The sequence below is a fragment of the Panicum virgatum genome, chromosome 4K (assembly GCF_016808335.1).
Source record: "Panicum virgatum strain AP13 chromosome 4K, P.virgatum_v5, whole genome shotgun sequence".
Lineage (NCBI taxonomy): Eukaryota > Viridiplantae > Streptophyta > Magnoliopsida > Poales > Poaceae > Panicum > Panicum virgatum.
In genome coordinates, this window is record NC_053139.1 from 46,934,809 (window position 1) to 47,003,992 (window position 69,184).

General features: G+C 47.3%; 6 protein-coding genes, 2 long non-coding RNA genes and 1 pseudogene across 20 annotated transcripts in view; 3 read left to right on the top strand and 6 right to left on the bottom strand.

Annotated features, from left to right (window-relative positions):
• Positions 1-1,387, top strand: part of LOC120704498 (thaumatin-like protein 1b) — a 2,331-nt gene extending 944 nt beyond the window's left edge. Inside the window, exons 2-3 of the mRNA XM_039988903.1 lie at positions 1-313; positions 964-1,387. The exon at positions 1-313 is cut by the window's left edge and continues 402 nt beyond it. Of these exons, the coding sequence (XP_039844837.1) occupies positions 1-313; positions 964-1,129 (479 nt within the window). The 3' untranslated portion in view covers positions 1,130-1,387. The remainder of the gene's footprint in view (positions 314-963) is intronic.
• A 15,241-nt stretch (positions 1,388-16,628) lies between these two features.
• On the bottom strand, positions 16,629-17,370 carry LOC120705261 (endoplasmin homolog). The gene is made up of 2 exons (XM_039989712.1): positions 16,970-17,370; positions 16,629-16,883 (listed from the first exon to the last, which is right to left on the bottom strand). Exons 1-2 carry the CDS (start codon positions 17,336-17,338, stop codon positions 16,644-16,646), a joined length of 609 nt encoding a protein of 202 aa, XP_039845646.1. The 5' UTR covers positions 17,339-17,370; the 3' UTR covers positions 16,629-16,643.
• Positions 17,231-17,672, top strand: LOC120705262. The gene is made up of 3 exons (XR_005687859.1): positions 17,231-17,376; positions 17,463-17,465; positions 17,543-17,672. It is a non-coding gene; the product is annotated as an uncharacterized LOC120705262 (long non-coding RNA).
• Positions 17,673-20,301: 2,629 nt separating this feature from the next.
• On the bottom strand, positions 20,302-24,981 carry LOC120704502 (basic leucine zipper 23-like). 3 transcript variants are annotated; one of them, XM_039988907.1, is made up of 4 exons: positions 24,638-24,951; positions 24,243-24,518; positions 23,353-24,167; positions 20,302-20,751 (listed from the first exon to the last, which is right to left on the bottom strand). In XM_039988907.1, the coding sequence occupies exons 2-3, from the start codon at positions 24,270-24,272 to the stop codon at positions 23,355-23,357; spliced, it is 843 nt and encodes a 280-aa protein (XP_039844841.1). In that variant the 5' UTR covers positions 24,273-24,518; positions 24,638-24,951; the 3' UTR covers positions 20,302-20,751; positions 23,353-23,354. The 3 variants fall into 3 exon arrangements, with proteins under 3 accessions (XP_039844841.1, XP_039844843.1, XP_039844842.1); XM_039988909.1 differs by lacking the exon at positions 24,243-24,518 and having other exon boundaries at positions 24,758-24,981; XM_039988908.1 differs by lacking the exon at positions 24,243-24,518 and having other exon boundaries at positions 24,638-24,950.
• A 495-nt stretch (positions 24,982-25,476) lies between these two features.
• On the bottom strand, positions 25,477-29,045 carry LOC120704501 (protein EARLY-RESPONSIVE TO DEHYDRATION 7, chloroplastic-like). The gene is made up of 4 exons (XM_039988906.1): positions 28,130-29,045; positions 27,514-27,680; positions 26,401-26,485; positions 25,477-26,027 (listed from the first exon to the last, which is right to left on the bottom strand). The coding sequence occupies exons 1-4, from the start codon at positions 28,924-28,926 to the stop codon at positions 25,838-25,840; spliced, it is 1,239 nt and encodes a 412-aa protein (XP_039844840.1). The 5' UTR covers positions 28,927-29,045; the 3' UTR covers positions 25,477-25,837.
• A 1,322-nt stretch (positions 29,046-30,367) lies between these two features.
• LOC120704504 lies at positions 30,368-33,384 on the bottom strand. Of its 5 annotated transcripts, none has more exons than XR_005687576.1 (5): positions 33,070-33,384; positions 32,842-32,943; positions 32,662-32,729; positions 32,244-32,592; positions 30,368-31,355 (listed from the first exon to the last, which is right to left on the bottom strand). It is a non-coding gene; the product is annotated as an uncharacterized LOC120704504 (long non-coding RNA). The 5 variants fall into 5 exon arrangements; XR_005687573.1 differs by having other exon boundaries at positions 32,842-32,980; XR_005687574.1 differs by having other exon boundaries at positions 32,842-32,948; positions 33,070-33,383.
• A 1,746-nt stretch (positions 33,385-35,130) lies between these two features.
• Positions 35,131-36,174, top strand: LOC120702291 (annotated as a pseudogene).
• Positions 36,175-38,080: 1,906 nt separating this feature from the next.
• Positions 38,081-43,500, bottom strand: LOC120704500 (leucine-rich repeat receptor-like kinase protein THICK TASSEL DWARF1). Of its 3 annotated transcripts, XR_005687571.1 has the most exons (3): positions 40,514-43,500; positions 39,587-39,679; positions 38,379-38,650 (listed from the first exon to the last, which is right to left on the bottom strand). XR_005687571.1 is itself a non-coding variant. In XM_039988904.1 (2 exons), exons 1-2 carry the CDS (start codon positions 43,146-43,148, stop codon positions 38,289-38,291), a joined length of 2,997 nt encoding a protein of 998 aa, XP_039844838.1. In that variant the 5' UTR covers positions 43,149-43,494; the 3' UTR covers positions 38,081-38,288. The 3 variants fall into 3 exon arrangements, 2 of the variants coding, with proteins under 2 accessions (XP_039844838.1, XP_039844839.1); XM_039988904.1 differs by lacking the exon at positions 39,587-39,679 and having other exon boundaries at positions 38,081-38,650; positions 40,514-43,494; XM_039988905.1 differs by lacking the exon at positions 38,379-38,650 and having other exon boundaries at positions 38,802-39,679.
• A 7,100-nt stretch (positions 43,501-50,600) lies between these two features.
• LOC120704505 (RNA pseudouridine synthase 2, chloroplastic-like) lies at positions 50,601-53,598 on the bottom strand. 5 transcript variants are annotated; one of them, XR_005687578.1, is made up of 7 exons: positions 53,241-53,598; positions 52,475-52,882; positions 52,128-52,323; positions 51,895-51,974; positions 51,593-51,674; positions 51,308-51,483; positions 50,601-51,238 (listed from the first exon to the last, which is right to left on the bottom strand). XR_005687578.1 is itself a non-coding variant. In XM_039988911.1 (6 exons), exons 1-6 carry the CDS (start codon positions 53,568-53,570, stop codon positions 51,133-51,135), a joined length of 1,302 nt encoding a protein of 433 aa, XP_039844845.1. In that variant the 5' UTR covers positions 53,571-53,596; the 3' UTR covers positions 50,601-51,132. The 5 variants fall into 5 exon arrangements, 2 of the variants coding, with proteins under 2 accessions (XP_039844845.1, XP_039844846.1); XR_005687579.1 differs by having other exon boundaries at positions 51,596-51,674; positions 53,241-53,597; XR_005687577.1 differs by lacking the exon at positions 51,895-51,974 and having other exon boundaries at positions 50,601-50,989; positions 51,069-51,238; positions 52,124-52,323; positions 53,241-53,596.
• Positions 53,599-69,184: the final 15,586 nt, after the last annotated feature.

Below are 69,184 nucleotides of genomic sequence, written 5' to 3' on the forward strand. Positions count from 1 at the left end.
GGAGCTGCCAGGCCACGGGGTGCCCCGCGGACGTGAACAGGGCGTGCCCCGCGGAGCTGCGCGTGGCGGCGCCGCCGCCTGCGACGGCGGCGGCGGCGTGCCGCAGCGCGTGCGAGGCGTTCGGGGAGGCCGAGTACTGCTGCAGCGGCGCGTACGGGTCCCCCGCGGCGTGCGCGCCCACGCCCTACTCGCGCTTCTTCAAGGGCGCGTGCCCCGCCGCCTACAGCTACGCGTACGACGACGCGACGTCGACGTTCACCTGCGCGGCGGCCGGCGGCGGCTACGACGTCGTGTTCTGCCCCGGCACGTCCAGGTACGCACGCCACCGGCACGTCGTTGCTGCGTCCATTTGGCAGCGCACCTGTTCCGTGTTCTGAACGAACGTGCATGTGGACAAGTTGGCCTTGTCATTAGTTTATGGGATGACATGATTCGATTCATCGTGGATGGAATTAAGAAGCCTCCCTGACACGACGTGTCACCAGCCCAGTCCGTCATGACAAATCAGGGGCCAAATTTAACATGGTATCGCAAGATGATCAAGCAAAGTCAAACAACTGGCTGTAATCTGCAACTTTTTTTCCATTGTTTAGAACGACAGATTGAGATGCAGTCTGATTCTGAACCATGCGTGATGTTTACTGTGTTCATCTGATTGGCGGGTGGCATCGCAAGTTGGTGATAGTTTTCAGTTGAATCATTTGGAAGCTTCTGTTTCAATCGATAATAAGGAAAGGGTGCATCATCTTGACATCATCATAAAGCCAGCATGCGTTTACACGCCATTGGCAGCATGGTCCAGATGTTAGGAAAAAAAAAATTGTTCGCACGGGTTTAGCTGCAACAATTGTTGGCATGTTGAGTTTCTTTTCTCCCTTTTTTTTTTGTAACAGCATGTGTTGTAAGATGCTGAATTATTGGTTAGCTTGTGTCTAATGCTTCTGACATGATTGATCGATGCAGCCTAAAATCTGGCGGGAATCCCGAGGCGGCAGGCTTGCCACCCTCCAACCCCACGATGCAGTTCTCCGGAGATGCAGGCAGCAGCCTTGGGACGACGAGCAGGAACGCCGTGGTTGCCCTCCTCATCGTGGCCATTGTCTCGCTGACATCGACGCGACGCTGCTGATCTCATGCAAAACGAGATAACTTAAACCTTAGCATGCAAGAACTGAAGAGATAACTTCATTTTGTTTTCCTTTTTCCTTTTTCCCCACCGGCAGGATTAGAGAAATGGAACAGACATTATTTTCTTCCAAGAGTTCGATCGGAATTGTAGTTTCAGAGCTTTGAACACTAGTCAGAACTGAGCGAATGAATCTTTTGTAGGTAGGTTCACCCAATCCCAAGTGTCTTTTATTAATTTGCCCTAGTATTAATCATGAAATTAAGGTGAGTTGCAGTGCATCAAAGCAGCAGCTGGTAACAGATCGAGACGAAGCGTCCTGAAACGCAGTCCACCCGCTCAAGCAAGCCCTGATTGGCGCGAGTCCACGCGACCTCACCCATGGTCATGTACAACGCGGCCTCTTCCGCCGTCTGTGTGTTGCCGTTTTTGCAAAAACCCCCCTTGTTTCTAGAACCAGAAATCTTCACCTCATTTCAAAATCATGTACTCTATACGTGTATATATATAGATATACGAAATAAAATCGGTACCCTCTCCTCACCGCATTTCAAAATCATCTGAACCATTCGCTTCCTCTCTCATCCTCTCCGTCTCCACCCACGGTCGCTGCTCGCGAGGGCGATGGAGCGGCACCAACGGTGATGGAGGGTCCCGATCTGGCATTGGCTGGTCCAGATCCAGCGGTACTGCATGCGGCGGCGGGCGATACTGCAATCGGCGGTGCCGCGCGTGGCAGGCGGGGCGCGCCTGTGGCCCGCGGCGAAGTGCGGCAGGGGGGCCACTATTATAAGCGACGGCGAATAAATGATGAAGAACAACAAGATCAATTGCAGAGGATACGAGGATTTAACATGGAAAACCCTCTCAATGCGGAAGGGAAAAAACCACGGGCGCCAGCCAGCAAATCTTCACTATATCGGATGTGTGTTTACAATGCCTAACGGCGGCTTACAAGAGGAATGATCAATCCAGGAGCAAATCCTAAAAGGTCCGGCCCAAGCCTCCGGCAACGGGCCTCCTCTTCGCTCCGTTGGAAGTCGGTTTTTTCTTGTGCAATGAATTTGAATCACAAATATAACAAACTCCACCTTGAGACAAATTTCTTTTTATAGCATAAATCAAATAATCACCTGAACACAACAAAGAACAAAACTTCTGGCGCCAAATAGCCTCTTGGACTAAGCTCTCAAAACAACTAATGAACTGTCTTTGTCATCATATCAATAGGATTATCATGAATACTAATCTTGCATACCTTCAATTTACCTTGTGTGATGACATCACGAACATAATGGTACTTGACATCAATATGCTTAGTTCTCTCATGGAACATCTGATTTTTAGTGAGACAAATAGCACTCTGTCTGTCACAGAATAGGGTAATGCAAGAATCAACTCCACAAAGCTCAGCAAACAACCCTTTCAGCCAAACTGACTCCTTGCACGCTTCAGCAATAGCCATATATTCTGCTTTTCTGGTAGACATAACAACAACAGACTGTAAAATAGTCTTCCAACTCACAGCATAACTCCCAATAGTGAACACATATCCTGTGAGTGACCTACGCCTATCCAAATGAGCAGCATAATCTGAATCCACATAACCAATAAGTCTCTAATCATTTCTCCCAAATTTCAAACAAGAATCTACTGTTCCTTTGAGGTACATGAAAATCCACTGAACTGTCTTCCAGTGTTCTTTACCAGAATTAGACATGTATCTACTGACCAAACTCATAGCATATGATAAATCTGGGCGAGAGCAAACTATGGCATACATCAAAGAACCAACAACATTAGAATAAGAGATTTTTGATATGTATTCAACATCCTCATTAGAGCTAGGACATTGAACGACAGGCAATTTAAAATGATATGCAATAGGAGTACTAACTGGCTTTGAATCATGCATATTGAAACAATGAAGAACCTTGTTATTGTAATTATGCTGATTAAGAAATAATAAACCAGATTTTCTGTCTCTAGTAATATGCATACCTAGAATTTTTTTAGCAGCACCAAGATCCTTTATATCAAATTCACTACTCAACAATTTCTTCAATATAGTGATTTCTTCTCTGTTCTTGGCAGCAATAAGCATGTCATCATCATATAACAACAAGTATATATGTGATTCATCAACAATCTTAATCTATACACAGCTACCATATTCAGATCTTTTAAAGCCATGTGACAACATAAATGAATCAAACCTTTTATACCATTGACGAGGGACTGTTTCAAACCGTACAAGGATCTTTTCAATTTGCAAACACAATTCTCCTTGCCTGGCACTATGAATCCTTCTGGCTGATCCATGTATATTTCCTCCTCAAGGTCTTCATATAAAAATACAGTCTTCACATCTAACTGCTCAAACTCAAGATCATACACAACAATAATACTAAAGAACGTACGAATTGAACTATGCTTCACAACTGGAGAGAACACATCATTATAATCAACACCAGGAATCTGACTGAAGCCTTTTGCAACTAACCTTGCCTTAAATCTCGAAGGCTCACTAGGAGACAAACCATCATTTCTTTTGAAGACCCATTTGCAGCGAACATGCTTTTTTTGTTTAGGCAAGTGCACAATCTCTCATGTGCCATTCTTCTCAAGAGACTGCATCTCTTCCTGCATAGCTGAGATCCACTTCTCCTTATCAACAGAATTAATGGCTTCAGTGTATGTTACTGGCTCACTAGCATCCTTCACCTGTCCAGCACAACTCAAAACATAATAAGTCAAATCACACTCCTCAATTAAACGATTTGGAGGTCCACAACTCCTCTTTGCAATAGGTACATCTAGATCCTTCTCTTGCTGCAAAACAGACTGTGAATCTGGAGGTGAGTGCTGAACAGTATCAGGAACATTATCTGAAACATCATTACCAACAACTTCATTTTCCTTGTCATCCATAAGCTCCACCTGCACACTGACATATGGCTGCAATTTTTCAACTAAAGCATCATCTGTGGATAAGCTGTTAGTAAATATTACAGACTCATTGAAAATAACATTTCTGCTCATAAAGTCTTTATAGTTTCAGGATTCCACAATTTATTTCCTTTGACTCCCGAACCATGACGAAGAAACATACATTTAATAGCTCTAGACTCTAATTTTTCATTATCAACATGAGCATAAGCAGTGCAGCCAAAAACTCTCAACTGTGAGTAATCTGCAGGTGTACCAGACCATACCTCAATAGAAATTTTCGTGTTGAGTGGAATAGAAGACGACCTGTTGATCAAATAGCATGCAGTGTTAACAGCCTTAGCCCAAAAATGCTTGTTCATGCGGGCGTTGGACAGCATGTAACGAGCCTTCAATATGATGGTTCTTTTCATGCGCTCGACCACACCATTATGTTGCGGAGTGTATGGGATGGTGTGATGCCTAATAATACCTTCCTTCCTGCAGTAATCATTAAAAGCATCCAAACAGAACTCTCCACCATTATCAGTACGAAGCACTTTAACCTTCTTCTCAATTTGTCTTTCTATCATGACTTTCCATTCTGTAAAAGTAGCAAAAGTATCACTTTTGTTTTTTAGAAAATAAGGCCACACTCTTCTAGAGTAATCATCAATAATGGTAAGCATATAACAAGCACCACCATATGATGGTTTATATAACGAGCACCACCGTATGATGTTTTACGAGAAGGACCCCATAAATCAACATGTACATAATCAAGTGTACCTTTTGTGGTATGAACAGAGGTATTGAATTTGACCCTCTTGTGCATAGCAAAGACACAATGCTTGCAGAACTTCTTGCCACTCAAGATACAGCCATCCAGAAGGTTTTTCTTCATCAATTCTGCCATGCCAAGCTCACTCATATGTCCAAGACGCATATGCCAAAAGTCAGTCTTACTAGGTTCAGAATTAGTAACAGTGGCAGCAGCGGCAATAGAACCATGCACAATACTACCTCTAAGAACATATAAATTTGAAGCATTGAGATCACCCAGCAAATATACAAGAGAACCTTTTGATACCTTTACAACTCCACCTAAACCAGTGTATTTGAGTCCTTCTTTATCAAGTGTGCTCAACGAGATTAGATTTCTCTTCATCCCTGGTATATGTCTCACATTCTTCAGTGTGCGAATCCTGCCATCATGGGTTTTGATCTGAACACAGCTGTGACAGAACCGCCCAAATTAAACCGGTTTAAGTGCGCTAACTATCATTTTAAGTATTAATCCAGTCACTGTGCACTTAAAACGGTGTAATCCGGACGTCTGTCGGTTTAAGGATCGAAAAACATTGGAAGTCTCGCACGAAGACGAGCACAGATGATTACAAGCAGACAAAGATTCTCAAGTTAATTTACAAAGCAGAGTTATACAAACAAGTTTACGTAAAATATCAGAGTTCAAAATACAGCGGAAACTAAATAGAAGTTGAGTTAGAAGAACAACGATTACTACGATGACGTGAGGACGTTACATCGAGCCCACCGATGTGAATCCTGGTTACCTTCAGCCAGCAGCAGTTACCTGAAAACATGGTGGCAACAAACCCTGAGTATACTAATACTCAGCAAGGCTTACCCGACATACGGGTATACTTAGCCCACTATCTAGACATGCAAAGCTTTTTGGTTTTGGAGTTTGTTTTGCTGAAAGGCTACTACTAATGAATCCTTACTTTCAATATTTTAGCTCAATTTAAGTTTATCTAGTACCAACTAGATTTGCCTGACATCTAGAGCAAGCATGGTTGATCACATTAATCTTTACAGAGTATCATCATCATTCCATTCTCATTCCAATTCTTTACTACGATGTGACAAAGAGATCAAGGCTCCCATAACCGCGAGTCACGGCGAATCGATCCGATTTAACCTTGCAAGGTGGACCTAACCAACACGGCACGTATATGCCCCGTCGGGCTATACACACCAACCCTTCACATATGCATACCGAATAGGCGAACTGCCCTGCGACCCGGGACTGCTAGCCCCACCGATACCAACGAAGGGTCAGCCATGAGTTTGTATACTAGCTCCACTGGTGAAGACAGTATCAAGTCCGCCTACCGGTGCACATATGGTACTGAGCTTACCGGTTTCGACTACCTCCTACTCCCGGCATGCGGTTAGTACTGTTCAATCCTCGATCAGTACTGCCAACAACGGAACGGTCCTCAATCGACACAGGCGGAGGCTTACTTTCCATCCAGTCCATATCCATAATCAATTCATCTCCACCCGGTCTCCAGTTTTCCTTTCTTTTCTCAAAGATTCCTTCTTCAGTAACTTTCCATAAGTAACAAGACCTAAATCTCGCGAGTGACAGGAATCACTCGACTTCTACCGGGTCTCTAATTAGCAAAGCATTTCTAACAGTGCCTGTATACTAGTAGAGACTCATAGGTACTTAGGGAGAAACATGCATACTAGGGTTTCATTCAACTCCTAAAAACTTAATGCACAATACTAAATAATAACATTGAATACTTGAAAATAAAGGTTATGCTCCGGGGCTTGCCTGGGATAACACTGAGTCAGTGTTAGTACTAACAAAGCCTTGGGCCCTTCTGACTTTGAGCCGGGTCTTCGGTTGCTCCAGCGGGTTCTTTTCTCTTCAGGATATGTCCAGCCAATACCATCTTGGGGTTCGGTTCCGTCAGCTCGTGCTTCTCGTCCACGAGTTGTATATCTAGCGTACCTAAATGAGATGCACCAAGGTGGATATTTGAATGCATGGAAATGCAGTAGACGCTACAGCAAAAAGAGCAAGCAGGGCAGGCACAAAGTCACGCTTGTATGGGCACGGACATGATGCAATGTGATACGATTAGGAATAAGGACATGACTGGCAATCATTTATCGAGCAAGCACCGCATACACACTCAAAAGGCAAACTAGGTTGGTGCTACAACACAAGAGTTCATTCAAATATTTTAGCCTGAAGTGTTTCCTACTAAAAAGCATTACTAGTTTGCTTAGAAAAGGTTAAGCAAGAATACAAAGCAAGAAAGAACAATTTATTTAACCCGCAAGGCATAAAAGTAAAATTAAGTAAAAGCAACCCATGAACTAGTCCTCAAAAGGTTAACAAGACTTACATAGGACTAACACAAATTATTGGAATTAACAAGCAATCATGATTTTCCAGAAATTATTGATAACATGAGGTAATTAAATTTAACCCCAACATGACATACAAGTTAACTTAAATCAAACCATTGCAAGCACTCACCAAATAAGGATTAGCCAAACCTATCTAGCTAACAAGAGTTAATATACTTCACTCAGAAATGACATAACTTGATGGATTGAACATGCAGAAAGGAATTAACTAGCAACACCTATAAAAGAAAAGAGCATAGCTAGGAACAAATTAAAAGCAAGGACCTAACTTACAGATATGATCCAAAAACAAGAATTTATCAAACTAACCTAATCTTGATAAAGCATGCCACACAATTTTTCCAATATTAATTGATGATATACAATATTTATTTTAACCCTAGCAAGTTGAACTAAACATGATTAGATTTACACAAAAGTGCACAAAACACGCACCTGAAATTTTTACAGTGGATTACACATGCAAGGAGTAAGCCACTGCGAATTTTTCATAAATTTTAGAGCAACGGAACAACCGGCAACAATTAAACTAGCTTAAACACACCCCGAATTTTTAGCAGGGGTAAAATTGATAATTCACATGCATGAATATTTTTATTCTGGATATCTCGATTTTAGAAACCTAACAAAATTTAGTTTGCATTTTTCTGATTTTTCTACGATTTTATTTCGAATTTACAAGTTCGCAGCAAAAATTTCAGAAAACCTAACTAAAACTTGCAAACCAGTCCCTGGTTTCTTGCACAAAGGTCCCTGGACTCTTTTATTTCCTTGCATCTAGGCCCTTGGCCGGATTAGAAGCAGAGGAGGGCGACAGGGAGGGCGGCGCCGCCGTTTCCCGGCGAGGGAGCTCGCCGGCGGCGAGGGCCCGGGGCGGAGGAGCAAGATGGGGTCGTGGGCTGCCTCTGGGTGCACTCGGCGCGGGCTGGGACGACCGGAGGCGAGCTCGCCACGGAAGGGGGCGGCGGCGGGAGCTCTGCTCCGCGGTGGCAGTGCTCCGGCGGCATTGGGATGGGGCGAGCGGTCCGGGGAGGTTCCGTGGGAGGCGAGGAAGCTTGCTGGGGTGCCAAATCGGGGCAGTGTGTGGTTGGAACGGCGGTGCCAGGGAGTAGGACGGGCGGCGGCGACCCAATGCGGCGGCGGCGGTGGAGCGCGGTGTTCCGGCAGCGGAGAAGCAAGGCGGCCGCGGAGCTAGGCGGTGCGAGACTCAGGGAGGCCCAGCGGCCCCGGGGCGCGCGGCGGGGGCTCGTGGGCCCGCGCAGGGGTGCTCCGCGGCGGCGAGCGGCGGAGGTTGGCGCGGCCACAGCGGCGCGGCAACATTCCAGAGGTGGCGGCCGCGGAATCCGAGGGGGAAAAGGTCGGAGAGGAGGAGGAGGTCGCGAGGAACCTCACCGTGCGGTCGAATCGAGCTGAGGAGGGCCGGTAGAGGGTGCTCGATGGGAGGGGCGAAGCTTCGGGTGGACGGCGATGACAGACGGTGGCCGCGGCGCGATTCCGGCCGGGAACGGCCCAAATCAAGGTCGGGGTGGGGCGGAGAAGACGCGGGATGAGGTGGGGCGGCTTTGGGTGGCTTGGGGCGCAAAGAACGGCGGTGGAGGACGGCCGGAGGACGCCGGCGACGGCTCAGCTCGGTGCTCGACTCAGCTCGAGCGCGAGGAGGAAGAAGATAGCGAAAACAGACACGACTCCGAGGGGATAAGGACGGGCGCGTGCACACGACGGCTGAGGTTCGTCGGGGCGATGCGTGGACACGGACGTCGAGAAGCGGCGACGGCTTCGGTGGTGTGGCGACGCGTGCGGCGCGTCGAAGCAGAGCAGGGAAGAGGAGAGTAGGAGGCTGACGGGTGGGCCCGGGCGAGAAAAATAAAGAAATCATGTTTGAATTTCAAAACGGAGATGTTCACAGGCTCAAAAATTCACCAAATTTTTACCGGAGATAGATAAAATCACCAAGAACACGATGCATCAAGAATCACTCAAAAAGCTTTTGTAATTTGGTCGCAACAAAAAGAACAAGGAGAATACTTTTGGAAATTCCTAGAATTTTGTGTCTCAGCTGAAAGATCACAAAATTCTGCAAAAATATTTTTAAAACAATATTTGAAATCTAGTATATGAATAAAATTTTTGGTGGCCAAGTTGTGTAGAAAATTTTAAACTTTCTTCACAAGCATTCATTCAAACAAGCATCAATTTAAATTTCAAACAAATACTCACATGCATATGATTCTCCATTATGCATTGATGATGCTTATGATGATGTTAAACACATGACTAATACTAATTACAGGAAATTAACACCTGGGGTGTTACAGCCTCACCCCCTTAAAAGAATCTCATCCCGAGATTCAGAACGAAATACTCTCAAGGGAAGAGGAGCAGATTAACCATCAAAGGCGGCTGGAAACAGTCATACCAGAGACAATGTTGATGCTACGATCCCTTGCAGACAAGGATTAACACTTAGAGGAAGATTAAGAGAACAGAGGGTGGTGTTAAGAAACACGGCATCTCCTTAGATTTTTGTCCAACCAATAACTTGTGCCACTTCAAGTGCTGATGCTTTCTTGCTCCGATAGTGATGGCATAGGTTGATTGGTCATCTCGGTGGATTAAACAGAGTCTCTTATTCATCACTTCTTGATGATGACAATGCTTTTAAGAAAGTACCCAAACTTGATTCTGACACGGTTCTTAAACCCGGACGAATAATTGAGTCATGTAAGGTTTTCATATCCAGAAGAAAAAAAAAATAAACTGAACAAGGAATGATGAAGAGACAAGCCGATCAAGTTCTCATGGAGCTGAGATCACGACATGAGAAAACAATATCGTGAGATTCATCACAAGGCTTATCGATAGCCAATGAGTATAGTATGAAAGATCGGTTTAAAAAGGAAGTTTTCGAACATCCTTGCTCAGGATTTACTATCTGAATTTGTTGCACGATGCTAATTGTAAAACATTTTTATTTATGCCAATGCAATCAAGGAATGATAACAAAATATTCCAACTCAGAGTGTAAATGCTCGATAACCAGGATAACGATGCACCCATGAAATGTATGATTGCAATGGTGGTGCAATGCAACAATGGGATGTTCCATGCTTAAATGAAATGGTGCATGTGATACGATGCAATTGCCATGATGCATACACCATGATGCAAGGATGGCAATACTCTTTATTGTATGCACATAAAGAGATGTATAGAGCATGAAGCATACACCTATGAGTTGATGATGCACACACGCAACACGCACCTTATGACCATTCCCTCGCGACTAATCTCGCGTTAACCCTATATCCTTGAGTAAGGATTAGAAGTTAAGACACTAGTAAGGGTTGCACAAGAAGGGATTGAGGTGAGTTATGTCACATATACCGAGACACCAGCGCGCTCCTAGTGGCTCAATCATGTGGCTGCAGCACACATGAGACCCTAGGTTCCGTCGCGGCATCAGGGTTATGTAACGAAACACCACCGCAAGAGAAATCGATAGTAGCAACCCAACAGTGCCAACAGCAAGATAAATTAACGAAACCGAAGACACCCGAAGTGTACTCAGACGCATACCCGTTAGTCAATCTACGCATTCCCGATCATGATGCAACACAATGCACTGACCAATGAGGTGATGCAGGATGTTACAATGACTCTACTCAAAAGTTATCATTATCATAAATCTTTTTAATTTCTCCAAAAATTAACTGAGCAAGAACGAAGGTACATGATTTCAAATGTTGGAATCAAAATGCCCAACATTGAGAGGTACTAGAAGATTCATTGGACCATGGATCGAAAGGTTTTGTTGACCGACATCAAGGTTTAGACAGCCAAAAGAGAAAGCAACAACACTTTTGCTGGAATAGATTCGAGGTATAGATCAAGAGTTTGGATTTGAATGACAAGCTAGACTACTGGTAAGGTTCTCACAAAACTCAAATCCCTTAACTTACAAAAGACCTTCCCAACTCAAGATCAAACTAGCAGATTACGTTGGCCTACTACCACAACACGAACCTAGGAGAACATTCAGGTAAAAACAACACATTTTAGTAAAACAATGTAACAAGCAAGGTGATCAAACCAACCCAAGATGAGATGATGCATGCACGTTATATTTGTTCCACACCCAAACAATTGCCAATAACTAGGCATACGAGGACAACCGGTGGCACAATACGTACTCTCCCTATATATACTAATCGTTCTTACGTTCGAAACTTACGTAACGTGGTTAGCATACCTACAGACAAACACAAGATATAACGAGATATACAATTCCATTTCTGGACCCCTCGTGCCAGCACTCACGAACGGTCCCCATGTGTCCTACGCCACACGGGTAACGCATATGCAGTTTCCCACATATTCACACATACATTACCATCCACTATAGAGATGGCACCCAAACGTTCGACGTTGAATGGGCAGCGCTTCATACGTTACCGGGGCAACGTATTTACTTCCCGTACAAATCGCCTTACGGGACACCCAAGGGTACACGTGTCCCCAGGTACACGGTTATGACCAACTGCATAATGAGTCTTCACCTCGTAACATTGCCTTACGAGATGGCCGTGATTACAATCACACGGTAAGAAATCCGCACTCCATATCAGGCGGCAGATAGCGACAGGCTCATTTGAATTGAGTCTTATCACCTCCTCGTATGCTCAACATACGGGACCCGCGCACGTATGAAACACGTGGGCTATTCTAAGGACTATCAGAATACTCACCTTGCTTACCTCAGCGTAGGTGCGTCGTTACAGAATAGTAGTTATGCATAAAAGTAAGGTTTAACGAGAAGTAAATGCTGGAAGTGCTGGAATAAAATAGATATATAGATGCCACCATGACTAATAAAACCTAGATAGGGCATACGAGCTATCTATCTTATTCCTTAGCGCAACTAGCGTCAAGTTTTGGAAACCAACATTTTGCAAACCAAAAAGTTAGTTTTAAACTTAATTAAGCATAAAAGTAATCATCCCCAGTGCGTTTCGGCTCTGATACCAGCTGTGACAGAACTGCCCAAATTAAACCGGCTTAAGTGCGCTAACTATCATTTTAAGTATTAATCTAGTCACTGTGCACTTAAAACGGTGTAATCCGAATGTCTGTCGGTTTAAGGATCGAAAAACACTGGAAGTCTCGCACGAAGACGAGCACAGATGATTACAAGCAGACAAAGATTCTCAAGTTAATTTACAAAGCGGAGTTATACAAACAAGTTTACGTAAAATATCAGAGTTCAAAATACAGCGGAAACTAAATAGAAGTTGAGTTAGAAGAACAACAATTACTACGATGACGTGAGGACGTCACAACAGCGGATCCCCACAATCTCACACGGATTATCATCTCCCATACGCACAAAATCTCCATTCTGCAAAGGCTCATATGAATTGAACCAATCTCTGTTAGTGCACATATGAAATGAACATGCGGAATCAAGTATCCATTCATCATGACCAGCAACACAACCAGCAAAGACAACCAGGCAATCTGATTCAGAATTATCAGCAGCAGAAGCAACTCTAGCCTTACCATCAGATTTATTTTTCCTCTTCTTCTTATTCTGCAATTTCCAATGTTCTTCAATGTTGTGAGATTTCTTCTTACAATACTTACAGAATTTCTTCTTGGGACCTTTGGACTGGGAGCGGCCTCTACCGTCATTGCTCTTGTTATGATTGTTGTTGTCGTTCAATGATCTATGCTCAAATCTGCCTCTCACATGCAAAGCGTCGCCCCTTGAGGACGAACCATCAGCCTGCACCATGCCTTTCATCTTCTCCCTGGACTGGAGTGCCTCACAAACTTCAGCAAGGGTTAGTTCATAATGACTTAATAGTATGGTGTCACGGAAACTTGCATACGAACTGGGCAAAGAGCATAACTAAAGAAGTCCTAAGTCTTCATCATCATATCAACCTCCATCGACACTAGGTCGGAAACGATCTCTTTGAAGACAGATAGGTGACTCAGCACCGAATCACCCTCCTGCATCTTAAGCGTGAATAACTTCAACTTCATATGCATCTTACTGGTTAGATCCTTGGACATGCAGATCGATTCCAGTTTGAGCCAGAGTTCTGTAGTATGTTTTCCCTGTTGCACTTCTTGCAAAATATCAATAGATAAATGAAGCTGAATCAGAGATAGGGCCTTACGACCTCTCCGCTTTTCCTCAGTGGTCCACTCATCTTTCTTCTTCTTCCTGAAGCCTTCCAGCGCCTCATCAAGATCCTGAGATTGCGCCAGAACATCATGCATCTTGACTTGCCACAGCGAGAACCTCGTCTTGTAATCCAGCGGCGGTAGATCATACTTCATCGATGCCATCGCGAAGCCCTAATGTGAAACCAAAACTCTGGTACCACTTGTTATAAGCGATGGCGAATAAATGACAAAGAACAACAAGATCAATCGCAGAGGATATGAGGATTTAACGTGGAAAACCCTCCCAATGCGGAAGAAAAAAATCACGGGCGCCAGCCAGCAAATCTTCACTATATCGGGTGTGTATTTACAACGCCTAGCGACAGCTTACAAGAGGAACGATCAATCGAGGAGTAAACTATAAAGGGTCTGTTAACGGACCTTCGCTTCGCTCGGTCAGAAGTCGACCTTTTCTTATGCAATGAATTTGGATCACAAATATAACAGCCACGACCACGGCCGGCGGTGCTATGCGCGGCGACAGGGCGAGACCGCAGCTGGCGCTGCTGCGCGTGGCAGTGGAGCGTGGCCGACGCTGCCTCCCGGGCTGGCGGCGCCATGCCTCCCGTGCTTGGATCTGGTCGGTGGTGAGCTCGGCATGTCCCTCCACGTGTTGGATCCGGCGGCGGTGAGCTCGGCGCCTGCGCCTCCACGCTGGGTTCGGCGTGCCCCCGCTCCACGCGCTTCATGTGGTGCTAGCGCTCTTGCCCCGTGGGGGCTGGTGGGCGGTGGCGGCGGCGGTTCGGGCGAGACGCCGTAGGGTGGGTCGCAGCCACGGTGGCGAGGGGCGCTTCAGCCTCCGCGGCATCCCGCTCCCTGCAGCGGGCCTCGCCGGCCTTCGCTCGCTCTCCCTCAACAAGGACCACACCAACAAGGATGACACCGGCTCTGTGCCACCGATGGCCCGCTCCCGCCACGCCACGGGATTCCCGCAGTTCGTCATCGCCCACTGCTTGTTCGCTGCCCACATTGCCCGCCTTTCAGGGGCAGTGACGCCAGCCTCGATCCAGCCGTGGTCACCACCCTCCCCACCCGCGCATTCACCGCCACCGTAGGTGGCCCTGGCAGAGCCTACGACGCTAATTCCCAGTAAGTACCAGCACTTTTACCGTGTTCGTTTCTAGTGCTTGCCGATTTGAGAAATCAAGAAGCATGTACAGCTGCTTTGTGTCGTGCTTCTCTGGTGAAAAAATATAGATCTACAAAGGGGTTATGCTGTAGCTATCATCCCTTGCGCTTCTCCATTTCCATGTTCATGCAGATTGGTGAATGTATTTTGCTATGAGTTCTATGTGCTACATTATGTGTGCTTTGTCTTCTTGATTTCATTCCAAATGTTCCAACTTGTAATAATGTCTCCTATTGTTAGAGATATGCTTGCTTTGCTGGTACTTGCAATGATCGATGTTGATTATTTTGAGAGAGATGCTTGCTTTTCTCGGGCAGAGATTTTTCTTTCATTTTGTAGAGTATATTATTTTGAATCTTGCGAAAATATAGCATGTATGGTACATGTGTATCACTCTGATATTCTTTAATTATATTTTAAAAATTCCTGGCAATTTTGTATCTCTTTCATCCATATGAATTAATGTAATTAGACTCAAGTACTGGATGGTGCCAGATAAAATGGTTCTATGGAGTGGAGAGATCTTAATTTTTACTCTGATGTGTGTGCAGCTAGTACCATGTGGTATAAGGTAAAATTGTTCAAGGTTCAGCATCTAGAACTTCATCTTACGGTGGTGTCCCCTGGTACCAGTTGCTCGGTTCAAGCTGCTAACCAGTTGCTCAGTTCGAGCCACTTGACTATGTGGTGAAGGGGTACCAGGTTGTACTAGGTAGAAGGTTGTATGGAATAACAGCAAGGTGGAAGAGAAATGTATATTGTAAATAATTCAAATATATATAAAATATTATAAACTTGAGTTGGTTCTTGAAGAGTTTGTCTATACAAGGGTACCAGCATGTACCAGTACGGATGTTCTCACTTTTATGTTTAATTGTACTTTAACTGGAGGAGCAACATTTCTTCACCCTGCATGTACCAGTACGGATGTTCTCACTTTTATGTTTAATTGTACTTATTATTAACTGGACCAGCAGCATTTCTTTAAAAAAAAAACTGGAGCAGGAGCGCCATCTCCTACAAAACAGTCCTGGTTGTTAAAAAATATTCAATAAAATATCACTTTGCAACGGTCAGTCTGTTTGAAGTTCAAAATTTGGTGGTGGGATTGAAATTAAATATAGAAGCACATCTCTAGAGGTGCCTTTATGTCCCATCATATCTATCAGCTCAACTCTTTATATCAGATTAGATTATTCTGACATGTACCTGACATGGTTTAACAAAAACAAATGAAATACAAACGAAATATATGAGGAAGAAATAAAAAGACACATAAAAAGATACAGATCTCAATACAGACTGCATGGACAGAATTAAGACACCCGCGGTTATCAGGAACAAAATCGAGTTTTCGGGTAGCGTGGCGGTTAAAGGGGTGGACGGTATTTCATATACCATTCGGATGAACGGTAAATGAAACACTATCCACCCTGACTTCTCGTACGGCCGTCGGATATGACATGTCCGATGAGGATTTGCTGCGCGTAATAGCATACAGAGGCGGATTTCTTCTTCCTCGCTCTTTCCACCGCGTTGTTCCCCTCGGCAGCTCTCGTGGTCCTGTGGCGCAGTGGTAGCAGGCTAGCAGCTGTGACCCCAAACGGCAGGATGAGCCACCTCCGCCTGTATCCTGGCCGGTGAATGGGGGAGGATCCGCTGCCGGAGAAATATTTATCAAATTATCAGTACAAGTGACTATCAAATTGTCAGTACACATGAACATGATCCAGGAGTTCAACCGTGGACTCTGTTATGAGGTCCTCTGTTCTCTCAAGCCACGCTACCGCCATAGTCCATACAAGACACAATGACTAGCACACGTGCTTTTTCGGAAGATTTGACATGTGCAACAACTAATTAGATTGAACTAAAGTTTGTATAGGTACAAAGATAGACAGGCAATAATCCCGTATCACGTTCGCATGGGAAAAATGGACGTCCACATAATCCTAACACCAGGTAGCGAGTGGAGATCCCCTTCCCCTAAACGGAGGGGTGGGGCTAGATCGATTTTAAACAACATTTCCGAACACCCTATAGCTCGTCCTTGTCGTACGACAGCTCCGACTCCTTGGCCGACTCCTTCTCTTCCACCTCGGGCTGCTCCTCAGCCTCGTCTTCCTCCTCAACTGTCGCATAAGGGCTCAGGTCCAAGCTCTTCTGCACCGACTTGTAGATGCTAGATGCGAACTCCTTGGGGTCAGGGAGGTTGAACCCACTCTCCATCAGGGCGGTCTGGTACACCAGCCTCGCCGTCTGCTTCAAGCCCTCGCTCTGTTGCATCGTTGTAAACGTCAGTCCACATGGTTTCCCCGACATACTTGTAGATCTGCAAAGCATTTGGAAGGAGTTTTTATTACCTCGCTGTCCTGGGCGACCTTGTCGCGGAGCTCCTTGATGATGGGGTGCCTGGGGTTGATCTCCAGCACCCTCTTGCCACGCATGTACGCCTGCTTGCTCGAGTCCGAGAGGGTCTGCGCTTGCATGATCTTCTCCATGTTGGCGCTCCACCCGTACTTGGAGGTGTCAACAACGCAGGGTGTGTTGTGCAGCCGGTTGCTGATCTTCACCGAGTCCACGTTCTCGCTCTCCAGGGCCTTCTTCCACCAGTCAGTCAGCTCCTTGAATGACTCCTTGAGGTCCTTGAGCTTCGAGTCCTTGCCCAGCTTCAGGCCCTCCTTGGACACGTTCTGGAACTTCTTGTCCTCGTAGTCCATCAAGTATTGCATCAGGTACTCGTCCACTGGGTCGGTGAAGAAGATAACCTGTGAAACAAATACACGTGCAATGCTAATTCACAAACTGTATCCAGAACCCAGACTCAATTTGAAAAGCAAGCTAAAAGGGATAAAGCATGTGACCCAGGGGCCAAGGCCCTGGCCCTGATTCCTGAATGATGACTATTTTACATCCAGATCAGTAACATACCTCAGAGTTTTTCTTTATTAGCCTCTCAAGGAACGGAGACTTCTCCAGCTGTTCTTTGCTACTTCCTATGATGTAGAAGATATCTTTCTGCCCAGGCTTCATCCTTGAAATGTACTCGTCAAGAGAGGCAAGTTTGCCATCTGACTTGGTACTGAAACAAGCAAACAAATACAAAATTAGCTTTATTTCTCCTACTACATATAATTAAACTTACAATGAATGAAAATAGTGGTGAAGGATGAATGTAACACCCTTGTGTTAATCGAGGCGCTAATCACGTGTTTAACTAACTAATTATGGACCTAAGCAATGTCATTAGCGTTAATCGAGTTCGCGTGTTAAACATCGGTTTAGCCGTGTTCGACCACATTTTTCTCCTTGATCCAAGTTTCAAATCAACTTTCACCCAAAAGTAAAGTTGTAGATCTTCTCTTCTTCTACAACATTTATTTTGGCCAAATTTCAAGTTCCTATATGAAATTTTGAGTTTGATCCGGTCAAATCAAGTCAAAATCGGTCAAACGGGTTCCCATGCCGGCGCCTGGACGCCGGCGACCCCTCCACGCGTCGGCCGTCAGCGTACCTCGCCTGCCGCACTCACGCGCTCGTCCTTATCCCCACAGAGTCGTGTTCATTTTCGCCCTCCTCATCTTCTTCCTCGCGCTCACGTCGCGCAGAGCACGAGCTGAGCTGCCGCCGCTTGCCACGCAGGCCATCCCCGTCGCCCCCGCTTCGATTCTTCGCGCCCTAGCCTCCCTAGCCTTGCCCCGCACCTGTCCCGCCCCTCCACGAGCTTGATTGAGCCGTTCCCCGGCCAAATCGCTCCCGCCATCGCCAGCCGCCATTGACGTCCATGCCGAAGCTTCGCCCTCGCCGTCGAACTCTCTTCTCCAGCTGTCCTCCACCCGATTCGAGCCCGCGGTGAGCTTCCCCGTGAGCTCCTCATCCTCCCAGACCTCTCCCCCCCCGATTCCGGCGCCACCGCCGCCGCCGTGTTGCTGCGAGACCACCCTACGCGGGGCTGCGCGCCACCGCCGCGCGCCCCGGGGTCGCCTTGGCCCCTGGCCGCGGGCACGCCCCGCCTCCGCCGCCGGCCGGCCACGGCTGGCCGGAACGCGCCGCGCCGCCACCGAGCCTGGCCGTGGCCACAGCCATGGGCGCGGGTGCGCGTGGGAAGGGGAGGGAGCTGGGCTGGGCTCCCACTGACAGGTGGGGCCCAGTCGTCAGCCCCCCCTATTTAGGTTTTATTCTTTTTCCAAAATCTTTTATTTCGGCTGAAAACTTTGAAAAACTGTAGAAAAATGCGAAAATGCAAACTAAATTTTGTTGGGTTTCTTAGATCAAGATCTTCAGAGAAAAAAAATACTCATACATGTGAAATGTCAATTTTGCCCCTACAAAAATTTTAGTTTGTGTTTAGGCTAGTTTATTTTGTATCTGTTGTTCTGTTTGTCTAAAAATCCTAAAAATTTTGTGGTATCTTACTCTTCACTTGTGTAGTTCACTAAAATTTTTTCAGGGGCATAGCCTATGTGCATATTTATAGATCTATTGTTGTTCAGTTTATTTTGCTAGGGCAAAAATAAATAAATGTTTTTTTGCAATAAAAGTTAATAAATTTTTCTTGCATGTAATATCAATGTATTTTCATACTAGTTAAATTTTGTTGCTTTATTTATGTCTGCAAGTTAAGTTCTTGCACGTGTTTCGCTCCTAGCCGCAGTTTTCCTTTTTGCGCTGCCAAATAATCTTTCTTTCGGTAATAGCATTGCATCATGAGCACTCGTATCATTTCATGCACTGTTTTAACTTTTGCATGGCATCTTTTTCATACGTGTAGACGTCACGAACGAAGCCGTTTACGAGTTGGTCGCTGAGCCGATCCAGGAGCCGAAAGCAGGAGAGCAGCAGGAGGACGCAGTCGAGCACGCTCCCGAAGAAGTCGCTAACCCCGCTGACTTGCAAGGCAAGCTCCGGAGCATAACCTCTATTTTCAGTATTCAATATTATTATTTAAATATTGCACATTAAGTTTTCTAGGAGTTGAATGAAACCCTAGTATGCACGTTTCTCCCTAGGTACTTATGGGTCTCTACTAGTATACAGGCACCGTTAGAACTGCTTTGCTAATTAGGAACCCGGTAGAAGCCGAGTGATTCCTGTCACTCACGAGAGATAGGTCTTGTTACTTATGGAAAAGTTACTGGAGAATGAATTGTTGAGAAAAGAAAGAAAAAATGGAGACAGGACGGAAATGGATTGGGTTATGGATATGGAATGGATGGAAAGTAAGCCTCCATCTGTGTCAATTGAGGACCATACCATTGTTGGCAGTGCTGATCAAGTTTGAACAGTACTAACCACATGCCGGAAGTAGGAGGTAGTCGAAACCGGTAAGCTCAGTACCATATATGCACCGGTAGGTGGACTTGATACTGTCTTCACCTGTGGAGCTAGTATACAAACTCATGGCTGACCCTTTGTTGGTATCGGTGGGGCTAGCAATCCCGGGTCGCAGGGCAGTTCGGCTATTCGGTGTGCATATGTGAAGGGTTGCCACATAGGGTCCGATGGGGGCCTATATGTGACGTGTGTGTTAGGTCCACCTTGCAAGGTTAAATCGGATCGATTCGCCGTGACTCGCGGATATGAGAACCTTGGTCACTTTGTCACATCGTAGTAAAGGATCAAATGAGAATAGAATTATGCGCATATGATTTACGACTGTGGTTTCCTGAAAGGATAAGATGATCAATCATGTGTGTATTAGCTGTTCAGGCAAATCTAGTGTTATTTATCAAACTAATTGGAGCTAAAATATTGAATACATGTACTTAGAATCACGGGCACAGCAACAAAGAGACATATCACCTATAGTAGACAGCTGATTTCGCATAGATTCATATCAAACTTGAGTTCAAGCACAGATGGCGGATTTTAGCTAGTTCAACTCCTTCAGATCTGGTTCAGTTCTGAACTTCATCAGAGAGCATCTGGCAACTAAAGAAAAAAACGACGATGTCCTGTCAGCTTCAGAGCTAACAAACTTGAATTGCCTCAGGCACCATAGAAGCATCATCGGCAACCAACTCACACATCACAGGTTTAACAAGATGCGTCCCTACTATAGAAGCTAGAAGTTTATACAGCGTTTCTTGGATGCAGAACGCCGAGACCCAGTAGTCTCTGAAAGGAGAGACCATACCACTCCATCCTGAAAAAGATCAATACAACACGTGTAACTTAGTTGAGAACATGAAAAATTGCTAGCAGCAGGAATGGTATCTAAGAATAAATTGCCTAGTATCCGGTTATTAGCTGTAAATTAGTAAAACCAACTATCAAGTGCTACGGTACATATCAACTTCAAGATGGATAAAAATAAGGACTATTTGAAGAATAAGATACCATCTCGCATTTGAATAATCTTATCTTTTAAGGGAGAAGACCAACAGTTAGAGACTGGATCTCAAAATTTATAGATGAGGCAAGACTCCAAGCTCACAGAATCAAGGAAGACAAAAGACAGGTTTTTCTTAGCTGGGTAGATAATGTTCATCTTTAGCTTAGGGCTAAGGCTTTCTCTCTTCCCTAAGAATCCCTCTCTGAGGTTTTTCATCTTCTCTAGTTCCACAGTTCTGTGTGGTTAGCGGACTTTTGTACAGTTTTTTTTTCGTTTCTTATAAATATATACTTTACCACAGTGGGGGCTTCCCCTGCTGTATAGCTTTAAACAAAAAAGATACCATATCCTATTTGTATTTGAATAAGTTCCATGTTGAGAGGAGCAGTAGCCACATGCAATGACAGATATACCTACGCTTCAATACAGCCTGAAATTGAAGAATCAAATGGACATACCACAGAAAGCAATGGATTCAAATTGATGACAAAAACAGCCCAAACAAAGTAAAGCAGGCGAGCCTGGTGTCTGGTGCACTTAAAGATATACAATAGGAGTACCTAAAGATCAACCTTCAAAACTGTGAATGCCCATTTTACAGGGAGGCGCCACAACTATTAAAAAAAATGCCAGCAACCAAACAAAGTACTGTGATCTTCAACAGCTAGTTATGCTTACTCTTATGCTAATACTAAATCACATTGAAATAAAATACTCTTCAAAGTTAGCACACATCAGATGTGAGTTTGAAATCACACAAATGACCAATGCATTCAACTGAGGATTCAGGATTACATATATAGCCAGGATCAAGGCAATCTCAAGTTCTCAACCATCTTGTTTATAGAAACAGAATCAAGGTGGAGACTGCCGATCTGGGCCCACACGTGATCAATGCAAGCAACAAGCCAGGCAAGAGCCGTGGCATGCAGTGCAAGCCTAGCTAGGTTGCTAACAAGACTATTGACGCATACACCTCTGCTATGTTGTGCCATAAGTCTACAATATAATGTCTAATATTTTCTTCAAAGTAAACAATGTTGCATTCTTTTTTGTTGAAACATGCACAATGTAGTGTCCTGATTTCTATTTTCTGGTAACATAACTGATTAATAGAATGGCCCACAGGTCACAGCTGGCATGTGTAGGAAAATTTTAGCGTACCTCAGTATGTTTCGATTGACCAAACATGAAACAATTAAAAGTAGCATTGAAGAAGATATATATGGAAGTGTATGACCAGTCTGAAGGCTAGTTTGATAAGTTGGTCGAGCACAACCTTACAAAGTATCCTCCTACAGGACCAACTTGTAACTACTTGTTTCAAAGATTTGAGTTGTTTTGGTGATTGAATCTAGTGAAATAAGCGCATAAGATAACGAAAAAAAGGGAAACTAGCTTTTAACCAGCCACAAGTACTTAATGTAGGTTTGCAAAGGTAGTAGGTATCCATCTGAAAAATATACCACCAAAACTCTAGCTATGGATTGACAAAATCAGAACTGAAGAGAATCTCATCTTCAGGCATGATAAGATTGGACAAAAATGCATTTGATTAGATCACAGTAAATTGAAAACACCACTAAATAATAGCTCAACGGTCCAAAAGTCAACTTATGCTCTTCTTCAATTAGGGCTATGGACGACAAAAACTTTAGAGCGTTAGAACAATAGTTCCCGAACATATATGGATTGTTACTAAATTGGTATCAAAAACTATTCACCAAAATATCATCCTACTAACACAAAATAAATTGTGAACTATGAAAAAAAACTGTCAACTTATGCCATTCTTCATGATTAGCAAAATAAATTCGGACACGTTATTGCATAAACAACTGTTATGTGGTCATCGACCTTGAATCAGAAGCCCTGCATAGATCACAATATCCTAATTATTTTTTCTTTTATCATGCAAGTCTCAAGTTACTATGTGCTGGCACCATAATCCGCGCATAACATGGTTCACAGGTGGCAGCTGGAATGTCTAAAAAGAGGGTATTAGTATCGTAGCACAAAGAATATCTAGCAAGATGAAGTATGCTGAAACAAGCAACCACAGGTATTAAATTTATAAGCACAAACAAGTATAGATCTTCATATAATTATTTGATTGTTCAATGCTGTTTAGTATCACTCGGTTCACCAGATATGAAACTATCAAAAACAGCATCAACAGAAAAAAAAAGTTTGACCATTCTCATACCTGTTTATGATAGTTAATCCTACATATTGAAAAACAAGAATTGCACTGCTAATCACATTTATAACAGTCAATCTGCTATTTCTCAAGCGAAAGAAAATAGGAACAATACCCCCTCCCAACACCCCCAGCCCACACGTGTGCAAGGTTTAATCACTTGAGTAGTTCTGACACTTGACACAATTACTGAATTGAGCACAGGGGATTACCTTCACTTCTTTTCAACATTTGGCAAGCACCCAGTAGGTACTGGGTCCACACCCCCACAGACAGGTAGCTTTGTGTATCCAGACTTTGCACTTCCCATGCATTGGATATTAGCTATATCACAGGCACCTTGTCCCAACACCTGCGCACTCATAGCCTCCTGCATTCCAGGATTGCAATACATCTGATCATTGCATCTGAAATCACAGGAGTTGGTAACCTGGGCACCACCAAGGAAGCTTCCCTGGTCAACACTAGACACCAAACCGATGTTCTTGGCTGGCCTCTGATAAGGGAAAGCACCAATCTCCCCCTCAATCCTCCCTCTGATATCAACAAGCAGGCAGCGAAGCCTGGCTACCTCCGCCTCAAGCGCGGCGTGATTCTGGAGCTTCTTCATGAGCTGCTGGTTCAAAGCCCTCAAGTGGACCACCTCATCCTCCAACGACGCTGTGTGAGCCTTCTTCTTCTCTCGGTACTTCCTCACCGCTGCTCGGTTACCAGACGGGCGCTTCTTGGTGGTGTTGTTCTCAGATGGCGATTCCGCGGTCTCAGCGGCATCCGGTGAAGCCGCAACAATCTTGGTGTGGACATGGACACAGGTGTGGGTGTGCGAATGGTCGTGGACCGGCGGGTTGCAGGTGTGGGTGTGGGTGCAAGCGTGGTGCTCTGTATCCTTCAAGATGTCATCGAAGTAGCTGTCCATGGAGCAGCTGGTGGGCGGATCGTTGCCAATTGCCGGGCACAAGAATGTGTCTGGGTTTGAGAAATCGAGGTCCCCGTCATCCATCATTGCGACTAGCAGTCGAGTTGAAGCCTGGTAAGAAAAGGATCGGATGCTTCAGCACTAACAATAGCCACAATAAGTAAAGTAAGCATACAGTAAACAAACCAAGGTCATAATCGCCCATGATTCACTCATGGCATGGCGGGCCGGTAATCTGTATTAACTAAGCAGGGGAATTCTAACGTGGGACATGGGGCCTTGAAAATTTTAGTGATTCCGTAATCCGCCTCCCAGCAAAGAACAGAATTCCACAGGAAATTGAAGCAGATAGATTTGGATTCCAGGGCTCGCAGCAAACGAACAGATTCTACGGAACAAAGCAACTTTGGCAGCAGTAAACAAAACAGGGGTATGCTTTAAAGACGCCTCTTTTAGAGATGCCTACAAATGTTGAAGCAGATTTGATAACGGCGGCTGCCATAAAGAGGGCGAATGCAACGTGGGACATGGGTTCGGTTGAACCCCTCAGGATTTAAAGAAAAGGGGGGAAATTATACTACCACTAGTACTGTAGTACTCCGCCGCTCCGCAATCCGCAGATGGAAATTGGATTGGGGGGCTCGCAGCGACGAACATCAAGGCAATCCGTTGAAGCAACTAGGCGAGGTAAGGATTCTCACCAAAGCAACAGCAGGAAGAGAGGAGGAGGAAGCGCTTGTTGTGGCGGAATGATGGATGGACACGGATCTGGATGGGCCGACGGGGATGTGTTGGGCGGCGGAGGGAGAGGACACGAGGAGCGTGTCCTCAAGCGCTGGTGGTGGTGCTGCTCGGGTGGGGTGGTGGCCCTCTTCTCGGGTTGGTGGGCGAGTGCCCGAGTGGGCCGCACACGCGGCTTCCGTCCCTTCAAGCTATCGTTGAATTTTTAGGAGACCCGTGAATGAACTTTATGGTTTTTTTTCGTCGCACCAAACTTTTTTTTAAAAAAAAACTTATACTGTCCATGTGATCGTGATCGTGCGGTTATCTCAGCCTTTAATTTAATTTTTCTTCGATGATCTTCATCTAACCATCGATTTCCTCACCCTGCTCTCAATTGGGCATCTTCTCTTGGCGATGGCGAACGGGCACCGTTCGTCGCAAGGATGCCGTGCTTGGTGAGCGTTGACCGTAGAGTCGTAGGCTCACTTTCCACCGTGTGTAATGTATGCAAGTATGCGTCATAATTGTTACATGGCCAAGTTGTGGACTTGTAATTTCCCTTGAGTTCTCTTTTCCACGATCATGCCTGAGCACTTTTTTCATTAAGAGGAAGTTTCCCTCGAGTTCTCTCGTTGAACAAATACATATATTGAGCAAATATTAGTAATTTCATGGTGTTTGTACGAGACCTGCCGCATATCAAGTTTTCACATGACATTTCTATTAGTGAACACAGTGCAGAACCAAACCAAACTGACAGACAAAAACGAGTTTGCACGCGCGCGTCTCCAATAATCCAGTGTTCGTCAGCAAGCTTTTAGTGCATTGCCAAGAAAAGCACCCCATCCCTTCCTTCTCAGGCAGCAGGTTTCAGTTTTCAGCACACAAATTTACAAGCAAACGCAGCCATTGATAGCAGTGCGTTCGAAAGTCGTGGCAAAACGAAAACGTTGGAAAAACTTGCTTGCAACTTGGATTACTGGAACATCTCCTCCTCTCCGTGAACATGCATGCTTCCCAGGATCAGTTCAGCTACCAAACGGCATGTGTGGTGTGGACTACTTGCTGTGCTTGGCACGGAGTTCCGCGACGTTCGCCTTGATGGTGGACTTGGCCAGCGTCGTGGGTTTCAGGACGCTCTTCGGGTTCAAGGCCTGCCGGATCTTGAACACGGCCCACGCCGTGCCGATGGCGTGGCCGGCGGCGTCCAGCCCTTCGTTGGTTGCAGCGGCAGCTTTGTCCCCGTACCTGCACAACACAGTTTCAGACTCTTCATAGATGTGCGTTGGATGCTGGAACATGCATCTAAGGCTCTCCGCAGTGGGACTCTCTACCCCACGCGCTAAAGATATAGCGCACTGCGCACCTGCGGAAGGGGGGAGAGAGAGAGACGGGAGTGGAGGGGAAAGGGGAGAGAGAGGAAAAAGGGAAAGATAAAAATAAAATAATTTTGATAAGTGGGTCCCGCAGAGGGTAGTTGGTATAGAGAGTGAATGAACGTGGAGAAACTAAATATAGAGAAGAGAATCTCGATGACCAGGCAATAATATTTCTTTTGGAGAGTGAATTTAGAGAGCGACGAGTGCGGAGAGCCTAATTGCTGAACAGAATAGCACAGTACTTGTGAGATACAAGCCCAGTAGTCACAGTTGATGATGTGGACAGGACGTTCTTCCCAGACACTTCTACGGCGTCACATATCTTCCCTGTTCGACAACAGCACAAGAAATGTCAGCTAACAGAGCAGCGGGGGAGCAAAACGAGCAGGTAACAAAGGACGTTACGGGTTCAGTCAGGACTACATGGCTGAAACTATTTTTTAGCTTCATGGGACACGAAGATCAGGTGGAATCAGCAACTCTTTCCTGAATTCGGAGTTACTATTATTATCCTATCATGAAGCATGGTGACAAGGAGAATACAGAGCACTCATGTAAAATAGCCAACTCCCATCTGAAGCGTATGATGATGTTGACTGCAACATCACTAGCATGTGGCCGTATTGCAAAACTAATACACACTTGCAGTGAGTTCATTGGCACAAGACTTTAGCGCCTGCTCAATTCACTAATATGAACAAGCAGAAGCTAACTCGCCATTTGTATTAGAGAAGGAAATGGTTGAAAAACAAGGACAACAAGATCACTAATATGAATCACGAAATTAGGTTATCCTTACAATTAGTGCACTTCATACCGGTGAGACTTTTATCCATAAAAACACACTGTGTCCTAGAGAAGATCACTAAAGAGCACACAAAGCATCCATTTGTCCATTATTGAGAAGAAAATAGTAAATAAATTTATATTTCCATATAAGACACAAGCTTTCTAAGTAAAATAGGCAATATTTGGTTCAGAACAATGATAGTTTGTTAACTTATGCTAGGTTAGGCAGGTGTCTGTCTTTGCATCAGTGTAAAATTGTCATGGAACTAGTGATAACTGCCATGGAACTAGGGACGCAGGCTTTGCTTTCTAGGTCGACCCAGATCTCATTTAATTGAACAAATCCAGATTTCCAAAATGTCTCAGAAGGCCAGAACTACCCATTGATATCACCACTTACATCTCTACGCAGACCATTCAGTAGTGCCACAAAGACACATGATCTTACTACAAATGTTAAACACAAATTGGCTGTAGACATTCCATTGTGAATGTTCAAGGCCAGTTTTTTTCCTTAATCTTAAACAAATGTTAACACAGATACCATTGATATAGTAAACACATACCAAATCCTTCAAGCGAAGCAAGAACAATTTCTCCAGGCAACAGGTTGAAAAATTTCTTGCCAGCTTTTGAGTTGGCCAATGAGCTTGTGAAATAGCCAGTGACCTTGACAACTCCGGACAAAATTCCAGTTGCCACTTTCTCAGATATTTGGGTCACCTTCTTAGCCCTGCGAGCAATTGTAAGCATAAATATTTTAAGGAACAGAGAAACATAAATATTTGTGTTTGTCTGAAATCATAGAGCTCAGGGAGATAATTCTCACATAATATGCCCAAATTATCAGTGTCCAATTTTTTATAACAAAATACAGTACAATCAGCTAACAAAAGAAGTTTATACCGTGCACAAACACGTATCATGCTAACCTCTGAATAATGTTTCAACACTACACTAGTCTGCCAAGCCTTAACAAGTTCAAACAACACTTCAATGAACAGCGCAATTTTAACATCAAAATCGTATTGATGGCCAGCAGTTTAATCCATTGGCAAAATCCATTCCAAACTACATATTGGTACGCCAATTTCAACATAGTTACTAGTATAATGCATCATGAATATTATACAACTATGTCTGAAGGACGTCTGAGTATGAAAAAAAAAAAACTGGCATTACCGTTTGATCCGCCTGAGCATCTCGGGGCTGACCTCGGCGTTGGCGTCGCCGGGCTGCATCCTCTTCTTGAGGACCTCATTTCCCCAATGAAGCCTGTCCACCGTGACCTCCCCGCACCAGAGTATCCCCTTGGCCAGGTGCTCGGCGCCCGTGGCGATAGCCCTCGCCACCTTACCGCCGTACTCCTCCACATTGGGCGCCACCGCCGTCCAGTAGGCGGCGGCCTCGACCTCGTCGCGCACCCTGTTCTCCAACTCCTTGGTCCCAACCACGGAATGGACGGAGAACCTGGTGTAGGTCGCGAGGAGGCCGTCGAGGCGCGGGTCGGGGTGGGTGAGCGTGAGGCCGTAGTGGAGCGGGTCGGGATTCGGGTCGTTGGCGGCGGGCGGCACGGTGAGGGAGAAGGAGTAGTGGCAGGGGTCGAGCTTGACCGCGGCGACGTCCCGCGCGAGCGGCCACTGGACCGGGTCGAGCAGCGCGATGGCGGCGAGGCTGGTGTCGCCGGAGCGGATGCGGAGGAGCGAGAGGTCCCCGGCGGCGAGCGGGTGGCTGCGGCTGCGATCGATGAGGTGGAGCTGTGCGCCGGGGATCCGGAGGAGGAGGTCCTCCGACGGCGGGGGCCCACAGGCGTCCTCAGCGGCGGTCGGCGACGAGACGGGCCCTATCTCGACGGGCGCGAGGTCGGCCATGGCGAGCGTCGGGTACAGCGGCGGCGCGGAGGGGGCGGGCCAAGGGTTGCTATTGCTGCTGTTGTTGTTGGAGTAGGAGGGGGAGCGGAAGCCGTGCGGTGACGCCATGGGATCGCGCCGGCGGGACGGATTTATAGCTCGCCGTCGGAGGAGGAGGAAGAGCCGTGGGGAGCGCGGCGACGGCGAGTCGGCGGCGACGTGGCGCTTGTATTGGGGCGCCCGGCCGCGTACGTGGCGACGGGGAGGAGGAGGGGGAGGGGGGGAAGCGGTGGGGTCCACGCGGTTGAGGAGGTGGGCCCCATTTCGCGGTTGGTGTTTTTTTTCGTTGCAATATTAATAATTTGGAGTATTAAATAAAATTTATTTATAAAATTTTTGCCCAGATGAGTTGTAAATCGCGAGGCGAATCTAATAATGCTAATTAATTCATGATTAATTTATAATTAGCGGATGATACTACAGCATCACTGTTGCAAATTATAGATTAAATAGCCTCATTAGATTCGTCTCGCGATTTACAGCTCATCTATAAAAAAAAGTTTTGTAAATATATTTTATTTAATATTTTATATATGTATCAAAACATTCGATGTGATGTTTTTTTAGGAAGTTTACAATGAAAGAGCCTAAGCAAGCGCTCCGCTGCGGCTGACTTGTGGGGTCGCGTGTGCTGTCGCTGCGGTTGCGGCGTTGCGGTGGACCTACCTGTCGGCGAGTGGTTAGCGGTAAGTCTCGTCAGGAGTTGGGAGGCGTGCGCGGCCGGTACCGCCCCACGTGGAGGTCACGTCCTCCAATAGCGGTGGACTGTTTCAATCTGTCTGACGAATGGGCCATGATTGCAGTCTAAGGCGTGGCTCTGGTCGGCGGCGGGCCATGGAGGTTTTCCACCTCGAGGAAGCAACTTGAAGAGAAAGGCCCAAGAGCATCTTTCTTCACCATGGGCGAGGCCAAAGCCCAAGTATTTCTTTTCTTTTTTTTTTCCACCAAACCAGGAGTACAAACTAGTACCTGCCGCTCAATATCTAGGAACACGGGCAGAGCAGCGGCGGCAGCAGCAGTAGCAAGGGATGGAACGGGAGCTTTCCAAGGAGCTTCAGTTCTTATTACCCAAGGGGTTACTGACCCGGAATTGATGGAAGCAATCGCTTGCCGAGAGGGGCTTGCCCTTGCCAGCAATCTCGCAATCAGGAAGGTCAGAATTGCAAGTGACAACATCAATGTTGTGAAGAACATCAGAGGCGACAGCAAAGGTATCTATGGACATATCGTCCGGAGATCAAGACCAGGGCGGGATCCTTTGCCTCTTCAGAGTTTGTTCATAAAAGCAGAGCATCTAATAAAGATGCACATAAGTTAGCTAGAAGCTGTAGACAAACATGGTTTCTTTCACTGCCTAAAGACATTTGTATTTCTACTAGGTGTATACCCGTGCGTTGCTACGGGTGGCAAGAATAATTTTCATAACAATACACAAAGTATAGAAAATATGGTGTTATTAATGGCATATTGGTTGCACGTAGGATACACCAGCACGTGAGGATACATCACATACAAAGTGCAATGTGATAGCTTTTTATTTAAAAAATACAGTAAACAAAATAGATTCCCCTTGGTGAATTCTCCACAGTGAACTATTACAAGCAAATAACGTTTCAGAGAAGAGTTAAACACGTACACTCAATGCAGGATATGTATAGCGCAGTTGAGGATATAACCTACTCCATATACATACATAATCTTCATCAAATAAAATATTGCTGCAACAGGCCTTCCTGAATTCAGCACTCATAGCGTGTGAATTTCAACGGTCTTAAGGATATCATGGCTTCTGTGAGGTCGCCTCCAAACGTTACATCGTTGAACCCATAAGCTATCATATTGTTGTGGCTATCACTCATGGGCACCACATCAGAATCTCTGCAAGGGATTCAGTCAGAAAGCGGAGAACATTGTACCCCAGCTGCAAAAATTCCCTCAATACGCGGAGCAGTGCTGCTGCCTGGTAATAAGAATCATCACATTATCTTTTGCCATGTAACTAGTAACAAAGTCCACTATGAAAGTACCCTATCAATTTGAATAGTACCTTGCATCTTATCTGGACCTGCGCTCTGAACTCAGAAAAGTACATAGTCACTTACTGAATATAGGTAGCATCCTTAATGTCATTTTCCGAGACAATCTCTTATAACCAGTACTAATACCACGTAGTATCAGTGGGAAAACGTAAAATACACATGCAACAATCGTATTGGCACTATAAGGAGAAAGAATTCACAGAAGCTTATTCACATGAATTTGGTTAAAACTAACCTTGTATGTAACCAAGTTCTGAAATATTGAGAATATTTAAATGGGTTCTTTTTCTTCATAAACATGAACTTGCGATAACTGAAGAAAATGAGGTCTTGGGAAGTTAACCAAGACTTGCAAAAATCTTCTAAGACAAAAACTGGGGGGAGATTAACCAGAACATACTGGAATTTCAAAGACTCGATCATTTTGCCAGCAAGTTAAGTGGCTGCACTCCTTTCCTCCTGTTTATATAGGGAAAAGGAATACCATGGTTAAGCTACTACTATTCAACATAATGGCGTGTTAAGAAGAAATAAAAGTGTTAAAAGGTAGTAAATTAATGGATCTCAAGATAGAGTGGTTAATATATCCACAATTTAGGAATGTTGATTATAGCAAGACAGAATGAGTTCAAACAATTGCATGCTTTCATACTCGTAACACCATCTTTTACAGCTACAGAAAAGATTTACCCAAGATTTTATCTTACATTCAAAAAAGAAAATGCTGGTTTACAGCTACCAATGGGGCTTTTTATATACTAACACAGAACTATAAACATTTCATTTAAGAGCCAGCAAGAAGCTGCTGAGTAAAATTAGGCCGTGTCAGGACAGTGCATGCTAAACTTTCTTTTTTTTTAAATAGTAATAAATTATGCAGCACTGTCTATATTCGGAAACAAATCAGAGTAACTTTCCAAGGCAAGTATTCATCTTTTTGTATATTAGGTTAGTTGTTAAATGGTTTATGGTTATAAAAATAAATTGAGCCTATGATCATAACCATTCTTCTCAATATATAGAAGAAAAATCTAAATAAATATTACTTTCAGAAAATAGAACCCCCACATCACATTCCTATGTTGAATCTCTGGTGTTATGATATGAAGGTTAGTGAGCACACTCTACTTTAATGTAGTAGACAACATCAAAATAAACGGTAAACCCAAACAGGAAAATTGACAGCTAATCCTGGACTTGACATATGTTACTGGGGCCCATAAAAAAATACATATATTACATGGTAACAGGCTTGTAGACAAATAAATGGTACATTAAAACTAAGCTGTTTACTAAGAACTTTCAAGGCAGGTTAGAAAATGTTTGTATATAAGATTCACAACCTACCCGAGCAGCAGCATCTTCCTTTGTGAGGGGGAGGGCGTCGGGCAGAGCCGATGGGGAAGGCGGCGTGCTGTGTGGGAGGCTGGTCGGGTGAGGGTGTGGGAGCGCTCAGATTGCACGGGAGACGATCAGACGCTCCTCGTTACCCCGAGGACGGACGACGAAGGACCATGAGGCGCCGCTCGGACGGGGGATGAAAGACGAAGAAAAACATCACCCTTAGCCTCTTTTTAGTTGTATAGATAAGAGAAGAAATATGGAATTAATTTAGAATAGCAGCAGAGAACAAGTATACCAAAGCTTGTGTGTAGATATATCCGCACATTCAACATGCTGATTTAAAATGTCCATTCTACAAAACAAAACATTACAGTGATTATCCTATATAAAAGATCAATGGTGTTGGCAAAAACACAAGCACCTGGTATGCAGTGGTCAGCGAATGCTTCATTAGGATTGGAGGCGAACGTCTGTACGTCCCCCAAAATCCTAGGGTGGAGTGGTGGTGTCAGTAATTATTGGCATATTGGAAGAAACATCCAACAATCCTGTTCACCCAAATCACACAACGAGTGCTGAGGAGAAGGATTAACGAACTCACCTAAGGCCACGGTCGCTTGCATCTCATGCCAAGCAGCGCCGAGGAGGACGACGTGTGGGGGCGAGGTCATCGAGGTGTGGATGATGCGGAGGCACGCGGCTTCTGTCCTGCAATCCCTCATTCACGAGGGTAGGGGATGCTGCAGCAGCCGATGCAGCAAATCCAGAGAGAGAGAGAGAGACTGAGAGTGAAAGAGAGAGAGAGATAGAGAGAGAGAGAGGATCGTACGGCAGGGAGGCCTAGCAAAGCCCGGCCGATTCGGCAGGACGACGAGCACCAAGTGTGCGACGGCGGGGTGTGAGAGTGATGGAGGGAGCTGGTGACGTCCGGGCGCCGTCGAAGGAGGCCGACGAAGGGAGCAACGACGGCGCAGCGCTGGCGGCGCGGCGGAGATTTGGGGCAGGGGCGAGGCGCTAGGGCGCGGCCGGGATTCGGCACGGCGGTGATTTGGGGCCGGGTTTTGGGGGAGCGACGCGGTTGAATGGGGATAGGGATTGGGCGAGGGACGCGGTTGACGGGCGACGCACAAAGACGAAGGGGGAGTGGGCGACGTACAAAGGGTGGGATGACGGAAAAAAAAAATGACCAACTATATCCAACAACGTGACCCAAACCCAAATTTGAGTTCTAAATAATAGTTTGGGTATCAAAATTGCTCTCCAACAGAGCACCCAAACAAACTGCCCATTAGGCGTCGTGGGTGGAAGGAGAGGCAATTATGTGTCTCTCTCTCCTCGACCCAAATTGAAGCCACGCGGGAGGCAGGCCTGCGGCGCGGAGCCACTGCCACGGCCAGGTGGGCCCGCGGCGGGGCTCGGCCGACGATGGCGAGGCGGGGAGCTGCGGGGAGCCGCCGGCGCATCGGGGAGCCGCCAGCGCAGGCCGGAGCGGCGGTGAGGCGAGCCGAGGCGGGGGCACGGCCGACGACACCGAGGCGGGGAGCGGCGGCGAGACGGGGCGTGGTCGACGACGGCGGCGAGGCAAGGAGCCGCCGGCGCAGCGGGGAGCGGGGCGAGGCAGGTCCGTCGCGTCCTCTCCCTCCCACAACGCAATTCGACGGAGGGCCCGTAGGAGGCGTCCAGGTGGGGCCGGCGAGGAAGGGAGCGGCGGGTCTGCGGCGCGATGGGGCGGCGTCCGCGCGCGTGCGGAGCACGGCGAGCTCCTTTGACGAAGGTGAGGTAGTCGCGGCTGGTCTCATCCCACGACGCAGCGTCGGAGGCCGTATCCGCGGCGCTGGAGATCTCCCTCAACCAGCCAGCCTGAGTCGAAGTTGCTGGTGCCGGCGCTGCCATCGATGGAGCCCTTGCGCAGCTACTTGGAGCGGAGGCGCTTGACAAGTATCTCGAGGTCGTCGAGGAGCGGCGGCCGTGGCGCGGGAGCTGGCGGACGGCGCGGCAGCCCCCGCGACGCCGATGGGCTTGGCGTGGTTGTCGAGCCCCTGGGAGTGGGGCACGGCGAGGAGCAACTGACGTGGTGTGTCCGGGGCGGGGAGCTGCCGGCGCGGCGAGGACCGGTGCGGCAAGCGGCGAGGAGACCCTTTTTGCTGTTGGAGAATGAAAGTTTTGAGTACCTGACCTTTTTCCTGTGCGCCACCCAGCGAATGGGTCTCCTCTTTGGGTTTGGGCTGTTGGAGACAGTATTAGTCTCTTTTTAGTAGTAGAGATATCCATAAACAATTAATAAAAGGTGGTACATTCCAAAAAAAAGAGTTAATTCCCTGTGTGCCATCGCAAAATTAGACTCATCCCTTACGTGCCATTGAAAATATAGTCATCCCTCCAATGCCATTGTTTCTAATTTTCCATTCCCTCTGTGCCATTCCGTTAGCTTCAGCCGTTAGTTGTGCCTGACGCTGCTGTGGGCCCACGCATCAGTGGGGCGATGCCCTGTTCTCTACCCAATCCGGCCGCCTCCTTGCTTGTGCGTCACCATGGCCGGCCGTGCAAAGCCGTCGGGGACGAGCTGACGCGTGCAAGGCCAGGCGCCCAGGCAGCCATGGCATCCGAGCTAGCTGGCCTCGCCGTGGTCTCGGCCGCCGGCCTGCGCAGCACCCCCGCAGGCCGCCGCCCCGAGCGCCCCGCCGTGCTTGCGCTGGCTCTACGGCTTCAAGCTCCTCCTCCTCGCCGCCGGCCACGGGCCGCTCCTCCTCGCCGCGGCCGGCCACGGGCCACTCCTCCTCCTCGCCGCCAGCCACGAGCCCCTCCTCGCCGCCACCGGCCACGGGCCGCTCCTCCTCGCCGTCGCCGGCCACGGGCCGCTCCTCCTCCTCGCCGCCGGCCACGACCTCCGCGTGCTGCTCCTGCATGCCACCGGCTGGCATGCGCCGAGCTCGTCGTGTCGCTGGACGCCGCGGCGGCCGCCGTCGCGCGGCTCGGCCTGCGGTGCGGCCTCGACTTCGGGGGGGGGTGTACGCGTGCCTCAAGTCCGGCGCGCACGACGCGCGGCTGGACCTGCTCGTGGCCAAGGGGCTCAGGGTGAAGGCCAAGAAGATGGAGCGCCTCGTCGCGGCCACGGCCAAGCTCTGCTCCGAAATGGAGGCGCTCGACGAGCTGGAGTCCACCGAGCGGAAGATGAACGTCCGGGGATGGAACCGCCTCAGCGGGCCGATCCCGCAGAACCCACAGGCGGCGGCGGCGGCAGCGGCGCAGCAGCAGCAGGCCAGGGACCCGCCCGGCGCGGAGTTGCTCCGGCAGGAGCTCAAGATGCAGCGGCTCAAGGTGAAGCGCCCTGTGGAACCAGAGCTACGAGAAGGCCATCGGCCTCATGGCGTGCGCCGCCTGCGCGGTGTTCGTCCGAATCTGCGCCATCTTCGGGCCGTTCGTGGCCGGCCTCCCGCCGCCGCTGCCGGCGGCCACCACGGACAGCGTCCAGACCCGGCTGTCGAAGCTGCTGCACCCGCGGTCGGGGAAGGCGAGGGCGTCGTCCGGCCAGAAAGCCCCCACCGACTGGCGCAAGCTCCTGGACGCGCCGCACGGCACCGTCGGCGGCGCGGGGCTGGACCAGCAGTACGCGAGCGTAATAGTGTCCGCGGAGGAGCTGCTGCGGATGGAGGCCGAGGGGCGGCAGGAGGAGGCCGGCGCGGAGCGCGCGGAGATGTACGAGATGCTCCCGGCGAAGCTCCGGGCGGCGGTGCGGTCGAAGCTGCGGGAGTGGTGGCGCGACCCGGGCCCGCTGGACGAGGGCCTAGCGCAGGGGTGGAAGGAGGCGGGAGAGCGCATCATGGCGTGGGTGGGCCTGATGCCGCGCGACACGGCGCAGTGGCAGTCGGAGCGGAACAGGTTCGACGGCGCGCCGCGGGTGTACACGCTGCAGACGCTGCGGTGGCACAACTAACGGATGAAGTTGACGGAATGGCATGGAGGGGATGGAAAATTAGAAACAATGGCATTGGATGGATGACTATATTTTCAATGGCACGTAAGGGATGGATCTAATTTTGCGATGGCACACAGGGAATTAACTCCAAAAAAAACTAGTACCCACCGCTGCTGGTGGTATGCTGCCATGGAGCAGGGACTCTCATCTTTTGCTAGGGTGCAATTTGATGATCCTTAGAGCGGAAAAAATTTCGTACATCCTATATACAAACTGGATCATATGCATACCTGCTCTCGCGAAGCGAAATGTGATCTCCTTCCCTCCATGTGCGGTCTCATCTTGCAAGCCATCGCTAGCTTTGCAGAATAAATCAGAGACCTGTTCGGCACCACAAATCAAAGACGAGCTCAAGGGCGACAACAGATTGGAGATCGAGGGAGCTCACCGGCGCCCGACCCCGTGTTGTCGCGGGATCTGTCATCTCCGGATTAATCATGGATCGGAGGAACACCGAAGAGGGCGCGTTCTCTTCAGTTTGTCATGAATGATTTCACATGCTAATTAGTTACACCTTTAAAGGTGCACATGATGTTTCTCTCATGCTTCATAAGTGATTCTTTGTCTTGTGTTTCATTAATCTTCTATTTAGTTAAAATAATCTTCCTCTTATGCCTCGAATCCCGCGGCAACGCACGAGGAATCACCTAAATGTTTGCTTCCAACGGTGATGTTTTTGTTGGGTTTTTTTTATCAGGATGTTTTTGTTGGGTTGGCAACATTGAAACGCGGGTGACCCTAACGCGGGTGACAGGGCGCAAGCTCGCAACGTGTGCCGAGCCCACCACACCCAACACGCAATCTGATGTGGTGGTGGATCTCGCTTCATGGGCCCTTACGGTTAATCAGGCCATGCGTCGAGGCCCATGAACTAACTTTTATGAACATTATGATGGGCCATGACCAATCCCATCGATCCTGTTACGCATCTTCTTCTTGTCTAAAAAAGACATGTTTCTGACAAACGGAGATGGGCAACGCCACACATGAGCGTCTCTGCCAAAGTTTTCTTTTGCCATTAACCTGATATCAGATGAGGAGATCACATAAACACCATCCTTTCTTCTAAGCGATCAAATCAGTAGAGGCATTGACGAATGACGCGCTTTTCTTTTCTTTTTCTTGGGGGTGAAACCCATAAACCAAGATTACCCCCTGCTGAACTCTAGAGTCTGGATCATTCTGTTTTTTTTTTAAAAAAAATAAAAGAGTCTGGATCATGGTGTACAAAGGTGCTACAGTTTTTACTACCTGGTTTGGCTGGGCGACAAATGTCCCAAGCTCGGCGTATGGAGAGATGCAGATTCCCAGCCCATTTCGTCTCCCATGCACAATAACATTCCGATTCCTCTGTTCATCTTCTTTTTAGCGGAAAAACATTCTGATTCCTGGTCCTGCACCTTGCGTCCACCATCAGTCCCAACTTTGCAAACTTTTCCTTAGAAAACTGACTAGTAGAAACAAACATATTGTGCCGCCAAAAAACAGAAGAGAAATGAAACAACTTTTACAAGAAGCCATGCATCTCGAATAATTAAGCAAAAGCAGCGGCAGGGAGGAATATATGCCAGGCCAGTTGCATTGCATGGGCAACGACGCACCGAGATGTAAGAGATGGACAAGGGAGAATAAAGGAAGAGCCCTGGTTGCGAGGTCCCGTCCCGTTCTTTGCTAGCCCGGATTCGATTCCGCAGCCCTGCAGGGACGACGGCCTGGTAACCATCCACTGATGGATTTGTTTTTTGGTATATAAAACTTGATAGATTCGCTCACCTTCGAAATTACGCCTCAAGTTTGTTTGTGGACGTAAAACGAGCAAAAGATAAAGATGAAAACGAATTAAATTGCAAAAAAAACAGAGACAGATAGCATATGTTTGATCATGGAGGAGATATTTCAACTTCAACTTTACTGTATGCACATATCCATTCAGCCATGCCATGCGTTGGCCATCCAACCGCTGGTTTTGGTTGTTTGTTATTCTACAGTCTACAGTCTGCACACACATCCATCACCACCATTCACCAAGCAGCAGCAGCAGCAGGAGGCAAAACCCAAAAGGCGAAAAGCAGTCAGAATGCGTGGAGGAGGTCGGTGGGCTGGGCCGCGGCGGAGGTGGAGAGCATGTGCACGACCTCGCGCATGGTGGGCCGGCCCGTGCTGGCCTCCTCCACGCACGCCATGGCCACCTTGTAGAGGTCCACCAGCAGCGCCACCGGCTCCGGGGCCAGCCGGCGGTCCGCCACCGCCAGCACGGCCGCGGCGGCGTCGGACGGGGCCGGGAGCTCCGCGGCCACCTTGCCGACCCAGTGCACGATGTCCACGCCGTCGCCAAAGCTGCCCACGGGGCGCCGCCCCGTGATCAGCTCCAGCAGCACCACGCCGAAGCTGTACACGTCGCTCTTCTCGTCCACGCGAAGGGTGTACGCGTACTCTGCACAACCCAACACAAAACATGAGTGGTAGGATTATCATCAGATCATTAAACAGGTCAATAGCTGCAGCAGCTGCTGCCGCCGCCTGTTGCTGCTTTGAGTCTGTTCGCTTCATCTTCGTTGCATCCAGCCACCAGCATCAGCCAGCCGAACACAACGTTTGAATTTATTACTGTGCGTGTCCAACACACCAAAGAAAGTTATTACAGCAGTAAGTACTAGGACTGAATCTAGCTGCATAGTGAAGCAGAAGCTGACAGATTTATGAGGTATCTGACAAGTCAAGACAATGGGCAGCAGATCTGCTACAGGCAGGCATGGAGATGGAAATGCAATGGAGAGAAACCATGTCGGATCAATTTGCCTGAAGACCCACGAGGGCTGTGTTTAGTTGCAAAAAAGATGTAAAAAATGTTTACAAAAAACATTGTAGTACTTTTCATTTATATATGATAAATATTGTTCTACCATAGACTAACTAGGCTCAAAAGATTCGTCTCGTAACGTACATCAAAGCTATGCAATTAGTTTTTTTTTATTTACCTACATTTAGTACGTCATGTATGAGTCATTTGTTATATTTAATGTTTCGATGTAATTTCGATGTGATAGAAAATTTGGAAAATTTGGAGGAATTTGGGGAAACTAAACACAGCCAAGGGCAAGGCTATAACAAAACAAAGGAACAGCACAAGCACTGCAGCAGAATGCCCACTCCTCTAATCCAAAGGCAGGGTTTGTCCTATAGTGTCCCCCATTGACCTCTCAGATGACAACAAAGATCTACTTCTAGGGACATGCCGGATCCAAGCTAGAATCCAAAGAAGCATTGGTAGAGCAAGGCACTGATTAAAGTTAATCACCGTCTGTCTATCACCAGTGCTACAGTGTACCACCATGCATTGCACTTGCAAATGTGACTACGAAAAAGTTACCGTTTGATTCTCTGAACCGAGGCACGCTGCTTTTTGTCATCTCTCCAGTTGACTATGCAGCTCGAGGCACACAGAATGCTAGTAGTACAAACACTGTGCAAGCAGTACAGCCAACTACTGATTAGTTCAGTTTTCCAAAACTTTTGGAAACAGAATCTCGGCATTTAGAAGTATTAAATGAAATCTATTTATAAAACTTTTTACACGAATGGGTTCTAAATCGCGAGATGAATCTAACAAGGCTAATTAATTCATCATTAGAGATTATTTACTATAGCACAACGTTGTCCAATCATGACCTAATTAGTCTTAAAAGATTCGTCTCGAAATTACACCTAGGGGGTTATGAAATAGATTTTGTCAGTTATCCACACTTAAGACTTCTAATTAGTGGTCAAACGTTCAAAATTACTGTAGTGCTGGAAATTTTTTGGAACTTTAAGGGGAACTAAACACGGCCTCAGGTGTTAAAAGCAAGAGTTGCAGTTACAGTACTGTCAACAAATACCCACTCTCCTAAAATTTGTTGGCCTTGTTTAGATGCATAAAGTTTTGGGTGTAAAGCACTGTAGCACTTTCATTTGTATTTGAAAATTATTGTCCTGCCATAGATTAACTAGGCTTAAAAGATTCGTCTCGCAAATTATAAACAAACTGTGTAATTAATTATTTTGTTTAGTTACATTTAATACTTCATGCATGAGTTAAAAAATTCGATATGATGGAAAATCTTGTAAAATTTTGGAATTTTGAAGGAACTAAACAAGGCGAATTTTCCATCCACTTATCCACAAAAAGATTGCAAATTCTCGTTAGCTATCAAGCTCCAAACCATTGCATTTTAGTGTTCTGATGATCATGTTTTGATCTCTTGTCAAGCATTGCAGCAGAGCAGCAAGATTCCAGGGAGGGACGGCTGGTTGTTACCTGGCGCGATGTAGCCGTAGGATCCGGCGATGGCCGACATGCACTCGGAGGTGCCGCCGCCGCCGCCGCCCAGGAACTTGGCGAGACCGAAGTCGGCGACGTGCGCCTCGAAACCGGAGTCGAGCAGGATGTTGTTGGACTTGACGTCGCGGTGGATGATCCTGGGCGCGCAGTCGTGGTGGAGGTAGCAGAGCCCGCACGCCGCCTCCGCCGCGACGCGCGCCCTGGCCTCCCACCCGAGGTGGCCGCCCTTGCCGCCGTGCAGCATCTCGCCCAGGGACCCGTTGGGCATGTACTCGTAGAGGAGCAGGTTGGTCTCCCTGTTGGAGACGAACCCCAGCAGCCGCACGATGTTGCGGTGCCGGATGCGCCCCAGCGTCGTCACCTCCGCCGTGAACCCGCGGTCGTGGTCGCCGCAGCCCCGCCCCACGAGCCGCTTGATCGCCAGCTCCGTGCCGCCGGGCGCCACGCCGCGGTACACGATCCCCGCGCCGCCCTTGCCGATGATGTTGTCCTCCCGAAGGCACTCCACCACGTCGTCCGCCGAGAAGTCCAGCTTCTGGAACGCCGTCATCTTCCACGCGCCCGACCGCCGCCGCGCTGACTCGCGCCACGCCTCGCGCCCCTTCCTCGCGCCGAGGAAGGCCGCGATCAGGAGGGCGAGCGCGACGACGAGCCACACCAGCATCCTCTTGGAGGAGCCCCAACGCCGCAGGGAGAGCGGCGCGGCCGGAGGGCAGGCGGCGGCGGCGAACGGCGCGCCGCACAGGCCGGGGTTGCCGGCGAACGAGCTCTCGTTGAACACCAGGAACTGGCCCTGCATCGGCACGGGGCCCGACAGCTGGTTGTAGGAGACGTCCAGCGTGGTGAGGCTCGTCATGTTGGGCATCGCCGGCGGGAGCTCGCCGGACAGCCTGTTCCTGGACACGTTCAGCGTGCACAGGATCCTGAGCGACGTGATGGTGGCCGGTATCTCACCGGTGAGGTCGTTCCGGCTGAGATCGACGGCGCCGAGGGAGGCGCAGCCCGTGAGCTCCTGCGGGATGCCTCCGGTGAGCGCGTTGCCGCTGAAGTTGAGCCGGGTGAGGTTTCTGAGCTTGCCAATCTCCGGCGGCAAGGGTCCAGAGAAGTTATTCGACTCCAGGGACAAGGTCTGCAGCGCTTGGAGGTTGCCGATCGACGGAGGGATGCGGCCGCCTATCCCATTGTTCCCTAGCATCAGCATGGTCATCCTGTCGCCGCCGATCAGGTCCGGGAGCTCGCCGGTGAGCAGGTTGTCGGTGAGCTCCACCATGTCCGCCTGGGGGAGGTCGAAGAGCCCCGCCGGGACGGGGCCCGTGAGGAAGTTCTTGCCGAGGCGGACGCGCTTGAGCGTCTTGCAGTCGCCGAGCGACTCGGGAATGCGGCCGAAGAAGCCGTTCTCCATGAGCACGAGCATCTCCAGCCTCCGCCCTAGGCAGAGGTCCGGCGGGATGGTGCCGGTGAGGTGGTTGCCGGTGACGTCCAGGTTCTTGAGGCGGCCGTTCCTCCCAAGCGAGGCCGGGAGGGGGCCGGTGAGGTTGTTGTCCCAGACCTGCAACACCTCGAGGTGCGGGAAGTCGCCGAGGAACTCCGGTATCTCGCCGCGGAGGTGGTTGCGGAAGAGATTGAGCAGCTTGAGGCTGCCGGCGAGGTTGGCGAAGCTGGGGGGTATCTCGCCGGCGAGCTCGTTGATGGAGAGGTCGAGCGACTGGAGGCTGGCGAGGTCGCCGAGCTGCGGCGGTATCTCCCCGGTGAGCTGGTTGATGGAGAGGAAGAGCGTGTCGAGGTGGGTGAGGCGCGCGAGCTCCGGCGGGACGGGGCCCGCGAGGTTGCAGCTGCTCATGTCGAGGCGGACGAGCGAGCGGAGGTCGCCGAACTCGGGCGGGACGCCGCCGGTGTACTGGTTAAAGTAGCCGATGTACATCTCCCGGAGGCGGGCGAGGCGCGCGAGCTCGGTCGGGACGCGGCCGGAGAGGCCGTTGCCGTTGAGGCCCAGGTACTCGAGCGCGGCGAGGTCGCCGAAGGAGGCCGGGATAGAGCCGTTGAAGTAGTTCCCGCCGAGGTGGAGGTAGCGGAGGCGGGCGTGGGTCGGCCCGAACGGCGGGAGCGGCCCGGAGAGGTTGTTGTTGTACATGTCGATGAGCTCGAGCGCGGGGAAGTAGGGCTCGCCGGCGGAGAGCGGCGGCGGCGGGAACGGGCCGGTGAGGTTGTTGTTGGAGAGGTTGAGGTGGCGGAGCGCGGGCATGGACGCGAGCGCGGGCGGGACGCGACCCGGGAGGGAGCAGGCGGCGAGGGTGAGGTTGGCGAGCGCGTCGAGCAGCGCGAGCTCGGGCGGGAGGGAGCCCCCGTGGAGCGGGAGGGCGGTGATGTTGATGGCGACGACGCGGGACGTGGCGGGGTCGCAGGCGACGCCCGAGAAGGCACAGTGCGCGAGCGGGGCCGCGGCGGGGTCCCAGTCCGCGAGCGCCGCGGAATGGTTGGCGGCGGGGACGAGCGCCGCCTTGAGGCGGGCCAGCGCGTAGGCGTCGTGCTCCGGCGAGGCGGAGGCGGCGGGGGGGAGGAGGAGGAGGAGGGCGAGGAGCGGGAGGAGGGCGGGGTGGAGGAGGGGAGGCATGGTGGCGGCGGCTAGGCTGCGGGTGCGGCGTGGTGGCGGCGAGCGGGACGTGGTGGGGATAAAAGGTGGGAGGCGGTGGTGGAGGAGGGAAAGAGCATATGGAATGGAATCCCCACCGGCGGCCGATCGAGCTCCTCTCGATCTGCCGGCGGGCGTGCTATGGCCTATGGGTATGGGTTGGCCTGGCTACCAAAACCTTCCTTGGCAAAGGCTTGAGCTTGACGACGCCGGGTCAAAGGCATGCCCCGGATGGACGCACGGCAGGCTGACGCGTGCGGTGTCAGAGGCTGCGGCCGCGGGCAGTTATGGTTTTGTGGGCGGACGGGACGGGACGGGGACGGGGACGGGGAAGGATCCGGCGCCGGAGCCGGAGCCGGAAGGGACGTGACGCGCCGCGCATCAATTTCTCGTTAGGTCCCTGTTTGGTTTTCCTATCATACCATAGCCGACAATTCCTCCCGAAAAAAGAATCTCATATGTATGGAGCAATAAACGAAGTTTATTTGCAAAAACTTTTCACGGATGGGTGTAACTTTTCACGACAAATCTAATGATAATAATTAATCGATGATTGACTACAGTAATGCTACAGTACCATCGTCTAATCGTACGGTCAAAGGACTCATTAGGTTCGTCTCGGGAAGTAGCGCAGGTTTGTGGAGTTAGTTTTGTAAATTGACTTTATTTAGTACCTCTAATTATTAGTCAAAATTTTTGTGCTACTTGTGCTACACCCAACCAAACAGGGCCTAGGCTCTGTACACTTCCAAAATTTCTTTATCCAAACTTTACTATTCACCTATCACATCAATTTTTTTACTTTGGAATATTAAATATAAATAAATAAAAAAACTAATTACATAGTTTTGATGTACACGACGAAACGAATCTTTTGAGATTAGTTAGATCATGGTAGGACAATAATTACCACAAATAAATAAAAGTGCTACAGTGTGCCACAGTGTCAATGTGACTTTTTTTTACCATTATTTTACGGATGTAACACACAGAGTTTGCTGCTGCTCGGTGGTATCAGGTTTCGTAGGGTAGGCTGACCCTTGCTCCATCAGACGCACAGCCGGCCAGCTTCGAGCTTCCATGCGCCATTGGCCTTGTTTCTTGTTTGTGCTGTGTTTAGATCCGTAAAATAGTGGTAAAAAAATCATATCGGACACTATAACATAATGTAGTATTTTTCGTTTGTTTGTGATAATTGTCCTACTATGACCTAACTAGTCTCAAAAGATTCGTCTCGTCGTGTACATCAAAACTATGCAATTAGTTTTTTAATTTACCTATATTTAATGCTCCATACATGAGATAAAAGATTTGATTTGATAGGTGAATAGTAAAATTTGGAGAGAGAAATTTTAGAACTAAACACAGCCTTGGTTTTTCTAGCGCACACAAGGAATTTCATATGCATATAGTGCTAAATAAAATTTATTTATAAAATCTTTTTAGAAATAGATATAACTTTTCGCGACGAATCAAATAATAGTAATTAATCAATTATTAGCTACAATAATACTACAGTACCATTCTTTTTTTTTTGAAATATTCTACAGTAACTATTTTCTAATTACGCGATCAAAATCTCATTAGATTCTTCAGAGTTTCTAGTGCAGTATTATAAAATTGATTTTGTAAACTGATTTTATTTAACATCCTAATTAGCTAGCAAAATTTCCTAGCGCTGGCTAGCGCAGCCTGGCGAACAGAGTCTAGAATCTGGTGGGCTCCTGTAGGCTGTAGGTAATCAGGCAGGGCTAGGGATGACAACGGGTACCCGAAACCCGATGGGTTTTTGCTATATTAGGGTGCCGGTATAGACTAAATTTTATACCCGCGGATTTCTTAATGAGATAGACTTCGTACCCGTCGGGTTTGCGGGTGCGGGTTTGTCCTTCAAGTACCCAAACCCGCAAACCCGTGGGTACAATAAACCCGACAACATATAACCTAAAATACTAATGTCACACGGTCTTGTATCAAAATAAGGTCTAATCACATGCTAAGAAAGACTTAGACTCATGTATTTCCATTCCCATCGATGGTTACCTATTCATAGACTCATTTGTCTATAATGCATTGTGTATTTGTTTATGTTTTCTATTAAATTTTGTTGCTTCTTCTATCGGGTACGGGAAACCTGTGGTTAAAAAAACCCGCACGGGTACGGGTACGGGCATGAAATCATATCCGCGACGGGTATGAGTTTTTTAACGGATACGATTTTATTCTGACAGGTGTGGATTTGGGTTAGTGATATCCGACGAATTTGTACCCGTTGCCATACTTAGGCAGGGCCGACCCCGGGGGAAGTTTCAACGGGGCCTTTTGCCGATTTGGCTACTTCGCGATGCCTTTTCTCTGCTGCATCGCGTGGGACAACACAACAGAGCAGAAAGCTGTGGCTTGTGTGCCACCAAGCAAGGACTGTCCTCCTTGCCCCCACTCCCCTGCCTTCTTCATGCCCTGAACCCAGCAAGCTCCTGCACCCTGGCCTCCTGTTCCTGGACCCGGCATCATTGGGTGTGTTTAGATGCCCCCAAACCCCCAATCCAAACTTTTCATCACATCTCCATCGCATCGAAACATTAAATATAGCAAATGACTCATGTATAGAGTACTAAATGTAAGTAAATAAAAAAATTAATTGCATAGTTTTGATGTACGTTGCGAGATGAATCTTTTGAGCTTAGTTAGATCATGGTAGGACAATATTTACCACAAACAAACATAAAGTGATACATTGTGCTACAGTGTCCGATGTAACTTTTTCTCCCACTTTTCCAGAGATCTAAACACTGCCATTGAGTCAAAGAAACGTCCCTCCCTGGCTCCCTGCCTCCCTCCCACCTCAAGAGCGCTGGAGGAAGCAACGCATCAGTCCAAAACCATTTGTTCATCTTTTCGGGAAAAAAACATTTTTCAGCTATTTTCTGACCGAAAGAAGAACGTATCACTGCAGAATCACCATCCGAGGGACTGAACTTTACTCCTCTCTTTTAACACCGGTTAGATGAACTAAATAAGAGCTAATTGCAAAACTGATTGCAGAGGTCACGGCTAATTATTGAGACGAACCTATGGATGTTAATTAGACTCTAATTAGCACATGTTTGCTGTAGGATAACATTTTCAAATCATGATCTAATTACACTTAATGAATTCATCTCGTGAATTAATCTTCACTTATGTATTTAATTTTATATTTAGTCTAGAGAGATGCTGAATCCATTGCCCACTGCTTGCTGGTTCCATGTTTGTCCATCCATATCTGCCTAGATAACCGTGCCCGTCCCGGCCCGGATAGACGAAAGTAAAGGTAGAAAAAAGTTTTCTTTTCCGATCTTCCTGCAGGCTATGGCCATGGCCCATGGCACTGCTGCCGTGCTGCCGTGCTGCGTACCCGCCATGTGTGCTACGGCCGCGGCAAGGCTCTACTCGTCGGTTGTGTTTAGAACATTTCAGTACATTGGTGTACTTTTCGTTTATTTGTGGTAAATATTATTCTACAATGACCTAATTAGGCTCAAAAGATTCGTCTCGCAACGTACATCAAAACTATGCAATTAATTTTTTTATTTACCTACATTTAATACTTCATGCATGAATCATTTACTATATTTAATGTTTCTATGTGGTGGAGATGTGATGGAAAATTTAGATTTTGAGGGGTTTTGGGCATCTAAACACACCCCTCCCCGCTGGTCCGACACCTTCCCTAGGTAGGGCATGAGATAGACGGCAGACATGGCCATGGCCTGCCTTGACCTGAGCCAGCAGGCTGCTATGGCCTATGGCCCATGGCCTAGCTGCTCCATCGACTGCTCTGCTCGGTCGTCGCGTAAAGCCAAAGCAAAGCAGAGCAGAGCGAGGCCGAGGCCGGGGCGTCGCTTTGGCACGGGTTGACCTGCCACCATGCAGTGGAGGACCCAGAGTCCAGCCTCTTCACCTGGCTGTAACACTGCTGACAAAAAAAAACCCAAATTGATGTTGCAGATGTCGGTATATTTTCTTATAACTTGATTAAATTTGGATAAATTTAACTTTAATTAAAATTAAAAAATTTAAAAGTAGAAGTAGTACCAGCTTCACAGTTACGTTAGGTCTAATCATGGTAATGAGTTCCTCGCAAAAAAAAATCATGGTAATGTGCACCTTCACACAAGAAATGCTACTCACCTAGATACTCTACTTTTTTTTAAAAAAAAAAAACTCATCCAGAACATTCCTCTCCCACTGCTTCCTGCTCTCCATTGCCACCACTCTCCTTTCTTTGTACTCCAATTAGCAACCAGTTACTATTCTTTCAGTAGCATCTAAATGCATTTTTTCTCTGATAAAACCATCTAAGCGCATGTCTCGATGGCGCGCACGATCGATTAACTGGCCATCATCGATGGACAAAAAGGCTATGCTCATTGCATTGCTATCCATGTGCCGCTGCCTGCAGGGGCAAGCTCAAGCATCTTTTCTGCAGCAAATAAAAGCTAGGTTCGCCACTTTTGTTGCCCTCAAGTCTCTGGGATCAGCCAGCAACAGACAAGTCAATCACTAAACAAATGCAGTTCTGGTAGAATCGAATCACACTAATGACTCCAAAGCCTGCTTAACAATCGCAATAAAATGGTGTCCATCCATCGCATTAGCAGATTAGCAGGGGAAAGGGGATGGGATGGGAGAAATTGGCCGACCGGCCGATCGATTCGGCGCGGGCCATGGGTGAGAGACTGAGAGAGAATAGATGCATCAGCAATTCAGCATGCAGCTGAAACTCAGCGAAGTGATGAGTGAGCACACACTTGCCTGGCCTGGCCACCACTTTCACTTTGTTAGGCTGCCCCTGACCCTGAATGCTCTTTCAAAAGAAAGAAGAAGAAAAAACAGTATCTGCCCCTGAATCCATTGTGGGAGCTCAGCTCAGGTCTCAGAGTGCGTTTGTGCAGTGCCGCGAACATGTTCCAAAGCAAGCGGAGGACCGAATCATATGGTCATGGAGAGTGGGTAAAACAAGTAGCAAGTGTGGTCGTCTCATTATCATCTCAGTTTCTTTTCAAATCATCTGGAAACCATTTGAACTCTTTTTTTGAGGGGTTGGAAATCATTTTAACTAGAGCGAAAGCAAACTCCATTCTAGAATATTTCACGGCCCATTATTCTCTAGAAAAGGGCCATTCGTCTCCGGTAGATAGCCCATGAAGTAATTGTTGGCCTGTTAACAGCACTCGGCCCAAATAACTGGAAGGCCCATCCACCTTGCTCACTCTCCACTCTCCACTCTCCACGTCCGCACAACGCAGCTGCCTCCTGGGTCCTGGCTGGCTGGCTCGACTCATCATCCCCGTTCCCCAAACCCTCCCCACCGCCGGCCGCCAGCAACTCCCGGCTCCCGCCGAGACGCCGGCCGCCGGTGCCTGCTCGGACCGTGCCTCCGTCGCGGACCCTCCGGTGGCTTGCCCCTGCGTCGATCCCCTCCTGCAACGCCCTGCAGCCAGCTCCTACGGTTTGTAACTCCTGCTCCCAACAGGCCAAGACTACTCCTTCGCGCAGTCCGGTGCAGGTTGAGATTCTGCATTAGTAAGCGATTAGGATGGTGTGATTTTTGCTTGGATTTTGGGTAGATGGAGGCAAAATTTTCCGAAAGATGCCTTTCCTGCAAGGGAAAGTTTGGCAGCTGTGAGAAGCTTGGCTAATTGCAATGTACTCCCTCCGATCCAAATTATAACACATTCCAACAATATTGGAGAGTCAAAGTTTTTTTATTTGACTAAATTTATATAATAGAATAATGATATTTATTATATAAACTAAGTACCGTTAGATTCTTTATTAGTTATATTTTCATAGTACATCAATTTGATATCATAAATTTTTATATTTCTCTCTATAATTTTGGTAAAACTTGAGATTTCTTTGACTCTCCAAGATTCTTGGAATATCTTATAATTTGGAACGGAGGGAGTAAGTTGTAAGTAGTATCCGTCCTTCGTCTGCTGGATGATCCCATGTGGTCGGTGATAGGAATTCGGAATCAGACTTTAGATGAACATGGCATCAAGCTAAATAGCTGGGATTGTGCTGAGGTTTGCGTTTCAGTACAATTTTTCAAACGGCAGTAAGGAGATTTAGCTGTAGCTGCGAAGATGAGAGATTTGCCGTGTTTTAAGCAACTCATGGATGTAATAGTTTATTTCTTTTGCATCAGTAGTGTTCAGTTATCAGTAAGGGGATCATATATACTTATTGTGTTTCATCTACTCATAGCACCTGGAGAAGTCTCCAAGCACTACTGTTCAGCCTCCATGATTTCATTTCACCTCCTAGTGTAAAGTTCTCGCTAACTCGTTAATATTTCTACTTCATGTGGCGTAACTTTTGCCTACCCCAACTTGCTTGGGAAAAAAGGCTATGTTGTTGTTGTTGTTGTTGTTGTTGTTGTTGCATGTGGTGTAACTTTTGCTCCTCCTGCTTGATATGATCACTCATGTCATTTACCGATCATTGGCTTTGATCCACCATAGCTAACATTGTTTTTGCTGTCCAACTTTTGCCTGCAGAACTGTAGTGATGGAAGGCCAAGCAAATGCTAGTCTTGGTCCAAGGGTGAAGGCTAACCTAGTTCTTGGAGCAGAATCATTTGCTATCAGCTCCGAGTCAGGTATCCTGTCCGAGCAGCTGGCTACGATGAAGGAGAAGGGCATGGTGATTCTCAAGGAATACATCACCAAGCACAATGCTCCAAACGATGTCCCTGATGAATCCATTGAGGGTGAATCTGATGACGAGGGTGAAGCACTTGTCAAGAACCCCCCAAAGAAATCTAAGAAGCAGAAGTGACCATCCTGAGTTCATCTGATTCATTGCTAGGCACAGCTCCTGTATCTTTCGCTACACTTTTGACAGAGAAAGACCAGATCACTGTTTGGCACATCTTGCTTTTATAAGATTGGATAGTTGTCAGGCACAACCTGCAGTTGTAAAAGCTTGGTGCTCGTGTCATGCAACTCAGCAGCAGTCTCTCTGCAGCTGGACTGCCGAATATGTTGTGCCTGCTGTTGCACTGCTTAAGACAGAAATATCAGACTATTGTTAGACACATCCTGCTGGGCCGCTGGGGTTACAATTGCTGCTTATACAAGTGCAGATGGTGTTGCTCATGTACATTATTTTTGTATACCTAGACACTGCAAATTATTCTTCCATTTGTTCATTTGCTTGATGCGTGGCAACTTATGCACTAGAAACTGTGATCAAATTTGAGATGTTTTCGCTATCCATGCCGAGTTTCAGTAGTCTTCTTGTACAATTTCAGAAGTTCCAGTATGATTGCATCATAAAACATTTTCTAAACAGACCTATGAAACATCTATTTTGGACAGGCAGACCTGTAGCCACATCAGTGAGGCAAGTATGCCAACAAGCACAGGGTTGGAAGGAGAAAAATTCAATCCACTCCGCAAATCTGTAACTATTTTCTTTGTACAATTTTCATAATGGAAATCAATCAAGGTGAGCAACGGGTAGCTACAGATTACACAGGATCGCACAGCTAAATGTTTCAGAAGTTATATAATCCTTGGCTGCCACCATCCACCACAGCAAAAAAAAAAAAGAAAATTAAATAAACAATACATACCACCATCCGCCACAGCAAAAAAATAAATAAATTAAATAAACAATACATATAGAGAGCTAAAACCCTATTTCTAGGTCTTCAAAAAAAAGAAACGTTCAAGATTTCCATGCTTTTGTTGAACATCCCCAGAGTTTCTTTCATCGCCCCCATGGAGGAGTTCAAAAGCTTGTTGACTTCTGCTTCTGCAGTTTAACCGCTGAATCAGTCAGTGACAGCCTGTCAGCCTCACCACAGACACAGATCTGATAAAGCAGACCTTAGACAGGACATATTACAGGCTAAACATTGCTCCCAGCTCGCGTTGGGACAGAGTTGTCATCGCACAACACCATCACCATTTTAGTCACCAGATGTTACACGTCGCAATTCACCAAGTACCTCAGTAAAATCATCAGGTGGGGGGCATGAGAATTCAAGGATCTTTCCTGAATGTGGATGCTTGAATCTGGGGAAACAACAACAATCATATTCCGAACTGTGGAAAAACACAAGATACATATTGTAGAATACCTACCCAAGCAATGCAGCATGAAGGCATGGCCTGTCTACTTTAGATATCAGATCCGAAAGCGCACTGTGATATTTTGAAGGGGTTCTTGGTCTCAAAAGTGACAGTGCCATGCTTTTGGTACCGCCATACGTTTCATCACCAAGAAGTGGGATCCCTAGATACTTCGCATGCGCACGGATCTGATAATTGACAGGTGCAAGATCAGCAATGAAAATAAGTGAAACACTCATGTTTAAGAGAGTATTTATCAAGCTATTCCATACAATCCAAATGATATACACATACTATTACCTGGTGAGTGCGCCCTGTCTCCAGTCTCCACTCTACTAGTGCGGATCCACCACCAGCAAAGACCTCTCTTACTTTGTACCTGTAGGATTTTTTGACATTCCCAAGTGATCCAAATTACATATGAAGCCATGAAGCTTAAATCAGGTTTTAAATTGTGGAAAATAATTTGCATTTGTGGGTCTTTTGCTTAACTTATTAATTTTGTAAATAAATTTTTTATTTTTTATTAACTATCACACAGCCATGAAAACCTACCAGTGCAAACATAAATTCATTTGTTATGATTGGATTCAACTAACCTGACTATTTTGACCTGGGCACTTCCAGGTCATAATTAAGAAGTTGAAACAGTCTGGATGCAGTGAATTTTGTGCATAACCTAACAGGGAAAAAGGCAAATAACTTTATGCTACAAAAGCATCATTATACCAGATGGAGGTTTATTTCTATTCAAGTGAAATAACATTGGGGAGGCAAAATCATATATGGAACCAAAAGAAAAGGGCATAAGTAACACGCATGAATCACCTACTAGCAGCATTGCGTGCATATCTGTGGCCTGATCCAGCAATAGCAACCATACGAATCCTATTGTTAGGATCACGTGCAATAGATGCTTCAATCCTGCCAGAATTTGGATGAGGTACGCCACAAGTAAGACTGATGTACACCCTACGAATTGTGTGCAGCTTGAACTGTTCGGCCAATTGAGCATGAGAATGCTCATCCTGTCCAAAAAAGGGAGAGTTCAGTATCAGTTTCAAAATAGTAATTTAACATAGTAACATGCAGAAATTACGGGCATGTGCAAGCTCTACCAAACCTTTTCAAGTATCAGTTTTTTTAAACAGTTTGGTATCAGGATTGATGATTCGATACCTTAGCAACAACAAGAAGTCCACTTGTCCCCTTATCAAGCCTGTGCACAATGCCAGGGCGCACAAGAGCATCCCGCACTTCCGAACTAACAACTTCCGTAGTAAATTGATCAACATCAAATACATCAACATCGTCATCTGAAGAATCTGGGTAATCATCACCAGTTGAATTGCGCGCTAAACATGTAAACGTGGAAATCCTGCAGTGGTGAAGTATAGCATTGACCAAGGTGCCATTTGCATTTCCTGGCGCAGGGTGAACAACCATATGAGCTGGTTTGTTCACAACAAGAACATGGTCATCTTCGTAAACAATGTCTAGCGGGATGTCCTCCGCCTCTGCCCTCAGTGGCTGTAGCTCCGACACCGTGCAACTGACCAGATCCCCACCCTTCACCATATGTGAAACCTACTATGCACAAAGAAAAGCATGGCAAACTGACAGATAAAGACCCGAAACAAAGTAACATGTACTGATTGCGATTATTAACTGTGTTGCTTATGTGCTCGTACTACTACCAAGATGCTAATACAATTACTGCTGCATGGAATCATATGACTTGTGAGTTATTCATTTCGGTATGCCAATCACTCCAATAAGAATTAGGAAAAGTTATGCTTTTCCTCGGGAAAAAATAGAGAGAAGTTCTACTTTAAGCTACAAAGCTACCATTTTTAAGCAGCGCTATTTCACTGTTGTACTAGCACAACGAACAAATTTTTGCAGGAATTAAGCACAACGGTTAGAGAGAGGAGAAGCATGCCACCTTGGAGACCGGGCGGCCATTGACGGCGACGAGTCCCGCGCGGATGCTGGCCTGCACGCGCGCACGGCTCACGCCCCCGCCGCCCAACCGCGCCGATATCCAGGCGTCGATCCGCGAGCGCCCCTCCCCGGCGGGCACGGCCTCCTCCAGGCGGGTCCCGCCGAGGCGTCCACCCCGGCTCTCCGGCTCCGCCGCCTCGGCTCTCGCGTTGGAGGCGACGCGTCTCGCGTAGAAGGGTCGGGGTCTGTAGCTACGGAAGGCGTGGCGGTGTAGGAGGGCCGAGAAGGTGGCGGCGACCGCCGGCGGGGGCGGCGCCGGCGCAGCTGCCATTGGGCTGGCGAGGGGGTGGAAGAGGGAGGGGATAACGCTTGGGTAGATGGGCCTATAAATTGGGCTGAGACTGTTCACAAATGGGCCAAAATTACATGGACTTGTGAATCTCTGTATTTCCTGGACTGAACAACTCAAGATACCCTCGAAAGAAAAAGATCAGATCATACTCCATCAGTATTTCCTGGACTAAACCTGGTTGCTGCAAATCTGATGAGCTTTCAATTAATTGCTCTTTGCCAACTATGACCGTGTGAAATCTCATGTCTGTGAGTCTGTCGGCGGATGGCTCCGAGCACTCGTTTGTTTACGAAATAGTTTGGGCCCATTTCACACCTGCTTAATTCTCGAACGGAGACGGAGTTGAATGGAAACTGTTGAATACTAAACGCATGGCATGCGTCGTGGAACCGATGGCGATCATATCATCACGCATGCAGCAGCCCCGGCGTCACGAATCAATGCGGTGGGCCCCGGCGTCACGACCACGGCCCATCACCATTAACTCTGTTGCCGCACTTGGGAAATTTTGAATTTGGCACTGTGGCTGTGGCCCATGAGAGTCGAAAACGCAAGTCAAATTAACCCTTTTGATTATTAAGGTCAGTTTCAACGGACTTTTATGAAAAAAATTATATTATTAAATTCTATATCGCATGATCACTTTTGCTGGCACGACGAGAATAGAAAAGAGAGAGTTTCATCCCATAAAATTCAATCGGTACAGTTATCTGATTTTCAATTTTGGTAGTCGTGCCATGAAAATATGCATTAAGACCGGCATAATAATCAACTTTCATAAAAAAATTGAGCTGGAAAGGGTATTTGTTTTAGAGATCATCTCCCGTCCAGGTGAAACAAAAGGTTGCACGTGACATTATTTCTCGTCTTGATCTTTTGCACGAGCATGCAGATACCCTGTGACTTCCTTTTCCTACGTGAACAACTCGCTGACGCGTCCCTGGTAGTACACGCGACACTGCTTTATTTCGGTTCACGGGTGGATGGGCTGCTCTAGTCATGCAGGCTTCCTTCCTTCTCATTGATCCAACAAAAGAGAAGCATTTATTCGCAAAGTCAAGTAGGGTTAGTTATCAAAGGACAGACAGACATGTGTTAATTAATTGGGTGATTTGATTACGTTTCTTTTTCAATGCCGCAAAAAATCCCTCAGATATCTAGAGGAGCGAATGAATAAAGTAGCTAGCTTTGTAGAGATGATAGAGTAACTAGCTAGCTGATGATGGAGCAAGCTAAGAGATCTAGAGGAGTAACCACTTGTAGCAGAACAGCACAAATTCAATCGGCTTAAGTGCGCTAATTATTCTTTTAATGGTTAATTAAGTTACCAAACACTTAAAATGGTGTAATTCGGTCGTCTGTCGGGTTAAGAATCGAAAAACACTGGAAGTCTCGCACGAAGACGAGCACAGATGAATACAAGCGGACCAAAAGTTCTCAAAGTTAATTTACAAAACAGAGCTTTACAAAATAAGTTTTAAACAAATTATCAGAATTCAACATGCAGCGGAATTTAAATAAAAATTTAGTTTAAAACAACGATAACTACGAAGACGTGAGGACATCACATCGAGCCCACTGATGTGAATCCTGGTTAGCTCCAACTAGCAACAGTTACCTGAAAACAGGGTGACAACAAACCCAGAGTATACTCATACTCAGCAAGTCTTGCCCGACTATGGTATATACATAGCCGACTCCTAAACATGCAAGGCATCTGGCTCTGGAGTTTATTTGCTGGAAAGCTACTAAAAATTGGTAACTTACTTTCAATATTTTAGCTCAATTTAAATTTATTAAGTACCAACTAGATTTGTCTGAACATCTAGAGCATGCATGGTTGATCACATTATCTTTTCAGAAAACCACAGACATCTCATATGCTCACCTTTCTATTCTCATCTCAAACCTTTACTATGATGTAACAAAGTGACCAAGGTTCTCTTAACCGAGAGAGACGGCGAATCGATCCGATTTAACCTTGCAAGGTGGACCTAACTCACACGACACATGCAGCCACGCCGGACCACATATGTCAACTGTTCCCATCATTACCCCGACGTCTGAACCACTCCTGCCAAAATCCGGGTGAATGGGTCCCTCACAGCGAACTCCCAGAGAACCCGAAGGTGACATACAATCCATCATCTGCCATCATACCACTCCCAGAGTATCAGGTCGCAGTTCAAAGTATCGTTGCAAATCATGTAATTAGCTTACCGGTTTCGACTATCTCCTACTTCCGGCATGTGGTTAGTACTGTTCAAACTCGGTCAACACTGCCAACAACGGTACGGTCCTCAATCGACATAGGCGGAGGCTTACTTTCCATCCATTCCATATCCATAACCAAAATCATCTCCGTCCGGTCTCCATTTCTCTTTCCTCATTGATTCATTCTCAAGCCACATTGCGAACCTATAACTCGCGAGTGACAGCAATCACTCGACTTCTACCGAATCATAGGTAAGCATGGCAATACTAACGACACCTGTATACTAGTATGGACTCATAGGTATCTAGGGAGAAACATGCATACTAGGGTTCCATACAACTCCTAACAATGTAAATGCATAAATACTTAAATAAACATTGAATACTCAAATTAGGGGTTGTGCTCCGGGGCTTGCCTGGGAGTAACACTAAGCTAGTGTTAGTACTAACAAGGCCTTGGGCCCTTCCGACTTTGAGCCGGGTCATCGGTTGCTCCAGCGGGTCCTTCTCTCTTCAGGATGCGTCCACACAACACCGTCTTGTGGTTCGGTTCCGTCAGCACGGGCTCCACGTCCACGCATTGTACATCTAGCGTACCTAAATGAGATGCACCAAGGCAGATGTTTGAATGCATGGAAGTGCAGTAGATGATACCGCAAAAAGGACAAGCAGGGCAGGCACAAAGTCACACTTGGATGGGCACGAACATGATGCAATGCAATGCGGTACGATTTAGAAGAAAGACATGACTAGGCAATCATTTATCGAGAAAGCACCGTATACACACTCAAAAGGCAAACTGGGTTTGAAGCGTCCCCTCATAAGAGAAGACTTAAATGTGATACAATATCAGTCCCAGGAGGCTGATAACACTTTTATTACATCAGTTGGTACATCACCGTACAATTCTACGCGGAAGTGGACAGTGAAGCGCCACAATCGCGAGAATAACAATTAACACCCACACAACGATATTAACTACGAAGAGGGGGTCATCAGAGTCTTGTGCCATATGGAACTTCCTGCGGGTGACTCTATCCACAGGCAAAGTTGGGTGCAGGACGGAACCTCTACTCAACGTCTTCGGGAACGAAGTCTGGATCTTCCTCTGTAAAAATTAAGAATGGGGTGAGTACAAATGTACTCAGCAAGTCCAATCACACCCACGGAGGGGGTATAAACATAATATAATGCACAGGGTAAATCAAGGATAAGGCTAGGGTTTAATTTGCAGAAAACAAATTTTTATGCATGGGTTCATTTGAAAAGAAAGGATTTTCAAAGCAAGTTTTTCCTTGTACTGGGTAACACGTAGTGTTGACCCACACAGAATCCAAGTTTTAAGCTGCTACCAGACTCCTCATCCGTCGTAGCACACGGCACATCTGCCGGACACTTTTCCAAAACAACTCACGCCAACACATCCAATCCCAGAAGAAACACTAGTTATGTGACCACATCGTAACTCGCCCAATACCGTGGGTACGGCTATTCGAATAGATTCTTAACTTTGTAGAGGTGTGCAACTTTACCCACAAGCGGGGCACCACAGCACGATCACCTTAGTGTCGGTGCAGATCCCAACAAAGCCATTACCCACCTTAGCTAGACCTGACTAGCCACCACGGGATCTACCAAGGAGTCATCGACCTATCACCGAGGTATAACCGGGCATAAGTCACACAGAGCATATCCCTTCTCCTTGGTCACCCGTTGCTCTCAGCTCTCCTGATGGCCATCAGACTAACTAGTGGGGTTTATGCTAAGCTGTTACCCATTCAACGGTCGAGTGGTTTGCACGGTAGTGGAGTTAGGTGAGATGACACACCAACTCGGTCCTTAGTTGTGACAAGATGGATATCTCCCTTCCTTGCTCTACCACTCGGGTATGAGCACACCATTTGGCAATTCACACAGAAGTGTCATCCATCCCGTCTATACTCATCTTTCGAAAATTTCACATTTTCCTTTCCCACACACCCACACATTTTTTTATAAAACAAGTCATATCGTGTTTAAGGTCCTAAGCGTTCTAGCAGCGATTAACGTCCAAACACATCACATTCAGACATTAATCTAGGTGGTCAAGGAATGGTTATAACAAATCAAGGGGTGGCTATCCAACCATGTTTTCAGCAGGCAAAACATATGCAGTTTTGTAAAAACAGGCCAATAGGTTGTGTTTATAAAAACTGGGATAAAAATATGCATCAAAGGGCGGGATTGAACTTGCCGTCTTCAAAGCCTTCCGGGAAGTCCTGATCGGGTGCTGTCCTTCGGGTTCGGGATCGTGGAACTGGTCCTTGTTCACTTACTCACAGTACTGCTCGCCGACGGGTTCTCCCTCATTCACACTGTGATCTACGACGTATACAAACAAATACACAATTAAGAAAAAAAGAAATAAAGGTTTTATCGTTGAGCTCGAATCGGAAATAATTAAGATAGGGAGACAGGAATAATATTTTTGGACGGTCTTCTAATGGCATGGTCAAAAGTATGTTAGAAATGGCGTGATGAAGTTTCAGGTCGATCGGAGGTTGTTTGGCGCATAAAATGATAGGTTATAGAGAGGGGTTTAGGGTTAAATAAGGATCCAGGGACTTGTTCGTAATTAGTGAAAGGACTTGATTAAAATTTTGGGGAATGTTCAGGCTATTCTGGAAAAAGGTAGGGCTTTATTTAGAATTAAGTTTATATGGTGGAAGGGTTTATTTTGAAATATAATAAAAGAGAGGGTTTATTTTGCAAAAGTATTACAGAGGTGGGAGGTTTCTTAACAGAATAGAGAAAAAGGTAGGGGGTTTTGTGCAAAAGTGCCTGTCTTCTTCCTCCCCTTTCCCGTGGAACAGGGGTGGGGGCGGCGCTGCGGCGGCGGCCTGGGGCTCGACAACGCTTCGGGAGGAGGGGGAAAGGAAGAGGGCGGCACGGGGAGTGGATTCCCGGCCGCGGCTCGAGCGAAGGTGGCTCAAGGGGCTTGACCACGGCGGCGGTCGACGGCGACCGTGGCGGCGCCACTGCGAAGCTGGGCGGCGGCCCGGAGCTGGGGGAAAAGGGGAAGGGAGGCAAGGGGGGTCCTAATGCGCCCCTTACCTTGGGCAGAGGTGAAGCGAGTAGGCGGCTCCATGGTGGCCGGCGGGGCTCGGCTGCAATGGTGGGCAGTGGCGGCATTGGGAGCTCGGGGAGGAGGCTAGAGGTGGCGGTCGGCGTCATGGTGGCGAGGAACCAGCGTAGGGGCCTATTTATAGGCCAAGACAGGCGGCGGAGCGGTGGTGGCCGGTGGGGAGGCCAGCGAGCGGTGCGGGGCGGATTTAAAGGTGCTCGGCGTCGCGGAGCGGAGCGGCGACGCGATGGCTCGGGTAGGGAGAACGTGCAGGGGAGGACGCGCATGTGGAGGGACCGGCTGCTCAGCTCGGCCTCACGTTGTGCGGCTCGAGCGGCGAGGCGGGGCGCTGTGCGGCCGGCGACGTCGCTGCGCGCGGCCTGTGCGGCTCGGGCGTCGAGACGGCGGCACTGTGAGGCCAGGCGAAGCGACGGGCGGCGCAGCGAATCTCAGGGGCGCGTGGAACGCATGCTGCGCGCACGCGGCGCGTGGGCAGGCGGGCAGGGCAGCCGTCAGGGGTGGGCGGTGCGGCGAGCGGCACGGCCACGCGGTGCGCGTGCGCACGCGCGGGCAGGGCTTGCGTCAAGGCGGCGAGGGGCTCGGCTTGCAGGGGCGCGCACACGCGCGCGTGGACGGGAGTGGGGGCGCGCGCGGCATCGCGTGGGGCAAGGGCGGCGGCTGAGCGGCGCTCGAGGGCGCGCGGCAGAGGAGAGGGAGAAAGGAGAGAGGGAGAGGGAAAAAGGAAAAAGGAAAAAAGAAAAGAAAAGAAAAGGGGATGGAAAAAGAAAAAGAAAAAGAGAGGGAGAGAAAGAGAGAGATCGTGCCGGCGCCGATCGCGGCAACGACCGTGACTGCAAGCGCACGCGTGCTGGTCGGGCGTGACGCGCGGGACAAGGGCGAACAGGGAGACGGGACAGCGATGGATTCGGATGTCGGGACCGGTTTTTCGGGAGATTGGGAGATCTGGCGGAAATATGATTAGAGCTCAACGATGACAATAATTTTGAAACATTTTAGCGCGTGAGTTATCTTGGTGAATTTTTTGGATGTTACAGGGTTGGTGCTACAACACGAGAGTTCATTCAATTTGTTTTAGCCTGAAGTGTTTCCTACTAAAAAAGCATTACTAAACTTATCTAGGGAAAGCCAAACAAAACATAAAGTAAGGAGCAACCAGGAAGATTTATTTAACTAACAAACAACTTAAGCAAGTTTAATTAAAAGCAACCTATAAACTGGTTCTAAGAGGGATTAACATGATTTACACAGGAACAAGAATCAAATTGCTGAATGTGAGCATGCAGAAGAGCATTTATTAGCAACAATAATAAAAGAAAACCCGTAGCTAGGAACCAAACGAATGCAAAAACATAACTTGCAGCCATGATTTAGTAACACATAATTACCAGCAAAACAAGTTATTGACAAAGCATGGAATAAAACTTTTCCAACATTTATTGATAGCAAACAATATTTGTTTTGAACTTAGCAAGACAAGTTGAAAAAAAAAAAGATCTAAAAACATGCATACAAATTATGAGCCTAGAAATTTCCAGTGAAATGCACATGCAAACTAACTGGAGACTCGAATTAGCTAGCAAGCCATTGGAACCAAGCAATGGCTGAAAAGATACATTACCGAAAGAATTTATTTAGCCACAACTAAAAGGAACGCTGCAGCTAGACATGAAATAAATGCAAACACATAGCTTGCATACCTAATTGAGCCACCCAAAAATTACCAATAAGACAAGATATTGAAAGAACATGCAACAAAAATTTACCAACATTTATCGGTGACCGAAAACATTTATTTTAGCCCTAGGATGGAAATCAAGCAATAATAGATCCACAAACATGCACAGAGGCTATGCACTTGAAAATTTTTCAGTGAACTACACAAATAAAGAGTAGGCTACCACAAAATTTTCAGGATTTTTAGGCAAACAGAACAACATATACAAAATAAATTAGCTTAAGCACAAACCAAAATTTTAGCAGGGGCAAAATTGATATTACACATGCATGAATATTTTTCCTCTGAAGATCTTGATTTAAGAAACCTAACAAAATTTAGTTTGCATTTTTATCATTTTCTATATTTTTTCTACAAATTATCAAATTTTCAGCCATTTAAACAAAATAAACAAAACCCTAAACCCTAAACCAGGGGCTGACAGCTGGGCCCCACATGTTAGGGGAGCCCATCCCAGCCCCTCCTCTGTTTTGCGCACGCACGCGCGCCATGGCCGTGCCCACGGCCAGGCTCGGCGGTGGCGGCGCTCCCCCACGTCGTAGGTGGCCGACCGGCGGCGCGGCTTGGCCGGACCGCGGCCAGGACGGCCGGTGGAGCAGGGGCGCACGCGGGCGGCGCTGCGCACCCGGCGGCGGCGAGGCCGGCCGGTGGAGGGGCGGGGCGCGCCTGCGGCCAGGGCAGCCTGGCGAAGCCGGGGCGTGCGGAAGTGCTGTGCGAGGCAGCACAAGGGCGGCCCGCGGCTTACGCGTGGCGGCGGCACGGCGACAGCAGCGGCGCGGCGATGTTCTGGTGGCGGCGGCGCCAGAATCGTAGGGGAAAAAGGCTGGGGAGCATGGGTAGCTCGCGGGGATGCTCACCGTGCAATCGATTTGGATGGAGGAGGGCCGGAAGAGTGAGATCGACGGAGGGGGCGGAGCTCCGGCGTGAGCTTCAATGGCGGCCGGGCGGCGCAGGGCCGATTTGGCCGGGGAACGGCTTGAACGGGCTCAGGGAGGGGCGGTGGAGGTGGAGGGCGAGGTTGCGCTGCTCTGGGCGCGCGGAATCGAGGCGGGATGGCGGGGTTCGGCTGGAGGGCGCGCCGGCGACGAGCTCTGCTCAGGCTCGGATCGGCGTGAACGCGAGGAGGAAGAAGGAGATGGGGAAAGTGGATAAGGCCTAGCGAGCGGATAAGAATGGTGTGCGGAGGGCGAGGCTCGCCGGCGCGCGCGACGCGTGGAGGTCATCGGTGGTCTGCCGCGGTATGGGCGCTGAGAACAGTGGCGAGCAGGGGAGCACAGTAAACCCGTTTGACCGATTTTTGCCTCAATTTTGACCGGCTGGAACTCAAAATTTCATATGGTAACTTGAAATTTGGCCAAAATAGAAGTTGTAGAGGAAGATAAGATCTACAACTTTTGTTTTGGGCGAAAGTTGATTCGAGACCCGAATCAGGGAGAAAAACACGGGCGAACACGGCTAAGTTGATACTTACTATGAGACTTGATTAGCGCTAATGATGCTGATTAGTCCTAGTTAGAGATTAAGCACGATATTAGCATCAAGATTAACACCGGGGTGTTACAGCCCTTCCCCCTTAAAAGAATCTCGTCCCGAGATTCACGTGCGTAAGTGACAGAATAGGGAGGGAATATGTTCGTTAACCAAGGATATTTACACTATCCTGAAATTACCTTCCTCAAACTGACTTACCTTCGGAATCTTTCTTGGGGGTAGCACATTCAGCATGAACCATCCTTTCCTGAAGATGCCACTTATAGGACTTTTCTCTATCACATTGCTTATCTGACCTCTGATCTTGTGTAGAGGGTTTGCACTGTGCGGCCAATTGATGGAGTAGCTCGCTTGTTTCGTCTCCCGACGCAAGAACGTCAGATAGTAGCTTTGTCCAGTTTAGATTGTTAGAGGTGCTAACCCAATTTGGTGGATTTCCCCAAGTGGGTGAACGGCAATCTCGAATAAAATGGCCGTATTCGCCATACTTGAAACAAGGTTGACAACCGGTGCAGTGACATTTCTTCTTTGACCTCATTGAACCCCGAACAGGGGAGCGAGTTCTTGCTCTTATGTTTGGGTCGACATCAGTAGTACTGCTAGCTTGCCTTCTACCGCGTGGAAGAAATTTTGTGCATGTAATTTCCCATCCTCTTAAATCTATGTAGTATCCGCTGTTCTTGAGAGCCAGACACTCTACATGGGGATCTTTAAGTTCCATCGAAAGTTGTGATGGCGATAATAAGGAGTCTGAGTAAACATCCTGCGTTTCCACTTGCTTCCGAGTCATTTCGGGTCTTGGGTCAGTATATTCTTCTAATAAGTCGCTGAGATCACTTTTCTTTCTGTCGGAGCTGCTTAGTAAACAAGTGCGGTTATGCATCTTACAGCAGTGACAAGGCTCAAGTTGCCGTATTGTTGCTTCGGTCATCATACTGTCGGAGTGTAGAAGGTTAATGTGCCCCTGGCCAGGGTCCTTCCTACTGCTTCCGGCTACATACTCCATTATTCACCTAAGGAACAGAATAAAGTTGGAGACATCTTTAGCAGTATGATAACTTCTATTTCAGGAGGGCTCACATAAACAACATACACACAAACAGCCGTAACTAACACTGCATACAAGAGTTTCTAGCTCCAACTTAAACAAGGTGGTTTAGGGGACTCAAGGTTACGCATGGAGTCCAAAACCAGGATTTCCTACTGCAGCTGGGGATGCCTCCCGATGACGACGATTGCATTTAAGTGAACACCCGAACTCGATTCTTACACGACTCTTCAACTAGAACGGTCAGGGAAAACCCGTAAAGCTTTTTGATCCAGTAGGGAAAAGGTTAACAAAACAAGGTATGGTGATGAGACGAAGTGATCATGTTCTCACTGAACTGGGGTCACAACAAGAGGAAAAATATGTCGGTGAGATTCATCACAGGACTTACGGATGTCAAGCGAGGATAACACAAAAGAATGGTTTAGGAGGAGATTTTTGGAACATCCTTGCTCAAGATTTTATTATCTGACTGAGTGGCAGGATGCTAGTTGTAAAACATATTTATTTATGCCAATGCAATCAAGGGATAATGACAAAATATTCCAACTCAGTGTGGAGATGCTCGATAACCATGATAATGATGCACACTTGAGATGGATGATTGCAATGCTGGTATAATAAAATGATGGATGAAATAGTGCATTTGACACCATGCGACTGCCATGATGCTAGCTCAATGATGCATACACCATGATGCAAGAATGATGATGCTCGTGTTGTATGCACGCATGGGATGCATAAGCATGATGCGCACACACATAAGAGTCATGATGCACATGATATGCACCCCGTAACCGTTCTCGATAGACTACCACCTGGTTAGTTCTATATCCTTGAGCGAGGATCAAAAGTTAGGACACTAGTAAGGTTGCATAAAATGGGGACTGCAGTGAGTTACGTCACACATACCTAGGTGCCAGCACGCTCCTAGTGGCTCAATCATGTGGCTGCAGCGCACATGAGGCCCTAGGTTCCGTCATGACATCAAGGTCACGTGACTAAACACCACCACATGAGAAATCAAGAGTAGCAACCCAATAGTGCCAGCAGCGACAAGATAGGTTAAAAGGAGCCGAAGACAACTCGATGTTCTACTCGGAGCACACCGTTAGTTAGTCCACATTTTAGATGATGATGCGACTCCATACACTGAGCGATGACATGAAATGATGTGGTGCATAACTATTGAAATAATGAATGTATTCAAAAAGTTATTACTGTCATGAATCTTTTAATTTAACCAAAAAATTAACTGAGCAAGAACGAAGGTACAAGTTTCAGATGTTGGAATCAGAATAGCCAGCAATATAAGGTACAACATCCCTGAACGATGGATTGAAGGATTTGCTGACAATTATCAAGGTTTAGCCATTAAAAAGGAACAGGCTCAAGGCATTCAGCGAGGGTTTGACTTGAATGACTAGATAAGATTGACAGTAAAGTTTACACATGATCTAAAGGCTCTGACTTCCGAAAGATCTTCTCAACCCATGATTAGATTAGCAGATCACGTTGGCTCCGCTACTATAACACAAAATGTAGGCGGACATTCAGGTAAAAGCAACATATTTTAGCAAAACAACGTAACAAGGAAGGCAATCAACCAAACCAAAACGACATGCGGGGACAACTGGTGGCACAATACGTACTCTTCCTATATATACTAGTCGTTCTTACGAGCATAACTTACGTAACATGGTTAGTGTACCTGCAGAAGAACACAAGATATATCCACGTCTGGACCCTTCATGCCAGCACTCACGAACGGCCCCCATGTGTCCTACGCTACACAGATAACGCATATGCAGTTTCCCATATATTCACACATACATTACCACCCACTATAGAGATGGCACCCAAACGTTCGACGCTGAATGGGCAGCGCTGCATATGTCATAATAACTTATTCACTTCCCGTACACTCGCCTTACGGGACATCCAAGGGTAGGCGTGTCCCAAGGGTCACGGTCATGGCCAACCGCATGACAGGTTTACACCTCGTAACATTGCCTTACGAGATGGCCGTGATCATAATCACACGGTAGGAAATCCGCACTCCATATCAGGCGGCAGATAGCGACAGGCTCGTTTGAATTGAGCCTTATCACCTCCTCATAAGCTCATCATACGGGACCCGCGTACATATGAAACACGTGGGCTATTCTAAAGGACTACCAAGAATGCTTACCTTAACGTAGGTTCATCGTTACAGAATATAGATACTAGTTGTGCAAGAAAGTAAGTTTGAACTGAAAGTAAAATGCTGAAAGTGCTGGAATAAAATAGATACATAGATGCCACCATGATTAACAAAATCTAGATAGGGCATACGAGCTATCTATCTTATTCCTTAGCGCAACTAGCGTTAAATTTTCAAAACCGACAATTTTGCAAACTAAACGTTAGTTTTAAACTTAATTAAGCATGCAAGTAATCATCCCCAGTGCGTTTTGGCTCTGATACCAGCTGTAGCAGAACCACCCAAATTAAACCGGCTTAAGTGCGCTAACTATCCTCTTAATGGTTAATTAAATTACCACGCACTTAAAACGGTGTAATCCGGTCGTCTGTCGGGTTAAGAATCGAAAAACACTGGAAGTCTTGCACGAAGACGAGCACAGATGAATACAAGCGGACCAAAAGTTCTCAAAGTTAATTTACAAAACGGAGCTTTAAAAAATGAGTTTTAAACAAATTATCAGAGTTCAACATGCAACAGAATTTAAATAAAAAATTAGTTTAAAAACAACGATAACTACGAAGACGTGAGGACGTCACATCGAGCCCACTGATGTGAATCCTGGTTAGCTCCAACCAGCAACAGTTACCTGAAAACAGGGTGACAACAAACTTTGAGTATACTCATACTCAGCAAGTCTTACCCGACTATGGTATATACTTAGCCGACTCCTAGACATGCAAGGCATCTGGCTCTGGAGTTTATTTGCTGGAAAGCTACTTAAAATTGGATCCTTACTTTCAATATTTTAGCTCAATTTAAGTTTATCAAGTACCAACTAGATTTGCCTGAACATCTAGAGCACGCATGGTTGATCACATTATCTTTTCAGAAAACCACAAACATCTCATATGCTCACCTTTCCATTCTTATCTCAAATCTTTACTACGATTTGACAAAGTGACTAAGGTTCTCTTAACCGAGAGAGAGACAGCGAATCGATCCGATTTAACCTTGCAAGGTGGACCTAACTCACACGACACGTGCAGCCACGCCGGACCACATATGTCAATTGTTCCCATCATTACCCCGACGTCTGAACCACGCCTGCCAAAACCCGGGTGAATAGGCCCCTCACAGCGAACTCCCAGAGAACCCGAAGGTGACATACAATCCATAACCTGCCATCATACCACTCCCAGAGTAGCAGGTCGCAGTTCAAAGTATCGTTGCAAATCAGGTAATTAGCTTACCGGTTTCGACTACCTCCTACTTCCGGCATGTGGTTATTACTGTTCAAACTCGGTCAACACTGCCAACAACGGTACGGTCCTCAATCGACATAGGCGGAGGCTTACTTTCCATCCATTCCATATCTATAACAAAAATCATCTCCGCCCGGTCTCCATTTCTCTTTCCTCATTGATTCATTCTCAAGCCACATTGCCTTAAGTAACCAAGAACCTATAACTCGCGAGTGACAGCAATCACTCGACTTCTATCGGATCCTAGTTAAGCATGATAATACTAATGACACCTGTATACTAGTATGGATGCATAGGTAACTAGGGAGAAACATGCATACTAGGGTTCCATACAACTCCTAACAATGTAAATGCACAAATACTTAAATAAACATTGAATACTCAAATTAGGGGTTATGCTCCGGGGCTTGCCTGGGAGTAACACTAAGCTAGTGTTAGTACTAACAAGGCCTTGGGCCCTTCCGACTTTGAGCCGGGTCGTCGGTTGCTCCAGCGGGTCCTTCTCTCTTCAGGATGCGTCCACCCAACACCGTCTTGTGGTTCGGTTCCGTCAGCACGGGCTCCACGTCCACGCGTTGTACATCTAGCGTACCTAAATGAGATGCACCAAGGCAGATGTTTGAATGCATGGAAGTGTAGTAGACGATACCGCAAAAAGGACAAGCAGGGCAGGCACAAAGTCACGCTTGGATGGGCACGAACATGATGCAATGCAATGCGATTCGATTTAGAAGAAAGACATGACTGGGCAATCATTTATCGAGTAAGCACCGTATACACACTCAAAAGGCAAACTGGGTTGGTGCTACAACACGAGAGTTCATTCAATTTGTTTTAGCCTGAAGTGTTTCCTACTAAAAAGCATTACTAAACTTATCAAGGAAAAGCCAAGCAAAACATAAAGTAAGGAGCAACCAGGAAGATTTATTTAACTAACAAGCAACTTAAGCAAGTTTAATTAAAAGCAACCTATAAACTGGTTCTAAGAGGGATTAACATGATTTACACAGGAACAAGAATCAAATTGCTGAATGTGAGCATGCAGAAGAGCATTTATTAGCAACAATAATAAAATAAAACCAGTAGCTAGGAACCAAACGAATGCAAAAACATAACTTGCAGCCATGATTTAGTAACACACAATTACCAGCAAAACAAGCTATTGACAAAGCATGGAATAAAACTTTTCCAACATTTATTGATAGCAAACAATATTTGTTTTGAACTTAGCAAGACAAGTTGAAAAAGAAAGATCTAAAAACAAGCATACAGATTATGAGCCTAGGAATTTCCAGTGAAATGCACATGCAGACTAACTGGAGATTCGAATTAGCTAGCAAGCCATTGGAACCAAGCAATGGCTGAAAAGATACATTGCTGAAAGAATTTATTTAGCCACAACTAAAAGGAACGCTGCAGCTAGACACGAAATAAATGCAAACACATAGCTTGCAGACCTAATTGAGCCACCCAAAAATTACCAATAAGACAAGATATTGAAAGAACATGCCACAAAAATTTACCAACATTTATCGGTGACCGAAAACATTTATTTTAGCCCTAGGATGGAAATCAAGCAATAATAGATCCACAAACATGCACAGAGGCTATGCACCTGAAAATTTTTCAGTGAACTACACAAGCAAAGAGTAGGCTACCACAAAATTTTCAGGATTTTTAGGCAAACAGAACAACATATACAAAATAAACTAGCTTAAGCACAAACCAAAATTTTAGCAGGGGCAAAATTGATATCTCACATGCATGATATTTTTTCTCTGAAGATCTTGATTTAAGAAACCTAAAAAAATTTAGTTTGCATTTTTTTTATTTTTCTACATTGTTCTACAAATTATCAAACTTTTCAGCCATTTAAACAAAATAAACAAAACCCTAAACCCTAAACCAGGGGCTGACAGCTGGGCCCGTATGTCAGGGGAGCCCAGCCCAGCCCCTCCTCTATTTTGCGCCCGCACGCGCGGCATGGCCGTGGCCACGGCCATGCTCGGCCGCGGCGGCGCACCCCCACGCCGGCGGTGGCCGGCCGGCGGCGCGGCATGGCTGGACCGCGGCCAGGACGGCCGGTGGAGCAGGGGTGCACACGCAGGGCTAAGCAGGGGGCGCACGCGGGTGGCGCTGCGCACCCGCCAGCGGCGAGGGCGGCCGGTGGAGGGGCGGTGCCGCGCGAGGCCGCACAAGGGCAGCCCGCGGCGGCGGCGCGGCGATGTTCCGACGGCGGCGGAGCCAGAATCGGAGGGGAAAAAGGCCGGGGAGCATGGGTAGGTCGCGGCGATGCTCATCGTGCAATCGATTTGGATGGAGGAGGGCCGGAAGAGTGAGATCGACGAAGGGGGCGGAGCTCCGGCGTGAACTTCAATGGCGGCCGGCTGGCGCAGGGCCGATTCGGCCGGGGAACGGCACGAACGGGCTCAGGGAGGGGCGGTGGAGGTGGAGGGCGAGGTTGCGCGGCTCTGGAAGCGCGTAATCGAGGCGGGATGGCGGCGTTCGGCCGGAGGGGCGCCGGCGACGAGCTC

Excerpts from the sequence above, each read along its gene's own strand:
- LOC120705261 (XM_039989712.1), bottom strand. The coding sequence starts at position 17,338 with ATGCAATACTTGATGGACTACGAGGACAAGAAGTTCCAGAACGTGTCC. Across the intron at positions 16,884-16,969 it reads AGGTCGCCCAGGACAGCGAG|AGCGAGGGCTTGAAGCAGAC; the intron begins GTAATAAAAACT and ends ACGATGCAACAG.
- LOC120704502 (XM_039988907.1), bottom strand. The coding sequence starts at position 24,272 with ATGAGTGAATCATGGGCGATTATGACCTTG. Across the intron at positions 24,168-24,242 it reads CATGGGCGATTATGACCTTG|GCTTCAACTCGACTGCTAGT; the intron begins GTTTGTTTACTG and ends TTTTCTTACCAG.
- LOC120704501 (XM_039988906.1), bottom strand. The coding sequence starts at position 28,926 with ATGGCGTCACCGCACGGCTTCCGCTCCCCCTCCTACTCCAACAACAAC. Across the intron at positions 27,681-28,129 it reads ATGCTCAGGCGGATCAAACG|GGCTAAGAAGGTGACCCAAA; the intron begins GTAATGCCAGTT and ends AATTGCTCGCAG. Across the intron at positions 26,028-26,400 it reads ACTGGGCTTGTATCTCACAA|GTACGGGGACAAAGCTGCCG; the intron begins GTACTGTGCTAT and ends TGTGTTGTGCAG.
- LOC120704500 (XM_039988904.1), bottom strand. The coding sequence starts at position 43,148 with ATGCCTCCCCTCCTCCACCCCGCCCTCCTCCCGCTCCTCGCCCTCCTC. Across the intron at positions 38,651-40,513 it reads CTACGGCTACATCGCGCCAG|AGTACGCGTACACCCTTCGC; the intron begins GTAACAACCAGC and ends TGGGTTGTGCAG.
- LOC120704505 (XM_039988911.1), bottom strand. The coding sequence starts at position 53,570 with ATGGCAGCTGCGCCGGCGCCGCCCCCGCCGGCGGTCGCCGCCACCTTC. Across the intron at positions 51,675-52,123 it reads GCACGCAATGCTGCTAGTAG|GTACAAAGTAAGAGAGGTCT; the intron begins GTGATTCATGCG and ends AAAATCCTACAG. Across the intron at positions 51,239-51,307 it reads CTTCATGCTGCATTGCTTGG|ATTCAAGCATCCACATTCAG; the intron begins GTAGGTATTCTA and ends TTGTTTCCCCAG.